General features: G+C 43.3%; 1 protein-coding gene and 1 pseudogene across 1 annotated transcript; both read right to left on the reverse strand.

Annotated features, from left to right (window-relative positions):
* Positions 1-24,495: 24,495 nt before the first annotated feature.
* On the reverse strand, positions 24,496-44,548 carry LOC105034067 (adenine phosphoribosyltransferase 1). Its single transcript, XM_010909088.4, has 6 exons — positions 44,294-44,548; positions 44,060-44,170; positions 33,070-33,162; positions 32,803-32,952; positions 31,527-31,585; positions 24,496-24,718 (listed from the first exon to the last, which is right to left on the reverse strand). The coding sequence occupies exons 1-6, from the start codon at positions 44,487-44,489 to the stop codon at positions 24,668-24,670; spliced, it is 660 nt and encodes a 219-aa protein (XP_010907390.1). The 5' UTR covers positions 44,490-44,548; the 3' UTR covers positions 24,496-24,667.
* On the reverse strand, positions 41,919-42,946 carry LOC140855544 (uncharacterized; annotated as a pseudogene).
* Positions 44,549-72,089: the final 27,541 nt, after the last annotated feature.

Here is a 72,089-nt window from a genome sequence, read left to right on the forward strand (position 1 = left end):
TTGTGGTGAAGTCCTTAGGACTATTTAGACTCGACAAAGGAGGATTTGTCGCTTAGTCCTTAAACATGTTCGCGACCAAATGATACGTTGTTACCAAGGACGACAACGTTTATCGAGCATAGATCGTTGTGTGCCATATGGGTTGGTTGTCCTCATAACCAAAGAGTGTGGAGACACTGGTATGGCATACAGGTGAGATGTAATGGTACATCTGCACTGAACGTGACCAACTCCGGAGCTATTTCTGCTGTCAAGATTTGCTCCGATGGGATATGGGTATAAATGTCCCTCCGACCTGAGACCGCCACGGTGACTTGCAAGCAACTCACTGTACTTAGGCACTGGACTACCTGAATTTCTAATTCAGTGACGGAAGGTTGCTGGGTGTAGTCAAGTACTTGACTTGTCGGTGCGTGTGTCAAGATGGGATTGACCACTCCAGTTTAGGAGCTGTGTACAGTCGTATTTCAATTTAGTAAAACCTTGGCCAGAGTAGTCCTAGTGAGGAGTCACAGGACTAATTGAGTTGAGCACGATTCGGATGATATCATCAGGGTTGACAGTTTAACCCTGAGTCGTCCTAAATACAGGGGTCAAAAAGGATGAATTATACGGTAACCATATTCACGTAGGTTCTGAATGTTGCGATTGCGATTATTCGACCTATCCGATCGTCGGGTACCATTGCTAGATGATCACTTCGATTAGTACAGAAATTGGTTCCTGTGCTACCGGCTTAGGTTCGAACCTACGGGGTCACACACATTAGAGGTTCCTTTCTGATCTGATGGCTGATTATGAGTCTTATCTATCTGGAACTCTATGATTGAGAATTAGGATTCTCTGATCATGAGTTCCACACATTTTGGGTACCGAGGTCAAAATTTTGAATTTCAAATTTTGAATTTGAAATTTGAACTCTTTGATCAGGGTTTCATATCGATGGTCTCTGATGCCTGATTACCCATCGGATTTGGACTCAATATTTATGAGAGGTTTAATTAGTAATTTAATCACTAATTAACTCAATTTGATTGAGTAATTATTTTTGGATCAAGTCCAATTGAATTGGATTCAGTTTGGATTGACCCGATTAGGTTAAATGTTGACCTAATCGCTAAGGTGGTTTAGTCCCTGATTTGATCAGGGGTTAGGTTTAGTTAATTTCTGATTTGATTAAGATTTTATTGAGCCTAATTAAGCCTAATTATGTTGGGTTTAATCTGGTCTAATTGTGCTTGACCTATTTTAAACTAGGTTGGCTCAATTTGAATCAAACCACCTTGTTTTAAATTCCCTGCGACACCCAACTTTCTTGCACCCATTTGTATTCACGAGAAGAAACTTCTCGTGAAATTTTTCTCACGCAAAACCCTTCCCCACGCCCTCATTTGTGCACCATATGGATGGATAAAATAATTAGTTAGCCATTCAAATTCAAAGCATGTTTGAATTTGAATGGATAACTTATCACTTGCCCTTTCATCCTTATCCATTTTGTGCGCCACATTACTTACACGAGAAAAGGTTTCTCATGAAACATTTTCCATGCACAAAGAGCCACGCCCCTTCTCTTCTCACGCCCAAAAGGATAGGGATAAGTTGGTTTTCGTTTGAATTCAAATTTGATTTGATTTCAAATGTGTAACCTCTTGTCTTTATCCTCTCACGCGGATAAGACACATTCGACGTTGTTTTAAAAAGAGGAGAAAGGTGGGACATGCGTAGAAATTTTAGGAGAGAAATTTTGGGGCGTGAGGAAGGCTTCTGCGCAAGGTGAAGGTCCAAAACCTTCCGAGAGAAAAAGAAAGAAAAGAGAGAAAATTGGGCGCAGGGTTTTTGGTGTGTATCCTAGGGTTTCTACCTAGGGTTCGGGAAGTGAGATTGGTGTGCCACGAGTGTCGTGAGTCCACCAAATTTTAGGGAGAGATCCATCAGCCTCTCAAGCAACTGTGCAAATGATCTGGAGCATCCGAGAAGTCGGCACACATCGATCGAAGGAGTGCGATCAACATCTGCCATCAAAAGGGTGAAATCACGAACTAGCATTCGTGAGGAGCTGATCAGACGGGAGCTTTGTGTGGACGATCCACAGAGGCCAGACATTTATGTGGCTGCGACATGACGATCAGAGCCCCCCGATGGTGATCAGATTGCGGTGATCGACTACCCGCAAAAGGTGATGTGTTCTGAACACAGTACTGTAAAACGTTTACTGATTCAAATTTGAATTTCAAATTTAAATGCATGCTGTTGTATCATATTTAGATCCTAGTGTAGGATTAATTAGTATTAATTAATGAGATTAATTAATAATTCCACTGTAAAATAGTAATTTTGAAAAAGTTTTAAAATTACCATTTTGCCCCTGCACTAAATTTTCGCTTCAACCCGACACCGAACGTGCGTCGGGCTATGAGCCAATCATTGCCCTATCGGTGCCGGCGGTGCCACCCGAAGCACCATCCGAGGAAGGGATGGCTGAGGGGGCAACCAAAGGAGCATCGGCTCCCCCACCCACGGAAGAGGTTCGGGCCGAAGCATGTGAGCCCGAACGACCTGCAGTGGCTCCCGTCGTGCCCTCGGGAGGGACTCAGTCGAGTTCTAGCTTCCCATCCCTCTCTGACTTTCAGGACTGGACGACCGAACAAGGGAAGGCTTTGATGGCACCGATCGATGACACAAGGTCGGCAGGCCGCGCCGCGTCATCCGACGTTCAGCTTCCTGAAGGAGCGTCGGCCCTGGTCAACCATAATTTGGCCAGGAGGCTGTGTCAGGCGACCATCCTCCCGACCGACCGGGAGCTCTTGAGGAGTCGGTTGGTGACCGACATGCTTTCTTCCTTTTACCCGACTATGATCCAGGCGAGCTCCTCTTCTTCTTCTTTCCTCTCCATTATTGTTTTTTTATCATTCCATTTTGCTGACGACTGGGCTTCTACTTGCAGCTGATCTACAATATGTCCGAGCTAGAGGTCGGGTATCGGAGGTTCGGCGATGTTTGGGTGGCCTGGAGGAATAGGGCCGAGACCGTCGAAGCTGAGAAGGCGATGTTAGTCGACCAGCTGAAGCTGTCGGTTGACCGCGAGGCTAGGCTCGAGGAGGAGATCTCCCAACTCACCAACGGCCTGGCCGTCTCAGAGGTCGAACTTCAATCGGCTCACGAGCAGATCCAGCGTAAGACCCGCTCCGTTCACCGACTTCGGCGCGAGTGGGATGGCTACGTCAGGGAGCTCGAGGCCGAGCACGAACAGCTTCACGTTAGCCTGGAGAATCTGGCTAAGGCCAAGGAGAACTTGTCCTCTGCCCAAGCCGACGCCGACATAGCGAAGGTGGAGGTGGAGTCGGCCAAGGAGGCACTGAGCCAGGTGGTGGACGACTTCCATAGCTCGGACGAGTACCGGGAGGAGCTCCTCGAGAGTGGCTTTGCCTCCTATTGGGTGGGGTACGAGGATGTCCGAGACACGATTCAGAGTCTGCACCCGGAGCTTGACCTGAGCGGCGTCGTCCCTCTAGGGTCGGAGGACCAAGCCGCAGAGGAGGAGGCCGACCCACTGCCGACGGAACGAGTTGCCGAAGGTGAGGCGGCTCCAACCCTCGGTCCCTCTCCGACCCGAGCGGGCATGCCGGTGGCTCCCGAACTCTATCCGGTGAAAGAAGTCGACTCCGATGAATAGTTGGAGTATCTGCTCCGTTACCTTTGTATTTTTTGTTTCTGTTTTGTCTTTGATATTTGTAATCGGGCTTCATCCCAATTTTATAGCCGGGCTTCGACCCAATTTTATAGCCGGACTTTGGTCCAATTTTGTAATTCGTTTCAACTTAACAAAATCAAAAACTTTTCAAACTTTTTCTCGCGTGCGGTCCAAAGTATTTGATTTGTCGAGCCATCCTTGAGTGTATAGGTCGTAGCTCTGACACACCTCGTTAAGGCATTCGGTAAGATCTAGCACAGTCGACCAAAGTAGTCAGTAGCGTGCGCCGTGCCAAGGACAGCGCAAGCCCCGATCGCAGGCCGGCTTCCCGACCATCATATAGATAGCGTAGGATCTGATGGTCGAGAGCCGTACTGATTATAAGTCGAGTGTCCGCCGCCCGAACCTTGGTCGGACATGTACGTTAGGCCGAGTGTCAGCCAATCACCGAACATAGCTCGTCGGCATGATCATTCCATAGAGTCCAATAGTCGAGTAGTGTCCGACGTATTCGAATATCCATTGTCCGACCCTTGGTCGGGTGTGCACGTTGGGACGTATGATAAACGATGGCAAGCCGAATATCCTTCGACTGGTCGTGACCAAGTCGGTTCATCGTAAGTCGAATATCCGTTGCCCGGACCTTGGTCGGGCGGGTACGTCGCGGTGCATGATAAACGATGGCAAGTCGAATATCCTTCGATCGGTCGTAACCAAGTCGGCATGTCGTAAGTCGAATACCCGTTGCCCGGACCTTGGTTGGATGGGTACGTCATGGCGTATGATAGACGGTGGCAAGCCGAATATCCTTCGATCGATCGTAACCAAGTCGGTATGTCGCGAGCACGACTGCGGTCGTCCTGGCATTTTGCCCTTCTTTGCCAAAGCTAAGTGGGCAAGTTAGCCAGCCGCATTGGTCGAAGCCCTTTGCCTTTAGAGGCGAAGGCCATCGGTTCGACAATCGGGCCGTAGGCTCGGTGTAGATTCGACAATCAAGACGTAGATTTGACGATCGATGATCGAGTCGTAGATTCGACGTAGAGTCATAGATTCGACGTGGAGTCGTAGATTCCGAACGAGACGTTGGGACTAAGTCGGGACGTCGAGGCCCGTACTTCTGGCAAGGGCCGACCCTCGGTGGAGAGTCGAACTTTGTAGACTCCGGAGTTTTGAAATTGAATTGTATTCCGAGCAAGGGCATACAGAATTCATTGATAATACAATTTCAGGTTGTCAGTATTCCAAGTCCGGAGAATGGCCGTCCCTTCGAGGGTTTCAAGTCGGTAGGCGCTTGGCCTGCAGGTGTCTGCAATCTTGTAGGGTCCTTCCCAGTTTGGGGACAGTTTTCTTTGATCCTGAGACTTCGAGACTTCCACCTTCCTCAAAACCAGGTCTCCGAGTCTGAAAGATTTTGGCCTAACTTTAGCGTTGTAGTATTGGACCACTCTTTGTCGGTAGGAAGCCATGCGGAGTTGAGCCTCACGTCGGAGCTCGGGTAGGAGGTTCAAGTCAGCTCTCCGACACTCGGAGTTGTCCGGTTCACAGTATTGCTCAACTCTAGTCGATGGTAGCCCGATCTCTAGTGGGATCATTGTCTCCATTCCATAGACCAGGTTGAAAGGAGATTCTCCAGTCGGGACCCGGGGTGTCGTTCGGTATGCCCACAGGATCGAGTGCAACTCTTCGACCCAGAGGCCTCTGGCTTCATTCAGTCGAGTCTTCAACCCATGCAGAATGGTCCGATTGGTTACTTCGACTTCTCCGTTGGACTGTGGATGCCCGACTGAGGTCAGCTTGTGCGTGATATGAAATCTCGCACAAAACTCTCTGAAATCATTGTTGTCGAACTGTCGCCCATTGTCGGTGATGATGGTGTGCGGTAGTCCGAACCTAGAAATGATGGACTTTTGGACAAAGTCTTCCATCTTATGCTCAGTGATTTGCGTCAGAGGTTTGGCCTCCACCCACTTGGTGAAGTAGTCGATTGCGACAACTATAAACTTTCTTTGGCCAGACGCCGGAGGGAAAGGGCCGAGTATGTCGATCCCCCATTGGGCAAAGGGCCATGGGGCGACGATGGTAGTCAATTGGTTGGCGGGCTGGTGTTGTAAGTTGGCATACTTTTGACACGGCTCACACTTTCGAACTAAGTCAGCCGCATCTTTCTTCATGGTGGGTCAATAGTAACCTTGCCATAGGACTTTGTAGGTCAAGGATTTACCCCCGAGGTGACTCCCACATATCCCTTCATGTATCTCCCTGAGTGCGTAGTCCACATCCATCGGTCCTAGGCACCGTAGCAAAGGAAGGGAGAACGACCTTTTGTAGAGTCGTCCATCCATCATTACATACTGGGAGGCCGCCCATCGGAGTCGCTTGGCTTCTGCGAGATTTTCGAGGCTAGTTCCGTCAGTCAGATACTGAACGATCGAGTCCATCCAGCTTGGCTCGATCGTCAGTTGTAGTACCTCCTCAGCCCTGTCGATGCTCGATTGCTCGAGACTCTCCACAAATGTCCGGCCCAAAGTGCCGTAGGCAGATGTCGCAAGCCTGGAGAGTGCGTCGGCCCGAGCATTCTCCGATCTGAGAATGTGGGAGATCTCGAAATACTTGAGGTGTGCCACGAGATCTCTCACTTTCTGAAGATATTTCGTCATGGTCGGGTCCCGCGCTTCGAATTCGCCTTTGACTTGCCCCACAATCAGCTGAGAGTCGGAGAAGACTCTGAGGCTTTCGATCCCGAGCTCCTTTACCACTCTCAAGCCGGTGAGAAGCATTTCATACTCGGCTTGATTATTGGAAGCTTTGAACTTGAATCGGAGGGCGTACTCGGTAACCACTCCCTCCGAGTTGGTGAGCAGGAACCCGGCCCCGCTCCCTTGGGCATTGGAAGCTCCATCTATATGCAACACCCAGGTTGGCCCGGGGTCAAATTCAGAAGTCGCAGCTTCTTTGGAGCTCCCACCTTCCGATATTTGGTCGGCTGTCGGGCATTTCGCAATAAAGTCGGTCAGGATTTGGGCTTTCAAAGCAGCTCGCGATCAGTACTGGATGTCAAACTCGCTTAGCCTCACCACCCATTTCGCCAGTCGTTTTGATGTGTCGGGGCGACGGAGGATCGCCCTCAGGGGTTGGTCGATGAGGACCACGATGGCATGTGCTTGAAAATACGGACGGAGTCGTTGCGTGGATGTGACCAAGGCAAATATCATCTTCTCCACCTTTGAGTACGGAGCTTCGACCTCGTGGAGCACTTTGCTGGTATAGTATATGGGCTGGTGGGTTCGGCTCCCGTTCTCCCGAACGAGTACCGAACTAACAGCCTCGGGCCGGTGGCCAAATAAAGATACAATATTTCTTCGACCTCTGGCTTTACAAGCAGGGGTGGAGAAGCCAGGTACTTCTTCAAATCTTCAAAGGCTTGCTGGCACTCATTCGGCCAAGAGAAGTCCTTCATCTGCCTCAGGATTTTGAAGAACGGGAGGCATCTCTCAGCCTATCGAGAGATGAACCGACAGAGCGCGATGATCTTTCCATTAAGCTGCTGTACCTCTTTTTTGGTGTTCGGGTGCCGCATGTTGATGATCACCTTTATCTTCTCGGGGTTGGCCTCGATTCCGCATTGAGAAATGAGAAACCCGAGGAACTTCTCCGAAGCTATCCCGGCTGCACTTAGTCAGATTTAGCTTCATCCAATGTCATCGAAGAGTACGAAAGGTTTCTTTCAAGTCTTGGACATGATCTGAAGCCTGTGCGCTCTTCACCAGCATGTCATCCACGTACACCTCCATGTTGCGCCCGATTTGATCTTTGAAGACCTTATTGACGAGGTGTTGGTAGGTGGCTCCGACGTTCTTCAGACTGAAAGGCATCACTCTGTAGCGGTAAAGACCCTTGGCGGTCACGAAGGCTGTATGCTCTTTATCCTCGGACGCCATCCAGATTTGGTTATATCCGGCGAATGCATCTATGAAGCTGAGCAGTCGATAACCGGACGTCGCATCCACCAGTTGGTCGATCTTCGGTAGTGGGAAGCTGTCCTTCGGACAGGCCCGATTCAAGTCGGTGTAGTCGATACAGATCCTCCACTTTTCGTTGGCTTTCTTCACCATGACGACATTGCGAGCCAGTCGGGATATGTGGTTTCTCTAATGAAGTCCGCTTCGAGTAGCTTGTCCACTTCCTCGTCGATGGCCTTCTGCCTTTCGGGGGTGAAAACCCATTTTTTCTGTCTCACCGGCTTCGCGCCAGGGGCGACGTTAAGTCGGTGAGTCATTGTTTCCGAAGGTATGCCGGACATATCCACTGCCGACCAAGCAAATATGTCGGCGTTAGCTTTCAACAGCCCTATCAGCTGCTGTCGCTCCGGGTCGGACAGCTGCGACCCGACCTAGACGACTTGTTTAGGATTCTTAGTCATCAGGATGGGAATCAGCTGTTCAGTCGGTTCACCCCGCTCCTCCTCTTTTCGTTGGTCCAGCTTATCGACCGTTAGGAAGTCCTTCAATTCATTGCTTTGAGCAGAGATTTGAAAGCACTGTCGAGCGAGTTGTTGATCCCCGTGCATTTTTCCAGCTCCATTTTTAGTCAGAAATCGGACCAGCAAGTGGTATGTCGAGACTATCGCCTTGAGAGCGTTTAGTCCGGATTTTCCAAATATGGCGTTGTAGGCCGAAATACTTGGACGACCGTGAATGTCATGTTGACGATGCTTTGTCTTGGTTCGGCCCCAGCTGTCACGGGAAGAGTGATTTCTCCTTCCACCGTGATGGCTTCTCCGGCGAAACCCACTAGGGGCGTGGAGACTCTCCTGAGTCGGTCGGTTGGCAGTCGCATTCGAAAAAAGGTCGAGTAAAACAAAATATTAGTTGAGCTTCCATTATCAACAAGAATCTTTTTTACATCATAGTTCGCTATCGTCGTCGAGACAACAACAGCGTCATCATGGGAAGTTTGGATTCCCCGAGCATCCTCATCTGTAAAGATGATTACATCGTCCTGGCGCGGCCTCTTCGTCGACTCCCTTTCAACAGTCATCCCCCGATCCAGTCGTCTGGAGATCATGTTGATGACCCCAGCCATAGGCTGATTATTCGCTGCCTCTTCAGTCGGTTGGGGTTGTCGGTCGGAAAGGGGCCGAGCTAGCGGGTCCCTTCGGTACTTTTCGAGATATCCTCATCGTATAAGGGCCTCTATCTCATCCTTGAGTTGGATGCATTGCTCGGTGGTGTGACCGTGGCTCCGATGGAATCGACAGTATCTCCTCCGGTCGAGGCCCTTTGCCTTCAGAAGGGGGTCCGTCGTAAGTATTTCGCTCTTTTGATCTCCATCAGGATCTACGCATGAGGAACGGAGAGAGGGGTGTAGGAGTCATATCTGTGATGCGTCGGTCTCGGACTCCGATGTCGGGGCAACCTCGGACTCCGTCATCGAGGCGAGACCCGTTTATCGATCGGGGGCCTGCTGGGTTCAGCAGCAGTCCGATTTTTCTTCCGCTTCTCCTTTTGTCCCGCGCCTTCGGTCAGGCGCCGGTTGGAAGCTTTTTCGTCCGTGCGCATGTATTTGTACGCGCACTCCAGCAATTCGGTATACGTCCGGGGGAGGGTCTTGTCCAAGAAGTATGGAAACCGGGACCCCCTTAGCCCCCTCTTCATGGCCGAGATAGCCATGTCTTCGTTGAGGTCCCGGACCTCAAGTGTGGCCACATTGAATCGGGCCACAAAATGTCGGAGCGTCTCATTTTCTCCCTGTTTGAGGGAGAAAAGACTGTCCGAAGTTCGTGGTGGCTTCCGACTGGTGCTGAAGTGGGCCACGAAAGAATGCTTGAGCTGTCCGAAGGAGTGGGTATTCCCTGAGCGGAGGCCGGAGTACCAGGCCCTGGCAGCTTTACGAAGCATGGCGGGGAAGCCGATGCAAAGGAGGGCATCGGTTGCCCCCTGAATTGTTATGATAGCCTTGTAGCTCTTCAGATGGTCGACTGGATCGGTGGAGCCGTCGTAAGGTTCCACGTGAGGCATCTTGAACCGACTAGGGATTGATTCGTCGAAGACAAATTGGGAGAGAGGTTGGGTGGTCCAGAAGTCGACGTCGTTCGAAGACTTCTGATCATCCGCTTGGAGTTGGGCAAGTCGACGGTCGATTTCTTCGAACTTACGTTCGTAGTCGTTCAATCGTCGGTGTTGTGAAACTCCAGGGGTCGAACCTCCTGACGAACTTGACAGTGAGGCGGACGGTGTCTGCGGCCGCTTCTCCTTCCTCGCCCGCTCCAGCTGGGAAGGAGAAGGACGCCGAGACCGGTGGGTGTCGTGCTGTGGTCGCCTCGCTCCTTTTCGATGGGAGTGCTGAGACGGCTGCTCTTGAGGAGGCGACGGAGACTGATGCAGGCATCGGCGGCTGCTTCTGGACGGCATAGGGTGCGCCGTCGGTTGTTCCGCTGGCGGTTGCGGCAACTGAGTCGGTTGCTGTTGGAGGTTTTTGACCGCATCCGTCAGAACGGTCATTTGCCACACGATCGCCGCGATTTGCGCCTCCGTAGTTACCATCGGATGCGGAGAGCTGGGCTCCACCATGGAAGGTGAAGGAGGGGCCTCTTTCCGATGGGAAGAGCACCTCGCCGACCCGATAGCTCTCGATCACTGGGCTCTGATTTTCATCATTTCGAGAGGTTTTTTCAAGCTCTGTGGAGCTTGCTGGCTTACCTCTGTTGAGTACCCCTTCTTGGCATACCAAATCTGTTGCGGCCAATCCCCCTCGTCGTCCGATCGTCGGTATCGTGTACCTGCAAGAAAAATCCTCACAGACCGGAGATGCCTCCGGTGGGGACCCTCCGACGGTCAAGTCAGAGAGGAGACTAGGCAATAGTAGAAAATCAAGGGCTCAGCAGGAGAGAGAGAGAGCTCAAGAGCTTAGTGGCTTGAGAAAGCTTGCTCAAAATTTATCAAGACTGTTGCCTTACCCCATTTTATAGTAGAATGCGGTATGGTCCCATCATTAATGGTGCAGACAACTGGAGAGTTATCAAATCGTCGAGAGCTGTCAAATCACCGTGGGTTGTCAAGTCGCTGGGATTAATCAATGTCCTTGACAGGACAATATCCCAGGGCGGCCATACCGCATGTCCTTGACAGGACAACTACCCATAGCGGTCGTACGGCGTTTGGGTGGGCTAGTCGATTATATGTCGGTGTTCGGCTGTCGGAACGTCGGATGATGATCCGGAGACACCGTCGGCTGGTCTAGTGCCTTGCGGAAGTCGGACGTTGGCTGCCACCCCCGACAGTGAGTCGGTGATTTGGGTTCGATCGTTTGGCCGGTCGGAAACAGTATGGATCTGTTCGGCCGACATATCTTCGATCAGATATTGTCGGCAGTCATTGTCGGAGTCATCCGTCGGTCTGATCGGTAGAATCGGACATCGGTCGGATAGATTCGAAAATAAGTCAGTGTACAGAGATCGATCGATATATCCCAACACTCACGATGGGATAAAAGGAGAACAACCAATTAATACCTTTGCTAAATTCAAATAACGCAGGTTGGCTCAGTTCAAAAATTCTCCATCTACATCTCCAGCCTAGGACCAAAATACCCTCAATATATATATTTTTTTGGCTTCGGGTCGGTATTAATCTGAGTTTCGATCGGCCTTGACCCGAGTGCATAGGAGGCTTTGGAGCCCGGAGAGGATGGGCACATGCAAACTTCGGACTCGGAGATTCAACGCAGTTCGGAACAGTTGGGGCGTGGCACGCGCGCGACAGAGCTGCGGATCCATGGATCCGGCGAAGCTCGGCGCCGGCAGGGGATAGCGCGGATCCGGCGAGCTTGGCATCGACGGGGGGGTCGGATCCATCTTCAGATGACTTCGGCGCGATCAGCGGCGGGATGCACGAGCGAGGGAAATGTCGACGCCGTTGGGTCCATGAACCTGTGCCTTGCAGAGTCCAGTTCCCGATCCGGTGGGGCACGGCGCTGGCAGAGGTGGGTGTGGGTGCAGAAGACAGCCGGGAAAGGCTTCGGCACCGGAAGGGGCAGGATGAGCATGGAAGAGGCTGATGCCGCCTCCGTCTTTCTTTCCTGCTTTTCTTTTCTTCTTCCTCGGCGGCGGACCTCGACGCCGGCCGGGCACGCGTCAGGCGCGTGGGTGAGGCCGTGGCCTCCCTCGGCGGCCGGTCGGGTGCGCGTCAGGCACGCACGGGAGCACGTGCAGGTGGCTTCGGTCGCTTAGGGAGGCCGCCGCGAGGGAGGCTGACAAGAGCTCGGCCGGAAGGGAGTCGCGGAGAGGAGCTTGGCGGGAGATGAGCGGAGGAGGCCGACGAGATATCGGCCTGAAAGGAGATAGGCCGACGAAAGCTCGACCGGAGGGAAGATGCGGAGGGCTTAGCTTTGCCGACCCATCCTCGGTGTGGGCCGGGGAGGTCTGTGGTCGCCAATCCGACGGAACCCGGCACCGGAGTCACCCGCGGGGGGCGCAGAACCACCGAAGCTGGCCCCGACGCCAGCACAGGTGCGCGGTGAGGAACTAGAGGTCGCTCAGGCCGGTGGTCCTCGTGAAGACATGCGCACGCATGGGGAATCGGCCGGAAATTGGAGGCCGTCGGTGCTGTTTTTCCCGATGCTCTCTCCCTCTTTCCTCCTTTGTTTCTTTCCTGTCAAACCTTATGGGATTTGATTCCGTCCGAGGCCCGGTGCATGGAAGGACACACATATGACCGTATGTAGATGACTTTGGCACTGTCCGAAGTTGAGCATGCGTGAAGATTTTCAAGGTCATTTTCAAGCAGTCTCAGAGCCGATGAAGAAGCATCGTATGGATCTTGATCCAGTGATTTAAAGCCGATCAGAGAATCAAAAAACGTTGATTTTTCTAAATCAATCAAAAATTTTTTTGACGAGCTGATCAGAGATCGTTGATTTTTTAAAATTGATCAAAAGCTATTTCGATGGATCGATCAGAGATCGTTGATTTTTTAAAACCAATCAAAGATTTTTTCGATAGACCGATTAGAGGCTGTTGATTTTTTAAAATCGATCAAAAGTTCTTTCGATGAACCGATTAGAGGTCGTTGATTTTTTAAAATCGATCAAAGACTTTTTCAATGGATCGATCAAAGATCATTGATTTTTTAAAACCAATCAAAGGCTTTTTCGATGGATCGATTAGAGGCTGTTGATTTTTTAAAGCAGATCAAAAGCTCCTTCAATAGATCGACCAGTGGTTGTTGATTTTTTAAAGCCGATCAAAGGCTTTTTCGATGAGTCAATTAGAAATCGTTCATTTCAAGCCGATCAAAGGCTCCTTCGATATCGGACCGATCAAAGATTATTGATTTCAAACTGATAAAAGATTTTTTCAACATCGAACCAATTAAAGACACATTAATTTCAAGCCAATCAAAAGCTCCTTCGACGTCGGGCCGATCAAAGGCTCTTTCGATATCGGGCCGATCAAAGGCTCTTTCGATATCGGGCCGATCAAAGGCTTCTTCCACATCAGGCCGATCAAAGGCCGCTGATTTCAAGCCGATCAAAGGCTCTTTCAACGTCGGACTGATCAAAAGCTGTTGATTTCAAATAAATCACAGTCAACATCGGGTCGATCAAAGGCTGTTGATTTCAATCCGATCAAAGGCTGTTGATTTCAAGCCGATCAAAGGCTCCTTTGGTATCAGACCGATCAAAGATTGTTGATTTCAAGTCGATCAAAGGCTCTTTCGATGGGCCGATCAGAGATCATTGATTTTTTAAAGCCGATCAAAGATTTTTTTGATGGATGATCATAGGCCGTTGATTTCAAGCCGATCAAAGACTCTTTTGACGTCGAATCGATCAAAGATTATTGATTTCAAGCCAATCAAAGGCTCCTTCGATATCGGATTGATCAAAGATCATTGATTTCAAGTTGATCAAAAGCTCCTTCGACATCGGCCGATCAAAAATCATTGATTTCAAGTCGATCAAAGGCTCCTTTGATGTCGGACTGATAAAAAATCGTGGATTTTAAACCGATCACAGTCAATATCAGACCGATCAAAAGTCGTTGACTTCAAATCGATCGAAAACTCCTTTGATATTGGGTCAATCAAAGGTCACTGATTTCAAATCGATCAAAAACTCTTTCGACGTTGGATTGATCAAAGATCGTTGAGTCAACATGGGGTCGATAAAAAATTATTGATTTTAAGCTGATTAAAAACTCCTATTTTCTTCTAAAATAAAATAAAGAGAAATGAAGCAACAGACAAAGGGCTTAAGAGTTTCTTATTGTGTTTGTCCAATCTCGAGCTTGACTTCAGTTCGGTATTTGTATGCAAGGAGCATGGCCACTCGTGGGCCACCTAAGCACGGGGGCGTGGCGCGTGCCCAGAGGGGAGCTTGCGGACTTCCACTCTATTCCTTTTCTCTTTTCTTCCGTCATCTTTTCTCTCTCTTCATTTCTTCTTTTCGTTGTCACTTATGATAGGATGGAGCAAGAGGAACGACTGCATCTGCCACGTTCAAATGATCTTAGGTAGTTTCCGAAGCACATGCGCGGTGGATGGAGAACCATCATGAAAGATATGGAGAAGCCCAAGACTCAAGGTATGCAAGCCCAATGGACAGCACGCCGTATCCTTGCCGATCTCTCGTCGGCCTTCAGTCGTCCCCCGATCCATCGTCGGCGACCCACCCTCAGATCCTCGGTCCTCAGCTTATCGACGCAAGCGGATGGAAGATCACCGACCAAGGCTCGAACGTGTCCTCGGTCAGAAATCGGGGACGTACGACCCTCCCCGATCTGGCCGCAAAGGCCAAGCCCAGTCGCGGGCCGACGGCTCCACAGTCCAAATTTTAATGCCTGGCAGATTTCGGCCATCGGGCGGCAGGCGGTGCAGGCTTAGCCACCACATTCCGGAAGCTCCATGCAATACTTTTCGCCATTACACACTGGTCATGTTATAATAAAATAAGATCGTACGTCAAGTTGTATTATGTCACGATGAAATTGGGTTGTACACCACCAACCTGCCACAAAAGATTCCATCGAATTCATTATCTAAATAATATTAAAAAAAATTTATTTATAAAATTAATATATTTTTTAATTTATTTATTAAATTAATATAAATCTATAAAATATTATTTAAAATGACGTTTTACAATATCACATCACCTATCACATGGATAAAAAAAAAATTTCATACGGTGAAAATATCATTTCAAATAATATTTTTAATTTTTTTAATAAAAAATATTTAAAAAATATAAAAATGATATTTTTAAAAATATTATTTTTTTTATGTTCCCATCTATTAAATATCTAAAAATAAAATAACAAAAAAACACACCAGCGGCGACCATCATAAAAAAATAAATAAATAAAAATAAAAAAATTAAAGTCACAATGATGTTTTTGAAAGCTTCAAAATCTTTAATTTAAAAAATTCTATATTTTTAATAATATAATATATAATAATAATAATAATATAATAATAATATAATATAATAATATATAAAATATAATATAATATATCATAATAATAATATAATATAATATATAATAATATTTATATTAGATATTATAATACATTATTACAATATAATGTACTATATTATATTTTAATATAGTATATTATAATATAATATAATAACTATACTATATTTTAATATAATATATTATAAAATAAAATAGAATATTATATTATAATATTATAAAAAATTATTATAAGATATTAAAATATAATAATAATATAATATATATTTTATTATAAAATGTAAGATATTAATATAATATAATTTGTATAATACTGTAATAATATAATAATATAATAATATAAGATTTTATATATAATAATATATACTAATATAATAAATTATACTATATTAATATATAATCATATTATAAAATATATATTATATTATATTATATTAAAATAAAATATTAATGTAATATAATATTTTTAATATAATAATATATAATAATAAAATAAAATAATATATTAATATATTATAATATAATAATATATCAATATAATATAATACATAATAATATATAATAATATTAACAAGCTTTTTAAACACATAAATCTTATTATTAGTGGTTTTCCTCTCATACAAATCTTTAAGTTTCTTCCAAAATATAGTAGCCAATATTTTATTGTCTACATGATGGTAAATATTGTCGTCCAACTATTATCGAATAAAGCCAACACATTATCGGATCAAAAATTTTTACTTCTCGTTGGTCATATCTTTAGGCTTGACATCATCACCTTCCAAGGGAGCATGCATCTCCTTACAATAAAGTAAATCTAGCATCTTGCCCTTTCATGTCTCCAATTATCACCATTTAGGCTCACCATTCTATTTGTATTTACCTCCATTACTAACTTAGGAATTTTATAAAATACCTTATATGCACCAACTATAGCTTTGAAACTACTTGTTGGGAAGGAGTTCTTTCTTCCCCTCTTAGGTAAGGTATTGATAATATTTCAGAAGCACAATGTACCATGGCAAACAACAACCCAATAAATGTAAAAAAATCAAACAACTAAGAGAATAGGAACAACAAACTTTTACATGGAAAATACTTTAAGAAAGAGAAAAATCATGAAGTACCAAGTGGAAATGTACTAATCCAAACTGCATCGCACTGATCAGTGTCATCCCCGTACTGATCAGTACCGATCAAAAAATCAATCCATGTCATCTCTGTACCAATCAGTACCGGTATCGTACTGACTTATACCGGCCCAAACCGCATCGCACCGAGCGGTTGGTAAAAGCACCATATCGTACCGATGCCTTACCGACTTGTATCGGCCCATACCGTGCTGTACGTAGCGGTTCGTGCCCTACCGACTTGTCTGATTTAGTTTATTTTTGAATATTTGAAAAAATATAATTAAATTATATGACATATTATTATTATTTACGTTATAATTTCTATAGCCCTTTTAGCATAACTTTTTCTCTCCTAATCTTCTGAGACACATGAGACTATGTGTATCTATGTTCACAAAGCATAACATCCGATCACTTAAAATTAAAATAATCTTTGATAAAAATAATAATTAATAATATAAAATAGAATAAAAAATATCAAGTGTAAAAAAAATAGTACAATAAAAATTTCAAAAATATTAAGTATAAATCTAAAAAATACTAAGTCCCACAAGGACATCATGGTATCCGTGGTCACTTGGATCTTCTAAGGAAGGTCCTCAACGGTCGCTCCTGCTCCTGTATCTGCTATAATGGCTCCCCCCATATTAGTGGAGATCTGCTAGTTATGCTGCTCAGGAATAACCTCCTCAATCTCCTCAGGAATAGTTTGTTGTGCTGTTGGAGCATCTGCAGACTGAGTGACACCCTCAATCCCCTCATCTGGATATACGGATGGCCCTGAAAAGAAAGTATCATACTCATGTGGCCAACTGGTACTCGATAATATCATTTGGGGCATATAGGAAGAAGAAGGTCGTGCCATCTGTGGATCAAGTGATGCGGAATATGCGGTGATGGCATATGTGAAACATATGGTGACGGCGTATATCCCATATGTGGCACATTGGCTGCCTCATACCAAGACGCACAGCTATCTAGGTCAACGCCAATCGCCACCAATATTTTTGAACTTGTTCTCTCTATCTCACGCAGTATGCAGATTCATTCGTCCTCATCAGCCGTAGATAAAGCACGACGAGCATCTAACATAATACCTGACATAAAATCAGTCTACATAATAAAAATAAAATTAACAATATATTGTAAAACATAAAATAAAAATATAACAGAACTACATAAAATATTTTTTAATTTAAATTATTAAAAATAAAGATATTAATATAAAGTATAATTTTTGTGGTCTTACCAAAAAATGCACAGCAAAACTCTCACCATCGTATCCTGAAACTGCATATCGAGGCTGTCCAATGACTCGTACTATAATGTTAAGAAATCAAACCATGTAGTCCTCGGTATATGGATGGTCTCTCAAAATGAGATCACCATGAACTATGTGATCTCGACGTGCATCCCAAATGATGATGTACTCTGCATGTCTGATACACCAGTCAATACGAGCTCTCCCTTGTCGATCAATACAATGAAGTCTCTGGCTGGTATCAAACTACTCTGGAATACTCTGAATCTGATCAAACTGCTGCATAACATGATCGAAAAGATGCCACTCCACCACATGAAAATAAATAAGTGGCATCCTAACAGTCTATATATCATGTCCAACTGTACACATCTGCGACAATATAGCTAATATCTCGTTTGTATGTGGCTCCCATAAAAACTGATAGAGTTAAAATAAAAAAAAATTAGTAAGCTAAAATTTTAATAAATTATGAATATTATAAAATGATATTTATAAATAAATCAAAATTATCCATCTATATGAATCAATTAATGTATCCAGCTGGCAACGTTCCATCTGCTTCACAGTCTACTCATATTAAATAAATTTTATTGAATTTAAAATAGTATTAAATTTTAAATAAAAGAAGTAGTATTTTTATACCTATATCCCAATGGTCCGTCTAGTCTGAATAGAACATCAGGATCATGTTGCTCCGATGGCATCTCGAGCAACTGTCGTCGTAATGAATTGATAGTTGGCATACGCTCTCATACCAAAATCTTAAATTTTAAAAAATCATACATTATATACCTAATCTGATCTACAATAGAATATCGATAACGATAAAAATTTTTAATTCACATACTTGTAATAATACAAAATAACCATCAATCTCGCTATGGTCAGCATAAGAACCCCGACACATAGCTCTGTACAAACAAGCTAGTACTGTACTGCCCCAACTGAGCCTACGAGCGAAGTCTAAATCCTCTAACAATGACAAAAATATTAATTTTATCTTATTCGATGAAGTATCGGGTAATAGAACACCATATAACAACCGCAGCACCTGACCCTTAATATACTGCTGCACCATCTCCTCTAGTGCATCATCCTCAATGTGAAAATATCGATAACGATCATCCAAACACTCTATCCTGAGTCGTGAATGATCGAAAAATTGGATGTCGGACTCAAACCCTAGCAATCGCAAGCACAAAGCCTGCCACTCCAGAATGGTAAGCGTGGGATCAACTCCAGTAACTGGATCGCCATCAACTGATAGTCCGATAATGATGCTGACATCTTGTAACGTGATGGTCGCCTCACTAAATGGAAGATGAAACGTGTGTCTCTGGATACGACCAACATCCATCTGTATACGACCAATCCGATACACTCTATAGAATCCAAGATATCATAAATAATTTAGCATTCTATGTGGGATATCCTCTGTCCTCTAGAAGTCAGCATCGGATCATCATAGACGAAGGTGTCTGGGCTCCTGCAATAAGATATAATAATTAGATAATGTATATGATATTTTCAAAAAAAATTTAAATAGTAAGAGTAGGATGGGAATGCTTACGTCGCCATCTAAAATAGTTTATGATTGATGGTGCTCCTGTAATGTAAGAATACTGCTGTCTCGAAGGCCAGGATGTCGCGGATCATAAGCCATAATACGCTAATTAATCTAAAATAATGATATTATCACAAGTGTATTAAAAAATAAGAAATATGATAGCCATTCATTTTATGAGAAATATATTTTAAACATAATATTGTCACATAATACAACTTAAATACATAATTCAGTTCATTTCTGGATATTAAATAATATTAAAAATATAATCTCACAGAAATACATAAAATAATGGTGAAAATACATAAAACAATGATGAAAATATATCTTCGAAGCCTTTAATTTTTTCCACTGCTTGAAGTTGAAGTGTGTTAAAGTATCCTAGGACAGCGGCGGCGATCATGACCCTGTTTCTTACAAATGTCATAGTGGTTCTTATTTTTTATTTGTCTATCATCCATCTCATTTCGCAGTCTTGTTGATTTTGGTCTATCTTTCTGCTTGGATCTCAAACGATGATGATCAGGAATATATTTGAACATACGTGTATGCATCCAATAATCTTCATGTGGTAATAGATTAAACTCGCCACTCCAAGCATTCATATATGCTGTAATTGTATATGCATCATCCACAAACCCACTAAAATGTACAGTAATTTCTTGACATACAGCTAAAATATATGAACATGAATATTTGTACATGCTCCACTTTCCATAAGAATATTTTCTTTCAGTTAAAGTAACAGTATGAAAATTTTCTCCACCTCGTAATCCTATACTTGTTGTCCTCGTAAGTATTTAATATATGCCTCTTTGAAGGTTGAATGCTGTTACTCGGTGCTGGTTAGCTTTAACTTGATCTTCAACAATCTTAATTACAATATGAGGAGTAAAAAGATTATTTGGATTCTCCTGTACATATCTTAAGGCTTGAGCATGTCGCGTATTAAAGTATTTCACAAGACGATAAAATATCATTAGAACACAAGCTGTAATTGGCATATTTCTAGCTCCTCGTAAAACACTGTTAAAAACTTCTGACAAATTTATAGTTAAGACACTATAGCACAGACCGTCATCATGTGCCAACGTCCACTTCTCCTTTTCTAACTTAGACAACTAGCTCCAAGCCTCTTCATTCACTGTTTTGATCCTACCCATGATAAAGTTGAACTTGCGAACTTGATGAGTGCTTCCTGCTTGTCATTCTGTATTATGCCATCATAATACAATAGTAGACGAACCCAAGTACTGACCATTTTCTCAAAGAAATCTATGACAAAATCAAAATCAAAAAATTTAGTATTAGTAATTATTTTATCGTTTCAAAAGATTTATATGATAAATACATCATATCATCAACTAATAGACACAGATAAGTCCTATCCCATTTGAAAATTACATTAATTCTATAGGTTAATTACATTAATCAAACGATACGCAATAAGGATAAAAAAAAACTTCGACAATATTTTTTCTTAGTTCTCTCCACACGACTGAAAATGTATGAGGAAAACTAAAGAAAAATGCTATCCAAAATTTTTCTCGAATCCTTTGCATATCATTCGAATAATATAATTATCTACAGAATTAAATGCAATTCCCAAACTATCCAAACTGGACAATCAATTGACCAACGTATATATTTTACGATGTCCATACAAAAATATATAATGAAATATATATTTTATACGGATACCGTAGAATATCCTACATTGATCAATTGACGGATCTACGATTCCATGAAATGCAATATATTTTAAAATTTTTAAATTAGGATCGAATCGAATTTCAAATCAAATCCAAATCTAATGAGATAAAAATAAAAAATAAAAAAATAAGATAAAAATAAAAAATAAAAAAACTGAAATAGGAGGTGACCGGGGGGTGGGAGGGGGCCGACCAACCGCCATAGGGCCGCGCTGGGCCAAGGAAGGGGGTGGGAGGGGGCGGCCACCACCGTGCCACCGAAGGGCCAAGGACGTGGGGGGGCACAAGGCCGCCGCCGACCGACCGCCACAGGGCTGTCGCAGCACAGGCCGCTGCACCGCCACCGGCCAAAGAGGAGGGAGGGGGCACGCGGGGCCGCTGTCGGGGGGCTGCCGCAAGGCCGCTGTCGGTCGGCCACCACAAGTCCATGCGGGGTTGCCGTCGGGGGTTCGCCATAGGGCCATCGCAGGGCCGTGTGAGGCCGCCTCTGGGGGCCACCGTCGGGGGGCCGCCACAGGGCCGTCGTAGGGCCGCGCATGGCCACCACCGGTCGGCCACCACAGGGCCGCGCGGGACCGTCGCCGGGAGGCTGCCGCTGGGGGGCCGCCACCTGCCGATGAGGGGGGAGGGCCAACGAAAGGGGGGCGAGTGGGGAGGGGGGGTGGCGCATGGCACCGCCGCCGGGGGTAGCCGCCGACACGCCGTTGGCCGACCGCCGCAGGGCCGCCGTCGACCGAGCAAGGGGGAAGGGCATGGGGAGGGGCGGCCAAGTGAGGGGATGGAGCGGCCAGCCAAGGGAAGGGGAGGGGCGGGGCGGCCGCCGCCGGCCCGCCAGCGGGCCAACGACGTGGGGGGGGCGCTGGACCGCTGCTGGCCGACCGTCGTCGGTGGGCCAAGGAGAAGGAGAGAAGAGGGAGAGAGAGAGGGAGGAAAGCGAGAAGGAGCTCACCGCCGTCGGAGCTCGCTGCCATGCTGCCGGAGAGGAGAAGGAAGACGTTAGAGGGAACGTCGAAGCTTGCTGCCGAGGTGAGTTCTAGTTCTCTCTGAGGTGAATTCTGATTTTTTTTTTTTGCTTCTTAAACAAAGAAAATGTGAGAAGAATAACATTTTTGAAAATATCATTTCAAATAGCGTTTTAAAAAATGCCATTTCCTATAGCATTTTCAAAAACGCCATTTTCTATAGTATTTTTTTTTGAAATATCTTTTTTTGAAGATATTTTTTATTAGAAAAACTTAAAAATGTCATTTGAAATGGTATTTTTGAAAATACCAATCCAAATGGCATTTTCACATGGAATTTTTTTTTGGGTCCACGTGACAGGTGATGTGGCACTGTAAAATACTATTTCAAACGACGTTTTATAGATTTGCATTAGTTTGATAAATAAGTTAGAAAATATATTAATTTTATAGATAATTTTTTTTAATATTATTTAGATAATGAACTCATCCTCCATCCGTAAAAGGAAGAACAAAAGAAGATCATGTAAAAGTGCTTTTTGCCACCACGCGCTGATCGTGCGCATATGGAAGGAGAATGCGCCAACTGGCTCTGCTTTAATCGATTCCAAAAAATCATGCCAACCAAGCCTGCCATAACAGCCTACAGAGTTAGACTGTGGCAACAAACTCTGCCATCAACAGACTCCGATCTTTTTTTATAAAAAAAAAATTTCAAAGTATGTCATTATTCTATTCCTCACATTTCTTCTTCTGTTGAGCAGCGAACTAATTTGAGTATCGGAGGATCCTATCAGAGCTATCTCTGATGAAAATTTTTCTTACAGATCTCGCCCCCGACGGCCTGGTGCTCCACCAACTCCAGCCACTCCAGCATGCGATGAAATTCTGCATCAACAATATTGATATTGCATATATTATATTTATGATATATTATATTATAATATATAATCGATGATATTATTATCATACATTTTTTATTTATAATTTTAAATTATAATAAAAATATATTATCATACTTGATGTTTATATGGTGAAATTATTTAATATGCTATTTTTATTTGCCTGATTTTCCTAGTCAACATAAATATTAGGATTAGATTAATTCTATAATATTTATTAATATTCTTTTATAGGATTAATAATTTCTAAAATTAATAAATATTATACTATTAAATATATTCATTAATCAATATATTAATAATTTATTATAATATACTTTATATGACTAATAATTATATTTTTTGAAATATATTAAGGGTATTTTTGATATTGTATGGTTAATAATTTTAGATTCATGGAACATCGAATAGATTATCGTGGATACCTAGAGATCTATAATCACTAGAATATAACATACCAAATGCAATGATCTTAGATAATCAAAGATCGGACTATTCTAAAATAAGAATCACCGATGATCTAAAATCACCTCAACTATTTTATTTGGATCACCAAATGCCATCTTAGATTTGCCAAATTTGTGTTATCCTAAGCCCAGCGTGAATGCATCCTGCTGGACAGTTTTGTCTATTCCATTAGCCGTTAACCATATCGCCGGAGGACGCTTGCACGCAAGCTGGCCGCATGGAACTCCCGACCTCATTGGACTGGGGATGAATGGCTCATGGCAAAACATACTTCCCAACATTTTCGAGTCCCCATGTACTTCTCAATTTAGAGTGGTTCACGTATAATCTATTATTCTATAGTCATTACATGGGGAAGTACATGGATGGATACACGTTATTATATAAGATAAAAATATGGATAGCCATGACCTAATATATTGCCGCCTTTGTTTGTATAATTTGATAAATACACTTGAATTTTTGATTAGTACATTTATTTTAATTGCATAGGATGTGGATGGGTACATGTTATTATGGAAGATGAAAATATGGACTGCCATGACCTAACATAATGCTGCTTGTATAACTTGGTAAATATACTTGCACTTTTGATTAGTACATTTGTATGTATAAATATATCTCTAAAAATATTTGTGTATAACATAGATCTCTGGACTCTGGAGAGAGGAGAACGCATAAAGATAGCCAAGAAAGGAGTCAATGGTCAAACTAATTATTTGCATTCTTGCTTGCAAACAAGAGTTGCATGTACTGTCTATTATGAACATTCTCCGGGATGCAAGATCACATCTACCAGCCCTAATCTGGTCATGGTGCTTCAACTACAAGACTGGTTGAAACTTAATTTATACATTTATCAGATATATCTATGCATAAGTGTTCTATAAGAACTTAGATGTAAGCCTGCATCTTGTCAAATCTGAACCAGTCCCAACTTAGTTCAAACTCAATTTTATTTTTCCTGAAGAAAATTCGGTTGGCTCACCAAAAACACATTAAAAGAAAAACCAAAACTTAGAGTTTATATGTAAATTTGTATGCATCATTTTAAACTAATTTTAGAATTTGTCAGACGCTGTAACTAGTTCAGACTTATTTGTATTCCTGCACCTTACCATATAATAAGAAACTCTTGAAGACCGATTTCACCCAGCTGACCTATAAGGCTCAAAGCCATGAAGGCATCTCACTTTCGCCAGGTTAAGCATTCCTTTGAACTGAGCTAGTTTTAGGGCACAGGAGATGGCTACAGCCAACCACAAGCCCTTGTGCAACCATTTTTAGTTGCAAAATGAAAGATCCAACGAAGCAAATCAATAGTCATCAAATTTAAATAAGCAACTCTTATTACCAAGCCCTTCCGAAAAATATGTCAATAATAATATTACAGATTATTTAGCTCAAGTGATCCAGCAAAAGTAGCAGCATATACAATCTGAGGAAGCAAAATGAAGAACCTTGAAACAAATAAGCATGTACCAGACCGATTTTAGCCCTTCACAAGTACAAACACAGGTCTGTGACCTAGTTTTTCCCGGCCCTGAACCAGCACAATTTGTTAGTTTAGAAGTAGTGCAAACAGGAAATGCATAACGGAAGATTAGCATGATATCTTACAACATGAATGATTATCCTAAGAAGAATACAATATACTGTACAATCGACCTCTAGCTGACCAAGAAGACTATAATATATTGTAGAATAAACCTCTAGCTGACAGGCAAACAAGTCACATGGTGTAAACCAGGAAGAAAAATGAAATAGACGGAACATACAAAAATTGTAAAATTTTTTGAGCTTTTGGAAGCAAAGGATTTATTGCTTTCAAATAAGAGTGTAAGGAATAGCAGCTATTTTTCAACATCAATATCCCTGTGGCATTTCATTGGTCTGTAAAGAAACAAAAACGCAGACAAAACACAACAATGACAAACAGGCCCTACATTATAAATAACAGGACAACATGTTGACATAGAGTACAAATGTCCCAAAATTGATAATTCTAAAAATAGAAACAAAGAATTTCCAACGCTGAACAATAAAGATCAACACACTCAGTGTTTTTCCTTTTCTCCACTATCTTTCTTTAGTTTCTTTTTTTTTAGTTGGGGTGGGGGGGGGGGGGGGGGGGGGGGTGGTGTTTGGGCATTCCACTGTTTTACATGTTAAAATATCAAAATTAAGGCATACTTTCTGCTAATACCTGCTATGCAAGGATGAAATGTAAAAAATAGTCATCTCAAGTGCTAAAAACTTTATTTTGCTGTCTTAAAAACGCAATACATACACATGGACCTTGGTTTTTAGAGGACATAAAAAGTGTAGAAAGGAATAGATAAACAAGAATAAACACGCATAAGACCACATTTAAAAACAAGATTGGAATACGAAATCTTGAAAGTCCAGTGAATTAATTTCTCTCAATCCATGCATAGTAAACTCCCATTTCTCATTTCATTCCATTTCATTTAAATACCCCAAATCTAATCAGAGCCATAATTCATAATCCTCAGCTCCATCTTTCAGTGGCAGTGTATAGAAAGCAACAGTATAGCAATTATTAACTTAAATTAATACTGTCATCTTCATCTCCAACTTAAACTTCCCAATGATCAAGAGGCTACTGGAATCAATTCACGTGGTAGAGAAACTTGATTCATTTTAACATACTCCATATTCAGTTTGTAATAAGTGGTAACACAACTACCAACTGCTAGTGACGTCATATTTTTTTACAATGTATCAAATCCTGGAAGCAAGGGAGAACAAGAGCGATTTCCTTGAACCAAAGACCATGCAAATGTGATACAAAAGCATGGATAACTAGGTGACACCAAATGCAAAGCCAAGATATAGATAGAACTATATAAAGGATGTCTACGGGTTAGGTGAGAATCATTCTAGGACAAATGATGTCTTATTCACTGCTCCCATGATTTAGAACTCTTGCCAATGTCATTGAAGTTTGTCCAGGAAAATAAACTTAGAATTGTGCCAGCAGGTGCAATTGTTCACATGCATAAGTTACCTTTTTTTTAAAAAGTTGGTTGTCCACAAATTAAGTATTAAATGCATCAAAAAATGATGTGGATAAAGCCAATCTTGCATACTCGCACATTTTGGCCATTAGTGAAGATGAAGTTCGCTCAAACACATTCAATTTCCTCTAGCTCTCTCTACACACATCGAAGGTGAACTAAAATCCAATTGACCAGATTACAAGTCTGATTTAGTCAGCTGAAATCCAAAGACGGGAATCTAACACCTATGATCCAAGCCATTAAATGCCATTAATTACTCTAAACTGCTTATAGACCAAAAATCATTTAATTTGGAGACTGCTAGCCTACACATACAATGGCCAAAATGGGCAATTTCAAACAAAATTATATGATACTAATTTTTACCAATTGATGTATCAGTTTGGGGTCTCCAAAATTACACAAACATTGGTTTGCAAGCAGTTTAGAAGTATTAGATCACATTCTAAGTCATTAGTGTTAGACTGCTATTATATCATTTCACCTAATCAGATCCAACTTGAAATCCGATCAATTGGATTTGTATAAGAGTTGAACAAGGATTCATCAACGACATAAGATGTGAAGTAAGAAAGAAACGTCCAACCAAAAAAAAAAAAAAAGCATGAAAGAAATAACCCAAATACCTAGCCATTTCTTTGATGAGATGATACAGAATTTTTATCAACAACCCTTTTTCAAAAAGTTAATCTAATATTTATCATTTCTAGGGCTGTCAATGGGCTGAGCCAGCACAAATAGCCAAAGATCTGATGCTTTAGAGAACTAGGCCAAGCACAGGCCTAGAAACATAGGCCTGAATAATTTTTAGGTCAGGCCCAGGTTGTGAGTTTGATAAGAAAATGTATAGACACAAAAACTTAGTCTGTTCTAACTTGAAAGGGTATATCGAGTCAGCCAAGCTCAGGCCTGATACTAGGGGTGTGCATGGATCGGGTCGAGTCAGGTCAATTTATAGATATATCTTAAACTGAACCAATTTAAATCAGTTTTCTAAAACTGAAACTGAACCAATCATCTACAAAATTTGCTTAAAACTAACTCAAGAAATTTGGTTTATTTTGGTTTGTTTTATCAGGTTGATGTTCAATGGGTTGGGCTAAATGGACCGGACTAAATCTAACACAAAAATTTCATTTTATTTAGGGTTGGGTTGAACCAAGTCTAAAAATAAAAATTCTATTTTATATATAAGAGAAAATATAAGAAAAAAATAAAAAAAATAAAAAATATATATACTTTACATGTGGGTTCAGGTTGGTTCAGTTTGAATTGGTTTTTTAAAAACTTAAATCGAACACGAACAGAATGTTTCTGGTTCAAGCCTTTCTCAAACCGACACCAAGCCAGATTGTAAAAACCGATACAAACCAAAGTGAAGAGACTAGTTCGGGTCGGGTTCATGGTTCGATCGGTTTTTTTGCACACCCCTACCAAATAACCCTTCATCCGATATGTGCTGGGTTGAGCACAAGCAGGAGCATTCAATGTCGTGCTTCTTCAAGCCTACGCCCGACCCAAGTAGCCAACGCACTAACAGATCTAATCACTTCTAGTTACTGAAGAACATAAATTAATCTAAGGATTATTATTATTATTATTATTTTGCATTTCATACCCAATATATTATCAATATTATATATAAAGCCTTTTCTTATCCCTATTTACAAATCAACCTGTATAAATTGTATTTATTTTGCAGCAAACAACTTGAATTAAGTTTCACAGATTACAAGCAGGCATTTGTGTAAGCATTTGGATGGGACCATTTTAATTTGTAGGATAAAATTAAGTTTACATGACTCTTTTCTTTCTTTCTTCTCCCTCCATTTCCTCCTCCCAAACATTTCATTTTCCTCAAAGCCATGGCATATTTTGAGCCAATTCAAGCCATTCAAGACTCACTCCAACATCATCACCTCCAACATCCCGATTTCCCTCGCCCTCTGCTGTATCTTTCTCCACCTCTACCCTTCCCCCATCACTTTCACCACCATCGCCTAAATGCCACACACACCTTGAGCAACTCCACCATCAGCTTCACACTGCTTTCCAGTGGCCAACCCACCACCGATTACCCATGCTGCATGCTACGTAGTGCCAAGTTCCACCAATGGTGGCTCATGAACACCATTGTCACTGCCACACCAAGATCTCGATTTACACGATCCACCCTCTCACCACTTTCCCGCCCCCTCTCCGACAACTTCCTCCAGCACCTAGTCTATCATTGGCATTAACTAGAATGATCGCCCTTGCCCCTCCAGCACTGCTGTGAGCATCACTGCCTCTCTTGCTGGCAGTTGGTCAGCAACTCAAACAACACATACACCATCAACCATGGTGGCTGGTGGTCTAGCCATGCCTAGCACCCTGTTGTTGAGTTGGTGGCTCCTCTACCCTTTATACAACTGGTGAGAGGCTTTAGGTGGCAGCAGAGGGAGCCTACCCCGAAGAAGGAGAAGCTGGTTGATTTGGCCCAGGTGTCGAGGAAGGTCTTCTTGAGAGTGTCGGTGGTGTTTCCGAGGGTAGCATCGAAGCAGCAGCAGATGGCTTTCTCATGGACAAAAATGGAGTTGTGGTGGTCAGGAGACATAGCAGAGAGCATATTGTAGGAGAGCTAGGACTAGTGGATGGCTACACTAAGGAGGTCCAGGAAGGGGAACCTGTCAGCATCTGAGCCGACATGGGGTGGCTGGCTGCATGTATAGTTATAAATGAACATAGTGAAGGGGATGGAGGTTTGAAGGACGTGGAACATGCTAAGGAAGCATGTGACATGGAAGGTCCAGTCAGGGAATATGTTAGCAATGACGTTAAGGAGGGGTGGTTCATCAAAGATGGCAAAAAGGTTGGAAAGGAGGTGGCTTGAGAGCTCAGTCTTGGTGGAGGGGGTTTGCCAGGGGAGACTGTAATGACAAAGGGAAGAGGTTTTCTTTTGAGGGGAGAATGGTGGTGGGCTTAGGAGGGTGTTGGGTGGAGAAAGAAGAGATGGAAGCAGATGTGAACAGGAGGTGGAGGCCATGGTTGCCAGTTAATATTTCCATCATACCATAAATCAGTCTACCACTCTCTTTCCTCAATTATCATGGTTGCATTTCTCTTTTACTTTAATATGATCTAGAATCTGGTTGAGGCTAACTATGGACAAAATAGTCCGCTACTACTCATGGATAACCAAATATTGTAGTTCACAAGGGAGATGGCAGGCTAATAGAAGGGGCATATTGCAAATATTTGTAACTTTATTTGTTGATTTGGAAATAGGGATGAGAAGAGGTTTCCATGCAATATTGCCAAAACATTGGTGTGAATATGCAAGAAACCCTAAAATGAAATGTAGAAGCAATATAATGTATATGTTCTTGCCTTTCTTATATTGGTTGCTTAAAATTTCTGACACAAATTTATATAAGATGCATGACCATAGGGATAAAACCAAACAAGCAAGATCTTAACTTCGATAAGCGTGCAAAACAATTACAATTCTATGATGATGAGATGCAAGATGCAATGTTACAGCTAATAGTCAATCTTTTAAGACAATAAGTATTGCTTGATGGTTTCAACCTCGATCATTATGTTCCAATATCCAGATATCCCTGTGTTCATAGCAAAATAGTAACAAACTTAAATTAAAAATAATACTGTTGTTTTCATATCATATGACATATCGACAAACATTTTCTGGTCAATTACATTTATTTAATTGAATTGCATACAAACCATGTACGCAAACCAAAAAATAGAAAAAGGAACATCTACATGCTGATTTATAAGTCATATTGTGATTTTTCCCCATCAATTAAACTACAATATTAACATTCCCTACCTACAAAAGTTCATATGTAGATTTATAGCCAACTAGTAATATGAAGGTAAAATTAAAAATGTTTATTGGACAACAGTTTCCAAGCTTAAGCCATGAAATACAACTAAGACATAAGAGATCTATTGAAAATTCTCAAATTATTGTAAAAATATCAATGAAAGTTATTTTCCCCTGAGGATAACACCAACTTGATAAAAAGGAAAAAAACATGTAGTGAATTTTCTTAGAAACTTCTTGACAACCTTTTGCCCATATTCAGGAACTATTGCAACTCTAGCTATTCCATTTACATTCTTCTGAATATACTAAAACTTTTTACCACCTTGCACTTGCAAGGATAGCATCACTGTTTGCCACTTGAGAAAGGAAATAGGGGTTCAATTCTGGTTGGGTTCAGCCCTCGAGTGGTGGGATGGGTATAGGGCAGAAGGTGGGGATTGGCCAATCTTAATCAATAAAAAGGAGGGGAAGAAAAAAAAGACTACATCCAAGGTATGCTGAACTGGTACCGCCGGCCGGCTGACGGTTCGGTACGGTTTCGTACCATATCGAACCGACGAAGGCAAGTGGACCCGAACCGGAAGAAAAAAAAAGAGAGAAAGAGAGAGAAATAGAGAGAGAGAAAGAGGAAGAAAGAAAAAGAGGGAGGGGAAGGAGCCGGCGGGGCCGTCGAACGGCCTCCAGAGGGTGTAGTCCACGCGCGCGGCGCCGCGGACGTGAAACAGGGGCGACGCTCCTGTTTCACAATTTTTTTTAAAAAACTTAGTTTTAAGTGAAGCCGGCAAATAGTTTGCCAGCTTCATGATTTTTATGTTTTTTTTAAAAAATCCCTTAAGTCGGCAATCCAGTTGCCGACTTCATGAGTTTAAAATCAAAAAAAAAAAAAAATGAAAAATCGAAACAGACGACCGTCTATTTCGAAAAAAAAGGGGCGGAGCCACGGAGTGGCTCTGCCCGCTCGACCGCGGCTTGGTGGCTCCGCCCGCTCGACCGCCTCAAGCCGTTGGCGTCGGCTCGCCGGCCACCAGAGGCCTCACGACGGAGGCACCGTCCGTCCAGTAGGTCCCTCCCCTCCTCTGAGCGCTATCTCTCTCTTCTCGCTCTCTTGAAAGCCCTATCAGGCGATACGAGGCTCGGAAGCCCTTCGGCGGCCGCAGCCGGCCACCGCCGGCCTCCGGCGGCTCCCACCTCCCTCCCTCTCCTCCTCTCTCTCTCTTTCTCACTTTTTCTGTTTTTTTCCTTCCGTACAACCGGTGTACCGAATTTACCGACCGAATCGTGTTGGTTTCCCGTCGGTCCGATACGATACAGGGTGTACCGGTTGGTTCAGCACAGTATGGAAAACCTTGACTACATCTTTTAAAGTTTTGTCCTTCGCAAATTCCCAAATTTCAAATTTTATCACCATACTTTCAGCCGTGCAGTTGATATGAGAAAGGTAATGCATTTTTAAAAGATAAGAGTAGTTATTCCACCTTTAATTCTGGCAACTCAATAACACAAGCGCATTCCACCACATCTGCTCCAACTCTTTCTGCAGAAAAAGAATAAAATATTAGTAAGATTAATAATGGTAACTAGGATTCATATAGAGCGTATGCCAGCCTTATTAGGCAACTAAAAACTGACACACATGGAAGAAATAAGGCATGCATTCAGATTTACACATTTCACCAAGCGTTTGCATCCCCTTTTAAAAGCAACCCAGTCTTTTATGTCCTAATAATTCCCAGTAATGCCTAAAAATAAAGTACGACATGCACCATAAATTGACTAATATAGCACATTCAGAAAATTTAATACCAGAACTAAATACCACAGAATAAACATGAAAGTATGTCCAAGTAGCAGTGGTCTCAAATTTCTACATTTAGAAATTTAGACCAGACGACCAAAATATGTAATACTTATACCATTCAAACTAAGCAAACACATCAAAGAAACTTCTTGTGCTAATTGCTAAATTCATAAATTTGGTAGTCCTCATTCTTCTCTAATTTCTCTATCAAAGCAATAAGGATTCAATGGAAGTTCAAGGGGTATCTCAAACATTAAAAACTAACATGGCAGCAGCACAATGTGCAGCAACACCAGGACATAAATAGTAGCTGATACTCTATAGGGATCAGAACTCCCAGTTACATGTACAATTTTGTTGTGAATAAAGATCAAACATCTAAGATATAGAATTCCATTGCCTCAAGGAAAACATATTTATTTACATTTCACTATTAGTTTTAACCAACTCTAAGAAAGAACTTTTCCACCCAGGAAACACAATCACAATAGTTAAGCTATCTATGGTCCACTGACTATCAAGTATGGACTATTTAGTCAGTCACACACACACACAAAACGAGAGAGAGAGAAGGGGGGGGGGTGAAGGGAACCAGGCATGATCATTGACCCTTTAATACTCATTCTGAAAGCGAAAACTTTTAATACTTATCCTGGAACCAAAATGATTGAGTCAGAATAAAATGGGATGGCATCCACAAGCAAAAGAAATTGCAGAGCTAGGCAAAACAGACTACAAAACATCCATACATGTTCAAAATTCAATAACAATCATAACACTTCCCTTGTTCTGCTATTTACATGCTCTCACACCTTCACAGTGAACAAAAATAACTGCAAAACTAGGGGAAGAATCTATAGCAACATTAACAGTGACTTTTTGAAGAAAAATAGATAGTAAGGCTACAGTATTCAAAATATCCACAAATTTAAAACCAAGCAACAGCAATTCACCAAGAAGTCTGACTGCAGCACATAAGGTCCCTCCTGTTGCAATAAGATCGTCAATGACAAGTGCCCGATCTCCTGGCTGGACAGCTCCTACATGCATCTCCATTTTGTCTGTGCCATATTCCAGAGCATACTCTTCCGAAATAACTTCACCTAATAGTCATCAAAGATTGTTAGGTACTAAGTATAGCATCAGTTACCATCATCAGATAGAAATAAAAAGACTTGGTAAAACAGGAAAAAAGGAAAGAATGGGCAAAGAAATGATACCAGGCAACTTCTTTGGCTTTCTCATGGGAACAAACTTTGCTCCAATAGCTAAGGCAATAGGGGGACCGAATATAAAGCCTCTTGCTTCAATACCTTTATGTATCATAAATTTCACAATCAGGAAAATACACAAGCATATTCTTACTAGAAGTATAATAGAGCTAAGGTTCATGATAAACAGTTTCAGTCAGCGGATTGAACTGTCAGATTGATACTCCATCTTCGAACAGCGTCCCACTTTCGATGGTGAAATTGAATGTTTTCCAAATTCAAAATGAATCTAGCTCTGAAATTTAAATCTTCTATTAAAGTATTATTAGAAAGGGATAAAATGGGGAAAGAGGACACATACCACATCACTAGGGATGAAGTCTATTTGCTTAGAGGTCTAATAATTTAAGGATTTATATATTTCCTTGGAACATAAAAAGAAAAGAAATTCCATTGTTAGGCAAAAAAAAAACCTCCAAGTAATGTCATACTGGACATATCAACAATTCCAATTGGATACTTAAAAATATTTTTGGGAAAAAATTCCATATCCTTTTTGAGAAACATGGTGGGCATGCTGCCACTGGGATTTGAACCCTAGACCTCTCACATGGGCAAAGGAATGCCAACCACCTGAGACAAGGCTGGTAATAATTGTATAAAGTGTTGTAAATAAATCTGTAATATGTCATTCTTACAACTGACAAGGCACAAGTTATAAAAAAAATTAAAAAAAATGAACCAAATGGTGATGGCTAGTGGGCTAGAGGGCAAAGGGAAGGCTGTGGGTAACGGCAGTGAACCAATGCTAGTCTCCGACGATGGGAGGAGAGCTTGGGCAAGTGGGGCTGGGGTTCCAGCACGGCAACCTATGTGGATGTCTCACAAGATCTCCAAGACGGAGGTCAAACAACTCCGGCGTTATTTCACCAAAATCCTGGAGTTCCCAAAGGAGGAGATGGATGAGGACAGGGATAAATGGGAGAGAACCTCGGTTTTGGTTCGGAGCTTGGGACGGCGGGTTCCGATGGACTGGGTTGCGCGGGACTTTAAGGTGAAGGGTAAGCTCACTAGCGAGGTGGAATCCTTCTCGTTGCGAAAGATCACCTCCTCTTCCGGTTTAAATCGGAGGCGGAAGCAAGCAATATTCTCCAAGGAGGTCCGTGGATCACCACCGGACAGCTGTTGGCAGTGGAACCTTGGGTGTCGGGCTTCGTCCCCAGCACGAACATTATCAAGATGGCTAAGATATGGTTACACCTCCCCGGGCTTCCAACAGAGTTTTAGAGCCCTTGGAGACTCTTGGGCATCATGAAGGAAGTAGGCATCCCAGTTTCAATCGATGATTTCATGGACCAGTTGAAGAAGACCAGATTCGCGAGAATCCGAATGAAGATTGACTTGACAATGCCCTTGAAACCCGATGTTCTCATTAGGGGGAAGAGGACGGTGTTTTGGTAAGCCCTTCATCCATGAAAACCTCCCCGTTGTTTGCTTCCGATGTGGCCTAATCGGTCACCCAAACGACCGATGTGAGGTCTCTCCGACTGATCTACCGCTGAGAGCGGGTGCGAGCATCCCCTTCGCCAGGAAAATATCTTGGAGACCCCACTATCACCTATGGAGGTTGGAGGTGAGGGGGAGTCGGAGCTTGATGCTGCGAAAGAGCCAGAAAGCCGGGCTCGACCGTAGCTTGGGCCGTGGGTGGTTACATCGAGGATTCATCTGCCGAGGGTTAATCCGGCGGCGGCAATGGGGAAGAAGACAATCGTGTTGCGGTCGGTGGGAGCTGCTAACTTGGAGCGCCCGACCTCACCTCCAAGAGCGAGTAGTCTATCAGGCTCTCCCCCGAATTTCGAGGGCTGGCAGAAGCTGGCCAAGGTAGCTCGCCGGCGGTCACCCCCTCGTGACTCAATTGACTCAGTGGTGGACGTCCCGACTCAGCATGAGTCGGCGTTCTCGATGCTGGCGGACCCGATTGCCGATGATGACACAATGGTTTTGGGCTTGGGAGTGAGCCCGGGCCCTATGGATCTTTCGATGGTTGATGCGGGCCAGGGCTCGACCCATCTAAAGCAAGCCCGAAGCCCACAACCCTCAATCAGTCGAGTGCGGCCTTGAAGCCCAACTTAGGGCTTGATGCGCCGGAGGTTGGCCCTTTGCCTCTCGCTCGAGTTCCTGTCACCAGTGGTGAAAACCCTGTAGCATCTGCGATGTCAGACGGATTCTCATGGAGGCTTCGGCTCCGGTGCCGAGGAAGGAGATGGAGGCTGGCTCGGACCGGCCTATGGCACTGGCTCTGAGCTCCTGACCACCCTCTCCGTCGGTTTCTCGAAGGCGGATGCGAGTGTTGGAGGGTTGACCGATCGATCAGGTGGTAGTGTCTCCGCAATGGAGGGACGCCCGATGGCTGTTGTCACTGACGGGGTGTCGATTGGTGGGAGGTTTCTTTCTCTGATTGGCCCCTCGACACTCGCCTCGGGTTTGCTTTGGTTGGCTTCTCCCCACCTAGTGAGGAAAATAGGGAGGGGGTGGGCTAGTTATAGTGGACTGTACCTCAATTGATCCTAGACCGGCTAATGAGGATTTGAAGGAGAATGCAATGGCTGTTGAAAGGCTGAAGGCTGTGCTGAGGGGGGCTGAAGAGGGAGCCTCTAATGGTGGGCATTCAAGGAGCAAGTTGGCATTTCAGAGCCATGCTGAAGAAGCCAGCATGGCCTCTTCTAGTAAGGCATCTCAATGATGAAGATTTTCGTGTGGAATGTTGGGAGGCCGACAAGCCATCCTTCTCTACTTACAGAAGATTGGTTCATCAGAAGGAGCCGGACTTGTGTATCTTGCTTGAAACTCGGCTATCGGGTAGAGCTTGGAGCGGGTTCAACGTCGCTTTCCATATTGTTGGGGCTTTTTTGCCATTGAGTCTCAAGGTCTTGCAGGGGGGTTAATTGTTGTATGGGAAAAAGATGATGTTATAGTGGATGTGTTGCATGAATGTAATCAATAGGTGGTTGTGATTATTTCTGATGTTAATGAAAGACCTTGGCTGTTATGTGGTGTCTATGCTAGCACTGATAATAGGATGCAGAGGGTGTTGTGGGATGAGGCTTCTAAATTGGTCGACAAGGGTCACCCCTCCCTTATTGCGGGGGACTTCAACTACATTGATGGGCCTCCAAAGAAAAGGGGGGCACGCCGTTTTCGAACAACAGCGGAACGAAGGAGTTTAGGGAGTTCAATAGTCACAATGATCTTATTGATCTTGGATTTTTCAATCCGAGATTCACTTGGTGCAATAACCAATGAGGTAATGCTCGAATTTGGGAGCATATTGATAGAGCTTTTGCTACGATAGGATGGATTCAGTGCTTCCCGAGCTTCCAGGCATCTCCCAAGAATTACCTCCAAACATAGTCCTATTTTGACCTCTACTACTACTGATTGCTCTTACCGGTCCTCCTGGTTTGAGAAATTTTGGAAGATCATCTGAGAGGTGTGGAGGTTGCCGATCTACGGTGACCCCTTGTACAAGATTAACCATAGATTGGAAATTATGAGACGCCGTCTCAGAAAGTGGAACCGTGTAAAGGTTGGTGACATCTTTAGGAGGCTCAAGGACGTTGTGGAGTCTATTGCTGACCTTCAAACCAGGGAGGATATGGAGGGAGGGCTCTCTATTGATGATCTTGCTGTCCTAAGGGCCAGGCTTGCTTTGCATCATGCTTTACTTAAACAACAGGAAATCTTCTGGCATCAAAAGTCTAGAGTTCAGTGGCTGCAGGAGAGTGATAAGAACACCCGCTTCTTTCACTAGATGACCTTTCTAAGGAGGCAGAGGAACTGGATCCGAATGGTGAGGGGCACTGATGGTCGTGGCTTGATAGTGCCGATGAGGTAAGATAGAAGATCCTCAACTTCTTTCGATCGAGATGGTCCATGCATTTGGGCGAGGTCGGGCAAGCTCAACCTGTCCTACCGATCAAGTAGATCTCACCCATGGAGAATGCCTCTCTGATTGGTGTTGTATCCAAAGAGGAGATTCATGGGCGGTCTAGGCTTTGGCGGAGGATAAAGCTCCTGATCCTGATGACTTCCCCCCTCCTTTAGACATTATTGGGCTATCACCCGTGACGAGGTGGTGGAGGCGATTCAGCAATTTTTTGCAACTAGTTCTATGTCTGATGATTGGAAGAGAACTTTCATTGTGCTGACACCAAAGAGGCAAGATGCTGCTGAGCCTAGTCATTATAGGTTATCAGCTTATGTACTACTTTATACCAGATTTGTTCTAAGATCTTGGTGTGCAGGTTGAAGCCAATCCTTCCTTACTTGATTTGCCCTAAGCAAAGGGCATTTGTTGGCGATCGTAGTATCTCCGACAATGTCTTGATCGCGCAAGAGTTCATGCATGATCTACGAAGAGTCCCGATCTGAAAATGCCTCATAGCCATCAAGCTGGATATGGAGAGAATATATGATCAGATGTGCTAGGAGTTTCTCTTCCAGGCTCTGAAGAGCTTTGGGTTTCATAGCCGGTGGATCGACTAGATCAAAGGTTGTGTATATGCTCCATCCTTCTCCATCCTGATTAATGGCATGCCGTCAGAGTCTTTCATTTCTCTGTTGGCCTCCACCAAGATTGCCCTCTATCCCCCTATCTATTTACTATATGTGTTGATGCCTTATCGCGTGTGCTGCATTTGGCGACCAGAAGCAGGGTTGTAGACCCTTACAAGTGGGCTCCTGGGACTCGGCCAATCTCAAACCTGCTTTTTGCAAATGATTGCTTATTGGTGGGCCGCACTACAACTCAGAACACTGGAGCCTTTAGGAGGATTGTGGAGTACTGCATTGCCTCTAGGCAAAAGATGAACTTGGCTAAGTCTGTTGTCTATTTCAGCCCGAAGACCAGAGCTCAAGATAGACAGGCCATCAAGGAGATCCTCAGCATTATGGAGCACTCTGGAGTCTTGCGATACCTTGGGGTCCTATGACCAGGCGACGTCTTTGGAGGTTCGATTACGCTGAGCTGGAGGATTCGATTCACGGACATTTGGAGGGTTGGCAGTCCAGAGCATTGCCAATGGCCAAAGTCACTTTGATCAGGTCTGTCCTCAGTATCATTCCTATTTATCTTCTATCTCATACTATTGTTCCGAGGACCTTCCTAGCAAGGCTTGAGTAGCAGTTCAGGGATTTTTTCTAGGGATCTCGCCTAAGGGGGACAAGAGTTCACCTGGTGGCCTAGGATATAGTGTGTCTGCCGATCAAAGAGGGCTAGGGGTTCAATTCCTGCTGGTCCGTCGTGAGGCTTTGATCGTCCGCCATGCTGCGAGATTTATACTTCAACCCGATAGTCCTTGGAGTGTGATGATGCATGCCAGGCATAGCAGATGGACTAACATGAATGACATTCATGTTAGCCGCAACAACACTTGTATTTGCAAGGAGATTTGTCGCCGTGCTCCTGATGTTTTGGCCCAGATGACATGGCTGCTGGGGGATGGACAATCGATTGACCTTCTGCAGGACCCTTGGCTGTCCGAGCTTCCTCTGAGTTAGTGGCCGACATTTATCAGTACGAAGATTGGTGACAAGGCATGGGTATGTGACCTCTTCCAGATGCAATGGAGGAGCTAGGATGCGCAGCTGGTTGCTAGTCTCTTCGATGATCAGTTGGTGGAGAGAGTGATGTCTCTGGCGATCCCCATCCGGAAGGGATTGGACATCAGGATTTGGCAGTCCTCGTGTATCTCTAGGGTTGCGACCAATGAGCTCCATGAGATCTATAGGGTGAGCCGACGAGGATGATGGATGGTGCCTGAATTTGGAGGCTCCAAATCCACCCTAGGATCAGTCTGTTTCTCTGGAAGGTGGCATGGCTTCGACTGCCTACCAGAGCTTTGCTGCGAGCCAGAGAGATGGACATTCCGAATTCTTGCCCGTGCTGCGGTTTGGAGGATGAGACGATGAAGCACACATTTTTATTTACCTCAAAGCACGAAGGGTGTGGCACTTGGTCACCCCCTTGTCGATTTGAGAGAGCAGCCTATCTAGTCCTTTTTGGAGGCCCTGAGACTGAGCATGGAGTCTGAGGCCACCACTCTTATTAGCATTAGGACAGCTTACATTACATATCATATTTGGTTTGCCCGTAATGTCGGGATCTTTTGAGAGAGCCATGGCCCAGACCGCGGAGATTATGGAGGATTCACCGTCTGATTTGACCTTAGGTACTCGGGACACCTGGGAGTCCCTTCTTCCTCGTAGAGTGCAGAGGGTCTTCTCCTAGGAACCCCCACCCCCGATCTTCCTGAAGGTTAACTTTGATGGCAGTGTCGCTAATGGGAGAGGTGGCGCTGGTTTTGTGATCCGAGGCCCTGACTCTCGATTTATCATGGCTAAGGGTGTCCGACTGGTGGAGACCACAGTACTCGCTATAGAGCCAAGGGTGGCCTAGAAAGGTATTGTTTATGCGAGGATGATCCTGGGGGCCATCTAGTGGAGGGAGACTCGAAGACTGTGGTGACTTGGCTTCAGGAGATTCGGGAACGTGCAGTGACTTCTCATCCCCTAATGCGCGATATCCAGAGCTTGCTTCGGGGATGCTACTTTCACGTAATTCGCCACATTTATCATGAGGCGAACAATGCAGCGGACTAGATGGTCTCGTTTGTTGCTTACCACTCTTGTAAGATTTGAACTGATGTTTCTATTTTGCCTCTATCCTTCAGGGACATCTTTGTTTCTGATCTTTTGGGTTGTATTCACATAAGGATTGTATGAAGCAACCGTTTTACCAAAAAAAAAATGAACCAAATGATCGAAGGATGGTAAAATGGCCTCACATTTAGCACATAATTGAATCTCATAGCCATACAGAATAACAAAGTTGATATGCATGGTATACAGAAAAAACATGTCAAACAAACTTGAATGACTTTAGTAAAAGGAAATACATATTTATTTTTAATCCAACTATTACAATAAAACAAACTCTAATCACAAATGGTGCATTTCTGGCAATGAACTGTTTTCATCTATTTGGGGCCAATTTATTGTGCTCAGAAAATAATTAGTGCTCAGAAATATTATTGCTCACCTTCATGGCGCTCAAATAAATAAATACATAACAGCTTTAATATGTTGGGTTATTCATAGAGATAGGGTCGTTGACATTAGCTGATGGTCATTGAAAAAGAAAATTAAGTGAAACATTCAAGTAACCAGTGATGGTTTCATAAAAGGTTCGATGAACCATGTAAAGATGGAAAAGCTCTTATATGCCCCTAACAAACATAACAACCACGAACAAGCAACGTATAGCTCATCAGCTCAATATCATATACCACAATTTTATTTAATAGCATGACATAAAAGACACTTTGAAATGGCATGACAGATCTGCAAGCATCCTTCCAGTACCCTAATCGGGAATACCATCGACTCCTTTGAATTGCTAATGTAACACATTCGGGTCAGAATGAGCAAAAGATCGTGCAGACCCAATCTCACATGAAGAGCAGGCCTACTCAAGTTAATCAGATACCTCTGGCAGATTTTGAATTGCATCCCCAAGGTGAATATGATGTTTATAAGAGATACCAACAGAAAATTAAAAGAATCCATACGTTTGCCAGAGGAACATGACAAAGTTTCCTTGAGTCCAATTCTTTCAATATGATATGTATAAATATATCTGAATATCCACTTGCCTAACAATGGAGGTATGTGTAAGGATATATTTAAGGATAAAATAAGATTAGGTGCATTATGCATCCAAGATGTCCGGATCGTTTTGTGCACAAACTGAGCATAGAAGTTCAAAATCAAGGGAAAAGTATAGTTAGTAAATCTTCTAGGGTTCCCAATGCCTGGGATAATTGGTTTAGTGGATAAGTGAGGGTTTTATGTATAAAAGGATGGTTTTGAATGTCTTCTGCATATTGATTGATTCCAGTTATCCCCAAATAAGAAGAAGATAGGTGAGACTTTTGTTCAGATGCATGTTGGTTGAGGTAGAAAGGAATACATTTTCAACCTAGTTAGGGCTTAAAAGTGATTCAAAAAAGTGGATTCAATACAAAATTAGTATGAGAAATGGACATGCAAAATCTTAAATCAAGGAAAGAACTAGTGAACTGCATAACCAAGACACATCAAGCAGTCTAAACCATCCTCTATAATCAAAATGATTAATTGTTTGTATTAGAAACCACAATCTACCGAACTGTCTCGAACCACTTGTGGGAGAGCATACAATACCCTACCAATGCAAAATTGGAATGGCTGACCAAGTGGTCTGACCATAAAGCTGAACCGGTCCATACTAGTGTAACCAAGCAGAACCGCTCTATACTACTCAACATCAACTCGTCCCGCTCAGTTTCTAGCAATACCATGGGTGGGAGTGAGAAAAACTGTTGGGAGCCTATGTCATTATGGGATGCATACTATACTATATCAATATGCTTCCCAGTACCAGTTTTGTAGACAAATATAACTATTTCATACATTGTGTTCTCTATTTTATTTTAAGGTTTAGATCCCTATATCAACAGTTCTCAATATTATCATCAAGAAGCACCAAGTAATGAATATGACTGGCACATGACAAAGTTCACAAAATTTTCAGATATCAGGAGTAAGCTACTTGTTCACAACTAAGTCAAGAAGCACCAAGTCATGTGGTTGTTTGTTGAAAGGTTAATTTTAGACATAGTGCTTCCAATTTGAGAACTTGTAATAACAGCCATTATAGGGGCAAAAAAAAAAATCTTAATGCTCAAAGTCCAAACAAAGGACCAATCTAAGGTTGCATTTGGTGCATCGCCAGGCAAACTTGAAAGGTAATATGGATTTCCTTCAAGATTGATTGCTACCATTAAATTGCCAGTAATGTTGAATACTGTGTTTGGTACACGTAGATAATGTTGCAGTAAAATTATTGAAAATCTTGATGGATATGTTTGGTATGACAATCAAATTACTGACAAGGTGAAATCAAAATTTTCAAAATACCCTTAAGACAAATTACTGGATTTTTGATATAAATAAAGGCCGTAGTGGCCCTCGCCCGATCCAATAGCGATGTGTATATGGAAGTAAATCTCACACCTTGAACACGGCCAAAGCCCTGGCCTGGCGCTCCTTCTTGGAGGTCAGGCCCGCTACTGGCCGCCGCCCGCCGACCAGATCCGGTCGCACTCGCCATGGGCAATAAGAAGCACCTCCATAGCGCAATCCATGAGACCTCCGAACGAGATCATAGACGTAGGCAGAGGTGGGGGGAGAAGGACATTGCAGAGGTTCCAGACTCAGACGGAGGGGCCAAGGAGGAGCAGGGTGCTGGTGATGGAGAGCTAAGGAAGAGCGAAGAGGCAACGATGCAGCATGGGAGGACCTCGGGCTCTTGCTCGAGGACCGTCTCCTTGGAGGTCTTGGAGTTCACGAGAAGTCCGCACTCCTCTTCATCATCGTCGCCATCGTCACCATCTTCATGGCCATGAGAGGAATGCGAGAAGCTCATTAGGATGGGAGGGTCCCAGACCCAAATGGAGGGGCCAAGGAGGTGTGGAGTGCCGGAGACGAAGAGCTAAGAGGAGAGCGAAGAGGCAGCAACGCGGCATGAGAGGATCTCGAACTCTTACTCGAGGACCTTCTCTTTGGAGGTCTTGGAGTTCACGAGGAGCTCGTGCTCCTCTTCATTGTTGTCGCCATCGTCACCATCTCCATGGCCATGGGAGGAATAGGAGGAGCCCATTGAAAGAGGGGAGAGTTCTAGACCCAGACGAAGGGACCAAGGAGACGTGGGTGCAGACGACGAAGAGCTAGGTGGAGGTCTTGGAGTTCGCGAGGAGCCCGTGCTCCTCTTCGTTATCGTCGCCATCTCGGTGATCGTGGGAGGAATGGAAAAAGCCCATTGGGATTGGGGGAGGAGGGGCGGCGGTGGGGCTAGCCTCCGTTGGTGGCGCCACCACAGTCGGAGAGACGGGTTGTGTGATTTTCTTGAGGGATAATTGTCTAAAAATATTTTTACAATATTGCTAAAAAAGTGATAATCTGGATAGCCACCCTTCTCCAAGGCTATTTAGATTGTCTCGTAGGAGGCAATGTAGATTGTCAAAGCAATCTGAATTGCCATCCAAAAAGCATACCAAACACAGTAATCTGGTGAGCCCACTTTAAATTGCCGGCAATCTATTCAGATTGCCAACTACCAAATGCAACCTAAGGGTTTGAGATGCATTAAGCACATTCAAACTTTCTTTTTTGTAAATTAAACTGAATCAAATGTTTTCAAAATTGAATAGATGTTTTATGGCTCTAGTAAACTCCATGTATCACAATGACAATCTCCATGATATGCAACAGACGAGAATCATTAAGTTGCATGGTCTGCTCCAATTCTCAAATTTGAAAGAATGTGCCATGATCCATAAAGCCAACCACCTGCAGACTGGAACAAGGCTTTTCTTTGTCTGATCAGTTGCTTTGCAGTAGTTTTTGTTGTTCCACTCAAATCCCTCACCTCACATTGTACTCTTTGCACCTTCAGTCTTCTTATTGCAATCCTACCCCATTAAGGTAGCATCTTCATCTCAGATGCATAAATGTCCTCTGATCACAACAATAAGCTGCTCGGTGACCAAAGGTTTCTTTTATGCAGTTGAATTGCATGGTTACTCAAATAAGCTTCTATATTAGTAAGACATTGATTCAGAATAACCTGCATACCCTTATGCATCAAGTAATCACGACCAAAAAGTAACTTTCTCACGGTACAACTGAATTTGAGAAACATTTGCTTCTTTTAAAATGAGACTGCTTGTTGTTAAAGCGTAGAAACACCCTACTTAAATTACCTTAGTAGAGCTCGTAGATTGCCAAAATAGTTTTTACTTGAAGTAAGAGAATTACTTCAGAAACGAAAAAAAAAAATCATGACAAAACCTTAAAATCCAACATCAAACAAATTCAGAGAACAGGGAATGAGATCTACCCGCCACAACCGAGATGTTTTTCTCTCTGTATCTCTCCACGAATATATCAATGGTGTCCCTGAACGCCTTGTGATCGAGAAGCAGCGTCGTGATGTCCTGAAACATGATCCCTGCACCCAACCCAACGCACCGAATCAAAATCCAAACCTGACACCAAATCAACAACCCGGGAACCAAAGAGATTCCCAAAACCCGAGAAATCTACGCCCCAGAAATGGGGGAAGAGGGATTACCGGGCTTGGGGAAGTCGGGAATGACGCGGATCGACGAGGAGATCCTCGCCAGGCGATGGTCCTTGCCGTCCTCCGACGCCATGGCCTTCAACGAGATGAAACGAGTTCGGAGAAAAGGGATTCGAGGAGAGGGAGGAGATAGGGGAAGACGGCACGAAGAAGGGATGTGGAAAATGAGGGAGGACCCCGAAGACATGCTCCAAAGAGGAGTGCGGTTTGCAGGCGTCGCTGTTATAAATTGGAAGACTTCCAGCGACGCCGTCTTGTTGGCTTCTTCGGTGCACTGAACCCATCTCTTTCAATTTTTTTTATTTGAGCTATTTATGAAATGGAAAAATTATAATATTCTAATTCGAATAAATTAGAAAATAAATTATTATAAAAAATAGTCGCATTTTTATTATAAAAAATTTAATAATATTCTATTTGTCTCGTGAATCACATGATGCAATTCACTCTGTTCGCTATTTTCCAGGTAACTTACGAGAAGGGTGCCCAACTTTCAACAATAAGAACTTTTAATAGAAAAAGTATATCAAGTGCTTACAGCTGTCTCCCTATTTCATTGGCCGGCAGGAGATCAACTTTTTAAGCGGCGTTAGTGGCATGTTGCGAATGACGTCACCAATCAGGACCGTTGATTTGACGTACTCTCCTCTCCGACACCGCATATTGGGACCTGGAAGCATAAAACAAGCTAGTCGTGGAAATTATTCTTGGACGGAGACCCTTGGATTTAGATTCGGGGGTTGGTTCAACTAAACCTAACTAGGGTCGACTTACGAAGGTGGGGATTTCAGTCCATTCCCACATCCACAAGTACGTTTTTGGGTGATGCAAGTAGCCCCTCCTGGAGGGCCAGCCTCACTACGTCACCAAGCGGATTTACTGGCACTAGAAGACCTGACAGCATGATGGCATGTGAAGTTAGAAGAAGTCAAGCGACATGGAGAATTGGTCAGATTATCTGCTATTATTTTCTCTATTATGAGGCTCCAGATTGAGAAATATCATCCGATCTCCAATTCTCTGTTATCATAACACAAACTCTGGAGGTCTCGCTCAGCCTTATGTTCCTGGCTTTCACCTCTGTGAACGCAATAACAATAATGGCCTGGGTTTAGGTCAATTATAAGTAAACAAGTTTCAATTAGCCCGTTTTGACAACTTGACCCAGCATAGCGTATAAAGAGCCCAAACTATTGATGACTTCGCTAATAGAAGTCATACTCTCTCTTGCACCCCAACCTCACCATCTTTATGTAACTCTTGCTCTCTCTATGGAACAGAAATAAGAGAAGCACGTTAAAAATGCTATAGTATTAGTAACTCAAGAATATAACTCAAAAAATCACTCAGCTTGTGTGCTGCAATTCCATTGCTCCCTTTATATCTTCGTTGTGAATTGCACCGTATAAATGAAGCAACGACGTCGATGGCAGAAGACAGTTGAGTGATGTTCCTTTGCTACCATCTTCTTGCTCTTAAGGCCCAAGTCACACTCCAAACCAAGTCAAAGCTTGATTCCACCACACAGCGAATTATTTTTTTTAAAAAAAAATAAGACCCTATGCATTTTTTTTTTTTTGATGGTTCACATCCCATCTTAATTTTTGGGGGACTTTCGAATGATTTTTTTTATTTATTTCATGAAAAAATCATGTGAGGTATAATTCTGTCATCATCAAAATAAATCAGCTAATTTTTATCTCGAATTGATAGAATAGTTTATTTTTAAAATTACTGCAAAGTACTTTTGCCTACAGCGGCCTCAAATTTAAAATTACTGTAAACTACTTTTGTCTGCAGCAACCTAAAAAAATAGGAGCAGTCTACCAACTTGGTGAGAGAGACTTGAGTAGTCTTGCTATTTTTATTTTAAAAAAGAGAGACATTGGATGGTTACATTTGGCGTTAGAGGATGGAGACCTGTCACTAAATGAGTGAGGGTTGGGTCACATAAAGATTGCATCACTGTGAGTCTCCCTCCAAAGAGAGAATAAGATCAGGGGATATTTCTTCGTAACACAACTGTTTTTCTAAGTTTAATTCTTTCTTATCCTTTTTTATTTGAGATCCGCAGTTCCTATTTATATTCTTTTTTTTCCTTATGATCACTTTTGTGCATATACTTGGAAGCATATTATTTCTGAAAATAAGAGGAAGCACAACACGGGAGTACTACATGATCGCAGTGTCCCTGCCTTGCAAGATCACGAGAAATATATCTTAGAACTCAAATCTAGGCCTTCTATTTATAAGTTAAAAATATATTGTTCAAGTAAAAGGAAAGGATGGTATAAGTGAATTTCATTGCTTAGTTAACAAGGATGGTGTATGTCATTCCAAAAAAAGGTGGCTTTGGGTATTAGAGGCGTCCTTCTTCCTCTCTCTCTCTCTCTCTCTCTCTCTCTCTTTCTCTCTCTCTGGTGATTGAATGGGAGGCTAAAAAACAGCCACCCAAAGATTTATTGGAAATTTACCAAAGAAAACAGATTTATTTGAAAGAAGTGTAAGGTACAAGCTTGGATCCGCTTTGTGGGAGCCAACAATGGCTGTGTACAGGGTTCTCTCTCAATTACAGAAGATAAAAAAGAAGACGGCAGCTTCAACTGAGCGGCACAGACGAAATGAGACGAGTCTTCAACTACAAGATGCAAAACAACCAAAACTTCAGAATGAACAGAAGCCCAAAAATCATCTAAACATCTCGCAAAAGGGATGAAAGATTCTTGATTCTGGTCCAGATCTTTTCGAAATGAGGAAGCAAATTCTGAATGCAAAGAGAGGACCAGTCATTGAAAAAGAGAAGGCCTTTCATAGAAGTTGAGGAGATCGAACTTCTTTTATCTAGCAGAATCCTAAAATTCCTTTCAGTCCAGCGTATCCAAGCGATGGCAAGATATATAAAGCATCAGAACTATTGGTTGCAAATATCTGGAAAGGTCTTCGATCTCCACGCAAGGCATAAATCTTCGAAACAAGATTGGGGTGTAGCATACCAAGCAAGGAACATACTACTTTCCAAATTGAAGAGAAAAAGAAGCAGGTTGAAAATAGATGATCAGTGGATTCCTCGGAAGTTCTTTAAGGTTCATCTTCCAATATAACCTAAGAAGCATCTAACTTTGAGTGGCATGCAAAGTTTCCAAAAAACTCTTGCAAGATTACATTTGACACCTCTTGTATTGATGAAGGTATAGAAGGACGAAGTTAGGAAGGAGCCTAAACTATCCAATTTCCAAATCACCTTGTCTCTATCTTGTGTTGGGGTTACATGAGCAAGAAGCCTAAGTATCGAATTCTACCTGTGTATCGAATTTGTTGGATCTGGGCCTTTTGATCAGCCAACACGAGGAAATAGCATGATGGAAATCAGCTACCATCCCCTTTTTCTTTCGATTGATTGCATAAACCTTTGGGAAGATGGTTTGAAGGGGCACATCACAAATCCAGTTATCCTTCTAAAAGACATCCATCATCAAGCTAAAACTTAGCTCGATTCCAAAAATAAAGGAGGGAACTAATTATAAAATAGCATGCTATATGTAGTAGATCGATCGTACCAGTCCAAGATCTAAAATAAATATTAAATAAAAAAATATTTACGGAGAATCATAAGAAAGAATAATTGTAGAAGAACAAAAAAATTGAAAAAGAAAAATAATTTATTCAAAGAAGAATAAATATCAAAACCTCACAGAGGTACCTCATGAAAAACTCTCCAAATATACAAAAAATCTCTCTTCTCTCTTTCTTCCCACTCCAGTTCTCTATAGTTCTATACATTAAAGAGGCCAAAGGTTTTTTTAAATAGACCGTTATATGGGTGGGAGTTTGACTTCTACCTTGACTCACCAACCAAAGATCCACTAGGACATAAATTCTAACAATCTTTAAAAAAAATAATTAAATAGAATAATACTAAAGATAAAATTTTAGTTCAAATATGACACAAAGGTAGAAATCAAACTTCCATCCATATGGTGGTCTATTTAAAGAAACCTTTGATGTCTCCTTAATATATAGAACCGTAGAGAACCGATGTAGGAAAAAAGAAAGAAGAGAGATTATTTATGCATGTATGTAAAGACTCTTTTATGAGGCATCTTTGTAAGGTTTTGATATTTATTCTTCTTTGAATAAATTATTTTTCTCTTCTAATTTTTTTGTTCTTTATAAATATTTTTTTGTTTGATGTTTGTTTTAGATCTTAGGCTGGCATGATCGTTCTACTATACATAGTGTATCGTTCTATATGATATCAAAGCAAAGGTTTTCATATTTATGGCCTACATAATATTAGAGCCATAAGCTTGGAGAGTAATTGAAAGGTTCGCAGTTTTGATCAGATTTATTCGGAGCACAATTTTTGTAGAGCAACAATTTGATTGTTGATGGTTTCTGTGTTTTTAGCTCAGCATGGTGGAAGAGCTTCCAGTAATTAACTATGCGGTGGTGCAAATGTTTAGACTCTTGTTTGGTGATTCAAGGGGTGAATCATTATGATCGATCCTATTACTGTCTCTATCAATAAATTTGAATATGAGATGCCCAATCTTACCAACATTAGCAAAGCTACTTTTACTACTACCACTTCTCTTCGTAAGTTGAACAACATCTATTATGTATATTGGAAGGCTCTTGTCAAATCTTATTTGAAAGGCCTCAATTTATGGAATATTTTAGATGAGTCAAAGATGATGGCAACAGATGAGATTGCAAGAACAAGGTGAAATTTGAAATCCAAAAAGATAATATGAATTTTTCAAATTTTAGTTGATAAAGAAATTTTTTTTATATTCAGAATGTAAAAGATCTGAAGAAAGTATAGGATATCCTTGCAGTTGTCCACTCAAGTTCTAGCAATACAAGACATCTCAAATGAAAATTACCTACATAGTGGATTCTGGTTTCAGACTTCTCCATAAATTATAAAAAAAAAATTAAATTGGTTTAAAGATGAAGATTTGAAACAGAAAGAGCTAGATCAGTTAGAGATTGGATTAATTTCTGATAACAACAATGATGCAATTTTGAGAAATAATAGCCATTTTGTTGCCGAGAAGAATAACACTGTAGCGAAAAATATCAATGACAATGGGCCAGACGCTGCTATGCAATCTGTTGAGTTTTCAAGTAGGTTGCTACGCACCAAGCAATTGGCCATTGATGATACGTCTGCAAGTAACTGTGCAGAGAATGGAACAGGAAATTTGTGAGATAGAGGTAACACTTCAATAGATGCTTGCGGTGACTACGACACTATTCATATAGCGAATACCGATCAGGTTGGTGATGGTGCTCTCTGGAACACCGTTGTTGAAAAGATGATGGATATTGATCCACACCTTCAGCTCTTCCCAATAGCATTAGGTTCCGGAGTTTTGAATGGTCTTGTGAAGGAAAAAAAGCTACCCAAGATCTAGATATTTCTAGTGAAGATTTAGTCAACTATGAAGATAAAAAATTAATTAATTTTGAAATAGCTTCAGAGATTAAGGAATAAAAAAATATACTTGGTGCAGATAATTCTTGTTATGCTTTGATAATGATCGATACTCATAGTTATTACAATCAACAACTTGATATTCGTTGCAATAAGCTAGATACTCGAAGGAGTCTAAATTTCATGACCATAGAGACAATGATGAGAGGAAGTACTGCAGGACATCATGGTCTTCGACATATGTATTAAAGAGAATGAGCCAACAAAAAATTTATTGTTTGAGCCAATAAATGAGTTTCGTTATTCAATTATTAGTTCGATAAGTTATTATATATTACTGTTACTGTGACAATAATGACATTGGCTATGATGGTACTTCATGATATCGACAATTTCAGTATTATTAGTATGGACTTCGTAATGAGGGAGAAAGTTGAGAATCATTGCGTGTCCAACTAAGTCTTTATTTTTTATGTATCCTATTTGAAATAGGACTTTATCTTTAGTGTTATTCTGCTTAATTATTTCTTTATAAAGGTTGTTAGTATTTGTGTCCTAATAGGTCTTTGATTTGTGAGTCAAGATAGGAGTCAAACTTCCATACTGATCTATTTAAAGGGACTTTTGATATCTCTTTTGCATGTGAAATCATATGTAGAACCATAGAGAACTAGTATGAGAAGAAAGAAAGAGGAGAGATTTTTTCTACATGTGGAGATTCCTTTATGAGGTATTTTTGTGAGATTTTGATATTTATTTTTTTTAAATAAATTATTTTTCTCTTTTAATTTTTGTTCTTCCACAATTATTTTTTCTCATGATTATCTGTAAATATTTTTTATTTACTATTTATTTTGAATCTTGAACCTGTAAGATCGATCTATTACGTATAGCGTGCCATTCTACACTAACCACATCTTTCAATAATTTTGAGCATCTTATGATGGGCTTCCAATTCCAAGAGAGTTTGACCTTTTTATGATAGGCAAAATGAACTTGAGCTCTTCAAAGATCCTGATCATTGCTCAAATATCTCCAATCCCATTTTATTAGCAAGGAAAGGTTAAACTGAGAAATGTTCTTCACACCCAAATCTCTTTCTTTACTAAGACAAACCATATTCTAGTTGACCTTGCATAAAATTTCATATATATTCTACTCACCTTTCGAAAGAAATGCTCTTCTGAATTTATTAATTCTATTAGTAGCCCACACTGGTAATTTAAAGATAGATAAAGTATATAGGAATAGAAGTAAGAATAGAACAATTTGCCTTTCCAACTAGCTAGTGTAGCCTCAATCTCATTAATAAGTGATCAGCCTTAGATGGCTTTGCTTCCACAAAGTGGTAAACCTGGCAATTGGGCCATTTTGCACACTCTTCTGCACCAACACTTCATGGCCAATTGGAGTGATTGAGCTCTTATGATAACTGATAGATAGATCAAAGATTATCTTAAAATAGTGTAAAATGAATTTCAAAACTACAATATTTTCTTTTCTCAATTTGGCAAAGATAAGAGTGTCATTTGCATACTATAGAATTTTTATTCCACCACAAATCCGCAGGTTATCCAGGATTTCAAAAATCTTGGCCGGAGCCACATTGCTGAGCAACCTACATAAAGAATTAACCACTAGAGTGAAGAGGAAAAGTGAGAGAGGATCACCTTGTCCAAGACCCCATCTGCATATGATCCAATTCTCCAGTTCACCATTAACGTTCACCACCACCTTGCATGATCCGAGGAGATTTTCCGTCCAAGCACTCCAACACAGAAGGAAGCCTCAAGTAAAAGCACTCTAAATAGAAATTGCAGATCAATTCTATCAAAAACTTTAGAGAAGTCAAGCTTACAAAACACTGCTACAGCATCTGCTTCATGGAGTGACAACTAATCTCATTAGCACATAAAATGTCGTCTAAGATTGACCTTCCTTTAATATAAGTGCTTTGGGCGAAGTCATGCTCGTTTATACAAAAAAGGCTATGGCCTATTCGCTAGCACTTTAGTGAGCACTTTAATGCAATTGTGGATCAAGCTAATAGGTTGAAGAGTATATGGGGTTTTAACTGCTTCCTTTTTGGGAATCAAACATAGGATGGCAAAGTTGAGTCTATCCAAGAAGGTTGGATTCTTGGATGCCCTTGGCACAGCACCCACGCAAAACAATCGGATCTTTTAGCGCTCTTCTTCTAGTAGGCTCACCCAGGCCCTTATATTCCAAATTAAAACTGATATAGATAATTGCAGACCATGTAGCAAATGGAAGACCAAGAAACATAACCAATTAGAAAGGTTTAAAAAACTTCAAATTCAAAACCATAAATATTCTCTGTCAGAGGTTAGCACAGAAGTACCCAACCAACTTCATGTTGAGCAAATGAAGAGAAATAAGAAAATTCCAGAGTGAATGTGAGAACCGGCCCAAATGAGGCCTGTTTTGGACCAAAGTTAGCAGGCCCAACCAATCATGGTTGAGATCGCGGACAAGCGGGAACAATCATTAGCCTTATCCTCTTCTGAAATGAGATTTTTTTTTAAAAAAATTCCCTTCCTACGATTGATCGCCACTATGACCCCTCCCGCCTCTCTCTCTTTTTTACTTATCTTCGTCGGCCGTTGTGTTGCCACACCCAAACCCTTCCCCCTTGTATACTCTATTTTTTCGTTGATCCAATGATATATCGTCCAATTTTTATCGGAATCCATCATCATTGATCGCAATCTATTGGCATTGTTGCTCGCCAGTCAGTTCCCTTTCGTTACTCCTCTCCAATTCTGCATTAGCTGACCCATTAATCCCCAATTGAGATCTTATTTCCTTATTCAATTCAGCCATGGGTCGTGCCAGCGTGACACCATCGAACCACCACTCTCCTCCCCTCATTTTTGTTTTCCTTTAAATGCCACCAAGAACCCTTGTTTTGACATAGAAAAGAAAAAAAAAAAAAAAATAGAGGAACCCATTCTGTGATGTGATCTCACCTCTTTAGATTGGATCCATAATCCGGTTAGGTCTAAAAGCTTATTCCTTGATGATCGATCCGGACCATATAAACCCGGCCCATGACCCAAACCACGACCTAGATCAAGTCTCTCTCTCTTTCTTCTTTTTATTCTTTTTTCTCTCTCTATTAAATGCTAACGGTGTTAATTATTTTGACCAGAGCCTTCCACTCCAGGGAAGCACCGGGTCCAGGGATCGATCCACATGTCAAAGGCTATGATTAGTCTAACTGAAAGGATTTTTAAATTTGATCTACTTTAGGATGGTAAGTTTTCTTTATTTTTTGTGATTTTCTAGTGTGTGCATATATTTTAATTGAGATTCATATTTACTAATTTTTAACAAATGATGATGAAGAAAAAATATTTAAATATTTTAAAATTAAAAATTAATAAAAAATATGCATGATTATGATTATTGTACTGCGTACATAAAAACAAAAATTTAAAAATTATGGATCAAGCATAATTCTTATTTTGGTGTGGTTACGAAGGCTATGGTTTATTTGTATGACTACAGTTTTTACAAAGAGATGATTCCTGTTTTAATAGTGTATGACATTTAAAAGAAATGATTACTCTTGTTTTAAATCTCACATGAATTTTTTGAAAGAAAATACTTTTTATTTTTGGAAAATAGGATGTGAAATTCTGGTTGACATTGCTTATATTATTGGAAACAAGTATATTTTGTATAAGAAATTGGTTATAGTGGAAATTATGAAACCTCTAATTTGATTATAATTCAAGGCTAACCGATAGGATTAATCATTGTTAATGTATTAGAAACTTGTTTCTTTCAAGCCTAGCTAATCGAGACTGATTGCCAATAAAGCTAGTCTTTTCGGGCCTAGTCTATCAGGACTGATCGTTAGCACATGCTGATAATTTGTATATTTTATTTTGAAGAATAGTCTTTTTATTCTATCACGTGTAAATTATGACCATATAATTCAAAACTAGTTTCTTTCGAGTCTAACCAGTTGGGCCAATCACTGGCACATGTTGATAGGTCTTATGTTCTATATTCAGAGACTAGTTTCTTTCAAACCTTGTCACAAGGCTGAGCATAGCCATCGTCACTAAAAACTAAGTGTTGGTGCAAAAATCCGCTTGCATCGGAGAAGCTGGAGTCGAGGGAGTCGCGGTCGCCGTCGAGACCTGCAAAAGAAGTCTAAACCGGAGGTGGGGTTGCTCCGGCAAGACCCTCCGACGCTCAAGTCAGTTCTCTGCCTCAACAAGAATGGAGTGCTCGAACAGAAATTTTAGCAGAGTTTTTAGGTAGAAAATGAGAGCCTAGAGAATAACGTATCTGGGGTCCCCTTTTTATAGAAGGAGGGAGCAACAGACTGATGGTGATGTTTGTAACTGTCTGACAGTGGGCTGCCCATGGTCAGGAGGAGTTTATTATGAAGAGTAATGGGGTGGAGTCGTGGCTGTCATCATGGCTCGCCACGTAGAATCAGTTGCGGAGAGTGGAGCGGCATCCGTTGTCGTGACTCGTCAGGGAGTGGAGCAGAATCGTGGCCGTTAGTACGGTCTGCTAGGGAGTAATGGAGCTGCGTAGGGTCCACCGTAGGGAGCGGAGCAGAAACGTGGCCATTATTGTGGCCTGCCAGGGGGTGATGGAGCTGCGTAGGGTCCGCCGCAGGGAGCGGAGCAGAAACGTGGCCATTATTGTGGCCTGCCAGGGGGTCCAGACTTGTCGGCCGAAGTTCGGTTGGAGTTGGTAGCTGGAGTCGGAAGCGAAGTTCGGCACCTGTAGAAGCTCGGACGAGGTCTTCCTGTAGTTGAAAATAGAAGACGGAGTCCGGCTCACATAGGAGTCCGAACGAAGTCTGCCTGCAGTCGGAGTAGAAGACGGAGTCCGGCTCTCGTAGAGGTCCGAACGAAGTCTGCCTGCAAGCGAAGTCGCAGGTGGAGCCCGGCTCCCGTAGGAGCCCAGGCGAAGCCTTCCCGCAGTCGGGGTCGGGGATGAAGTCCGGCTCCCGTAGGAGTCCGGACGAAGCCTGCCTGCAGCTGGAGTCGGAGACGAGATCTAGCTCCCGTAGGAGTCCGGTCGAAGTCCACCTGCAATCAAGGTCAGGGATGAAGTCCGGCTCCCGTAGGAGTCCGGACGGAGTTTACCTGTAAGTGAAGTCGCGGGCGGGGCTCGACTCCCGTAGGAGTCCGGGTGAAGCCTTCCAGCAGTTGAGGTTGGGGACGAAGTCTGGCTCCCGTAGGAGTCCGGACGAAGCCTGCCTGCAGCTGGAGTCGGAGATGAGATCTGGCTCCTATAGGAGTCCGATCGAAGTCCACCTGCAATCAAGGTCAGGGACGAAGTCCGGCTCCCATAGGAGTTCGGACGGAGTTTACCTGTAAGTGAAATCGCTGGCGGGTCTCGGCTCCCGTAGGAGTCCGGATGAAGCCTTCCAGCAGTTGAGGTTGGGGATGAAGTCCGGCTCCCGTAGGAGTCCGGACGAAGCCTGCCTGCAGCTGGAGTCGGAGATGAGATCTGGCTCCCGTAGGAGTCCGATCGAAGTCCACCTGCAATCAAGGTCAGGGACGAAGTCCGGCTCCCGTAGGAGTCCGGACGGAGTTTACCTGTAAGTGAAGTCGCGGGTGGGGCTCGGCTCCCGTAGGAGTCCGGGTGAAGCCTTCCAGCAGTTGAGGTTGGGGACGAAGTCCGGCTCCCGTAGGAGTCCGGACGAAGCCTGCCTGCAGCTGGAGTCGGAGATGAGATCTGGCTCCCATAGGAGTCCGAATGGAGTCCACCTGCAATCAAGGTCAGAGACGAAGTCCGGCTCCCGTAGGAGTCCGGATGGAGTTTACCTATAAGTGAAGTCGCGGGCGGGGCTCGGCTCCCGTAGGAGTCCGGGTGAAGCCTTCCAGCAGCTGATGGTTGGGGACGAAGTCCGGCTCCCGTAGGAGTCCGGACGAAGCCTGCCTGCAGCTGGAGTCGGAGATGAGATCTGGCTCCCGTAGGAGTCCGGACGTCGCGAAGAATCCGGTCAGCACTGGCGGGGTCCTGCTCGTCGACAAAACTTGAGAGTGTGGTGGAGGCTCGACCGTCTGGGAGGTTTGAAGAGGCGTTGTTGGAGGTCGAAAGTCAGTTGGATCCCCGGAGGGTCACTCCCATCACGAACTTCGGCTGGGGGGTATTTTATACCCAACACCAGTCCCCCTACTCCGAGTTTGAATTTCGAATGAAGGAAGTACAGAAAGATTGTCGCAGTCGAAGTTCTTCCCTCGACGTCCGCACGCGATCGTCCTCAGATATTTTGGCATTTAATGCGCGCATGCTGGGACCTTTTTTCGATTAGGATGACCCGAAGAGTCTTTTCGGAACTCTCATCGGGACGTGATCCCAAGCATCGTGCCATGAAAGTCTGCGAACGGTCAACCCTAGGTCACGGTGAGTGGGACATGCGAGACACGTGGTGGGCACCGGTTGGCCTAGGGACACCAGCCACCATAACTGCGCCAGGCCCCGTTGCCTATTTAAGCCCCCAGCTTTCCTCCAGGGGCTTCACGACATCCTTCTTTCGCCTGAGAGCTTAGCCACTCAGCTGCTCCATCGGTGCCCCTTCCAACTTGAGCGTCTTTCGCGTCGGTCCTTGCCATCTCCGTCGGCTTTCCGCCGCTTCCGGTCCCCCGAGTCTCTCCAAGGGGTTCCCCCGCTGGGGCCTCCGCCCCGGAGGCCAATCTCAAGATGATGTCACAGACTAAGAAGAGTGCAAGGAGGAGAACAGCAGTCTGCGAGTTCTCCGATTGTCAAACCGCTGTTGAGGGTTTCCGCCGCTTTAACTGGGGCTCAAGGGAGAATTCCTTCAACAACATGGGTTTAATAATGGGGACAACCGGTGAAGACGTTCCGCCTGAGAACTTCGGAGTAGCCGAACAGGATGACACCGGTCAAGGGGGCAGAGCTTCGTCACAAGCCGTGGCGAGATCCTCGATGCCGTCGGGGCCGAGGGACCAGAAGCGGTCGCGCCGACGGCGGGGCAGCAGAACTTGTTGCGGGGACGGTGGAAGTAGCGCATGCCGACCTTACCGGAATGCCCAGGACGGTGGTTGTCATGGAGCACATGGCGGTGGCGCATACCTTCGGTGCCACCGCTGCCTCGGGTTAACTCCGGTTCTTCTTGAAACAGGTCATCGTCGCCGCTGTCGTTGCCCTTGCTGCCCCTGGAATCTATCCCATCCTTTTCCCCCTAGGGTTGGGATTTCGGAGGTGGAGCGGAACGAGGTGGGGGGCGAGAGCCGAGAGGCTTGTCACACGTACTGGAAAATGCTGTTGGGAAGGATGGAACCGGAAAGAGAAGTCTACAGCTCGAAGTGGCCTCCGGTGTATCTCTTTCGAGTCTTGTAATAATATTTTCTTTTTCTGACCCTCCGGGTCTTGTAATGTACATCTTGTTAATCGAGAAATAAGAAGGAGATTTTGTTACTTTGTTTGCGCTTTGCGTCAATTGTTGTCTGCCGAACTTCCTTTCTTTACCATTGTTGTTGTTGTATTCCCTTCTCTTTACTTCTCTTCTTCTTTCTCTCTTCTTTTTTTTTTTTTTTTTTGACGTCGTCCATAGGTTGCCGGTAGTTGTCATGTCGGCTTGCCTTTCAGTTGTCCTTCTCCTTCAACTAATGGCTTTGTAAAGCATATTGGATGAATAATATGAGAAAAAAATTTCTGCTACCTCTTATACTCACGTGTTGAATTGTCGCTTGCCGAGCTTCTTTTCGGCCTTCACGTCGTTCGAAGGTACCCGATTGCCATCGTATCGATCCATCCTTTTCGTCCATGGCCGCAGATTTGTCTGGAGCCGTTCGGATTTGGTGCCCCCCATCAGGGCTCGGGCTCGGAGGTCTGATCTTTCGTCACCCCGAGGAAGTCTCATCTCGGGTTCGTGTTGAGAGCTTCCTTGAGAGCTGGGGTCCTTGATAAGAACCCAATGCTTGCTGAGACGGAGTTCTCTACGTCTTCGATGCTATTTATTTTCCATTCATCACTGACGTGGCCCATCGCCTTCCTTTTTAGCCCCTCCTCCCTTTTTTTTTTCGATTGAAATTTTTCCTCCGCTCTTGGTGGGGCTACGGGAGTCCGACTCCCGTAAGCGAAGTCAGGGCGAAGTCTGGCTCCCGTGGAATCTGGACGGAGTTTACCTGCAATTGAAGTCAGAGGCAAAATCTGGCTCCCGGACGGAACTTACCAGCGGTCGAAGTTGGGACGAGGTTTCAGCTCCCGTAAGAGTCCGGATGGAGTTTTCTTTCGATCAACGTCGAGGGTGAAGTCCGGCTCCCGTAGGAGTCCGGGAGAAGTTTGTCCGCAGTTGAAGTTGGAGGCGGAGTCCGGCCCCCATGGGAGTCCGGACAGAGTTTACCGGTGGTCGAAGTCGGGGACGAAGTCCGGCTCCCGTAGGAGTCCGGACGAAGTCTTGTTGCGAAGGGGCCGCTGGGGGAGGTCCCCCCTTTTTCTCTTCTGGTCTTGAACGACCAGACTTTAATTGATGCCGGGACGAGGTCCTTTCCCTATTTTTGTCGTAACAGGTTTCAGCTCTGGTTAGGACGAGGTCCTCCTCTTGTCTCTAACGCGGCTGTAGGCGTACATATGGGCGTTGCTGGGCCCTTCCTCCCTTCCAGTCTAAAGAGAACAGGCCTTCGACTTTGCTCAAGTTAGGGTGAGGTTCTCCTCCTGTCCCTAACAGGGCTGTGGGGGCCATATGGGCGTTGCAGGGCCTCTCCCCCCATCCGGTCTAAGAGAACGGCCTTCGACTTTGCTCAAGTTAGGCAGGTTCTCCTCCTGTCCCTAACAGGGCTGTGGGGCGCATATGGGCATTGCAGGGCCTCTCCCCCCATCCGGTCTAAAGAGAACCGGCCTTCGACTTTGCTCAAGTTAGGGCAGGTTCTCCTCTATCCCTAACAGGGCTATGGGGGCGCATATGGCGTTGCAGGGCCTCTCCCCCATCCGGTCTAAAGAGAACCGGGCCTTCGACTTTGGTCAAGTTAGGGCGAGGTTCTCCTCCTGTCCCTAACAGGGCTGTGGGGGCGCATATGGGCGTTGCAGGCCTCTCCCCCCATCCGGTCTAAAGAGAACGGGCCTTCGACTTTGTCGAGACGAAGTTCCCCTCCTGCTTCTGATTCAGTTTGTTTGGACTGCCCTGTCGATGTAAGATAGTGCCAAGAGGGGAGACATGTAGATATACAACTTTTAATTAAAATAAAGTTATTGGTAGTACATCCATAAGTTTTTCGAGCTCCATGGTCGTGGGAGTCTGCTCCTTCGAGCTCCTTGAGATAATAAGTTTCGATCGGACTACTTCTTTGACCTCATACGGGCCTTCCCAGTTTGGGGCGAGCTTCCCTCGATCCTGAGGTTGCGAGATAGCGGCTCGTCGAAGCACTAGATCTCCTGCTCTAAAGACTTTGTTCTTGATCCGGGAGTTGTAATAGCGAGCGACTTTCTGTCTGTAGGCTGCCATTCGAACTTGAGCTACCTCCCGTCTTTCTTCCAGCAAGTCGAGGTTGGCTTTAAGACCTTGCGAATTTTGATGTTCGTCGAATGCCACGACCCGTGCCGACGGAAGTTTAAGCTCAATTGGGATGACGGCCTCGTTCTGAAGGCTAAAGCAAAGGGGGTCTCCCCTGTGGGCAGTCTTTGGGTAGTTCAATACGCCCACAACACATGATAAAGTTCATCCGCCCAAGTTTCCTTCGCTTTTCGAGCCTTGTCTTGATCTCCTGCAGAAGGGTTCTGTTAGTCACCTCAGCTTCGTCGTTCGCCTGAGGATGGGCTACTGATGTGAAGTTGTGGGAGATGTTTAGATCTTACAGAATTCGATGAATCTTGCTCCTGCGAATTGCCGCCCATTATCAGTGATTAGGTCCTGGGCAGACCGAACCTGCATACGATCGACTTCCAGACGAAATCTTGCACTTTTGCTTCTGTGATTTTTGCTAGTGGTTCGGCTTCAACCCATTTGGTGAAGTAGTCGATCGCTATAAGGAGAAACTTCCTCTGCCCCGACGCCATGGGAAAGGGGCCAAAGATGTCCATCCCCCATTGCGCAAAAGGCCATGGGGCACTCAAGGGTGTAAGCTCGATGGTGGGCTGTCTCTGGATATTGGCATATCTCTGGCATCGATCACACTTTCTAACATATTCAATCGAATCATGATGCATTATCGCCAGTAATATCCTTGGCGGAGCAACTTGTGGGATAAAGATCTAGCCCCCAAATAGTTTCCGTAGATTCCTTCATGCACCTCCCACAAGGCATAGTCAGCTTCTGAAGGCCGGAGACATTTCAAAAGGGGCAAAGAGTATGATCTCTTGTACAACTTGCCCTCATAAAGGATGTATCAGGAGGCTTGATTTCTGAGCTTCCGAGCCTCTTTTGCATCCTAGGGGAGAACCCCATCTTTGAGATAGGTTATCAGTGGGTCGATCCAGCTGGGCTCGTGGCCAATTTCCATCACGGGCCGCGATTTTTCTGTATTCGGACACTTTAGAACTTCAAAAAGAATGTCTTTGGGCAATTCGGCCGGAGCCAGCGTTGCCAGCTTGGAGAGAAGGTCAGCCCTGGTATTTTCCAACATCGGAATTGTCTGATGTTGAAGCTGCTGAAGGCGGGACGAGCTCCTTTACCTTTTCAAGGTATTTAGCCATGCTGTCCTCCCGCCTTCGTAATTTTCGTTGACTTTCCCACTATTAGTTGAGAGTCACTGTGGACTCGGAGCCATCTATTCCTAGCTCTTTGGCGATCCTCAGTCCTGCAATCAGAGCTTCATATTCTGCTCCATTGTTCGTTGCGGGGAACTCAAAGCGCAGAGCATACTCTACGACGATTTCCTCCGGACTGATCAAGATCAGGCCCGCACCTGCGCCTGACATGTTGGAAGACCCGTCCACGTAGAGGGCCCAAAAGCAATCAGAGGGATCTGCTTCTTCTTTGGGGGAGTTCGATCGGGGCTTCAGGCCGTCAATTTCGCCTTGTTCAGGTTCGGTCTCCTCTGGGATAGTACACTCCACTATGAAATCTGTCAATATCTGGGCTTTCACTGCTGGTCTGGGTCGATAGTTGATGTCGAATTCTGTGAGCTCGATCGTCCATTTTGCCATCCTCCCAGAGGCGTCCGCCCGGTGCAAAATCGCCTTGATCGGTTGGTCGGTGAGCAGCATTACGGTGTGCCGTTGAAAGTAGGGTCGGAGCCTCCGGGTTGCAATCAACAAGGCGTAAGTCAGTTTTTCTAATTTGGTATACCTGGTCTCGGCGTCTCTCAACGCGCGACTGACGTAGTAGATCGGCCGTTGGACTTTCACTTCTTCTTTGACAAGGACAGCTGCGAGAGCCATGGGAGAGACCGCCAGGTATAGAAATAGTTCCTCCCCAGGCTCTGGCTTTGCCAACAGCGGGGTGAGCCGAGGTAGCTCCTTAGTTCTTCGAACGCCTGTTGGCACTCAGGGGTCCAACAGAAGTTCTTCGGCTGCTTGAGGGTTTGAAAGAAAGGTAAGCACCGTTCGGCTGACTTTGTGATGAAGGATTCAGGGCCGCTACCCTCCCTGTAAGGCACTGAACCTCTTTTATCGACTTTGGGGCGGCCATCTCCTGGATGGCGTGAATTTTTTCTGAATTGGCTTCAATCCCGTGCCCCGACACCATGAAGCCCAGAAACTTTCCCGAGGTTACTCCAAAGCGCATTTAGTCGGGTTCAGCTTCATTTTATATTTTCGGAGAGCATCGAAGGTTTCTCGAGGTCGGCGATGTGGTCCACGGAAGATTTGCTTTTTACGAGCATGTCGTCCACGTAGACCTCCATGTTGCGGCCGATCTGCTCCTTGAAGATTTTGTTCACCAACCGCTGGTAGGTTGCGCCTGCATTTTTGAGGCCGAAAGGCATGACCCTGTAACAGTAAAGGCCGCGGTTAGTAAGAAAGCGATCTTTTCTTCATCCTCCGACGCCATCCTGATTTGATTATAGCTGGAGAATGCATCCATGAAGGTGAGGAGCTCATGGCCCGAGGTCGCGTCCACCAGTTGATCGATTCTGGGAAGGGGGTAGCTGTCCTTTGGGCAGGCCTTATTCAGCTTTTTGAAGTCTATGCACATCCTCCACTTGCCGTTTATTTTTTTGACTAGGACAACGTTGGAAATCCAATCAGGATAATTGACTTCCTAATGAATCCGGCCTTAAGGAGTTTATCCACTTCCTCAGCTATCGCCTTCTGCCTTTCTGGTGCATGACCTCGGATTTTTTCTTTCGTTGGTCGATGCTTTGGATCGACGGCCAGACGGTGCTCCATGACTTTCGCATCGATCTCCGGCATGTCCGTCGGAACCCAAGCGAAGACATCCGCGTTCTTTCGTAGAAAATCGATGAGACGCATTCGCACCTCTTCCCCTAGGTTGGAGCCGATCATCGCCACATGCTCCGCATTCCGTCGTTCAAAGGGATCGGTACCAGATCTTCAATTGGACCGCCCTTCTCTTCAGTGAGGTCGTCGCGAGCATCCAGTCCATCGATTGGACAGGGGTCAGATTGGTCGCTCTTTTCAAGGCTATGTTGTAGCAGTGTCTAGCCAGGGCTTGGTCTCCTCGGACCTCTCCGATCTCCTGATTGGTGGAGAATTTCAACTTCAAATGGTAGGTTGACACGACGGCTTGGAGAGCATTGAGGCCAAGTCGGTCGAGGATTGCGTTGTAGGCTGGCAGCGCCTTCACCACTAGGAAATTCACCATAGCCCTGGATTGCCTTGGATATCGACCTGCAGCCACAATCAAAGTTATTATTCCATCCACCGGAACAGCGTCGCCAGTAAACCCTACTAGAGGGGAGCTAATCGGCCCAAATGGTCGTCAAGGATAGACATTCTTGAGAAGGCATCGTAGAACAAAATATCGGCCGAACTTTCATTATCGACGAGAATGCGACGGATGTCATAATTTGCTATATTCAAGAAAACTACGACCGCGTCGTTATGAGGGAATTGAACTCCCTGAGCATCTTCTTCAGTAAAGGTTATGGGCTCTTCAATCTTTTGTCACTCGGGGGGTACGGCCAGTACGTTGGTTGCTTCCTGTCGAGATCCTCCCGAGATGGTGTTGGCGAAATCCATCGGGGGTCGATTGTCCGACCACTCCATACCGACGACCATTGCCGGAGGATGTGGGGCCTGGGAAATCAGAGGCGAGGCCGGAGCCTGAGATCTAGCCATGGAGGCCGCGGATCGCCGTGTGGACGCTTCGCGAGAAGTCATCGGGCGAGGATCCAGTGGGGGAAGGAGGAGCGGCTGTCGGAGAAGATGACCAGAGGCGGTTCCGTTGAGCGCTCCTTTAAGAACAAGGATACTGCGAAGACACAGGTCCTTCCTCTAGCGCCAATCCTGTTGGTGCAAAAATTCGCTTGCACCGGAGAAGCTGGAGTCGAGGGAGTCACGGTCGCCGTCGGGACCTGCAAAAAAATCTAAATCGAAGGGGGTTGCTCCGGCAAGACCCTCCGACGCTCAAGTCAGTTCTCTGCCTCAACAAGAATGGAGTGCTCGAACAGAAATTTTAGCAGAGTTTTTAGGTAGAAAATGAGAGCCTAGAGAATAACGTATATGGGTCCCCTTTTTATAGGCAGAGGGAGCAACAGACTGATGGTGATCTTTGTAACTGTCTGGCAGTGGGCTGTCCATAGTCAGGAGGAGTTTATCATGAAGAGTAATGGGGTGGAGTCGTGGCTGTCATCATGGCTCGCCACGTGGAATCAGTTGCGGGGAGTGGAGCGGCGTCCGTTATCGCGACTTGCCAGGGAGTGGAGCAGAATCGTGGCCGTTAGTATGGCCTGCCAGGGAGTAATGGAGCTGCGTAGGATCCGTCGCAGGGAGCGGAGCAGAAATGTGGCCATTATTGTGGCCTGCCAGGGGTGATGGAGCTGCGTAGGGTCCGCTGTAGGGAGCGGAGCAGAAATGTGGCCATTATTGTGGCCTGCCAGGGGGTCCAGACTTGTCGGCCGAAGTTCGGTTGGAGTCGGTAGCTGGAGTCGGAAGCGAAGTTCGGCACCTGTAGAAGCTCGGACGAGGTCTTCCTGTAGTTGAAAATAGAAGACGGAGTCCGGCTCACGTAGGAGTCCGGACGAAGTCTGCCTGCAGTCGGAGTAGAAGACGGAGTCCGGCTCTCGTAGAGGTCCGAACGAAGTCTGCCTGCAAGCGAAGTCGTGGGCGGAGCCCGGCTCCCGTAGGAGCCCGGGCGAAGCCTTCCCGCAGTCGGGGTCGGAGACGAAGTCCGACTCCTGTAGGAGTCCGGACGAAGCATACCTGCAGCTGGAGTCGGAGACGAGATCTGGCTCCCGTAGGAGTCCGATCGAAGTCCACCTGCAATCAAGGTCAGGGACGAAGTCCGGCTCCCGTAGGAGTCCGGACGGAGTTTACCTGTAAGTGAAGTCGAGGGTGGGCTCGACTCCCGTAGGAGTCCGGGTGAAGCCTTCCAGCAGTTGAGGTTGGGGACGAAGTCCGGCTCCCGTAGGAGTCCGGACGAAGCCTGCCTGCAGCTGGAGTCGGAGACGAGATCTGGCTCCCGTAGGAGTCTGGTCGAAGTCCACCTGCAATCAAGGTCAGGGACGAAGTCCGACTCCCATAGGAGTCCGGACGGAGTTTACCTGTAAGTGAAGTCGCGGGCGGAGCTCGGCTCCCGTAGGAGTCCGGGTGAAGCCTTCCTGCAGTTGAGGTTGGGGACGAAGTCTGGCTCCCATAGGAGTCCGGACGAAGCCTGCCTGCAGCTGGAGTCGGAGACGAGATCTGGCTCCCGTAGGAGTCCGGTCGAAGTCCACCTGCAATCAAGGTCAGGGACGAAGTCCGGCTCCCGTAGGAGTCCGGACGGAGTTTACCTGTAAGTGAAGTCGCGGGCGGGGCTCGGCTCCCGTAGGAGTCTAGGTGAAGCCTTCCAGCAGTTGAGGTTGGGGACGAAGTCTGGCTCCCGTAGGAGTCCGGACGAAGCCTGCCTGCAGCTGGAGTCGGAGATGAGATCTGGCTCCCGTAGGAGTCCGGACGGAGTCCACCTGCAATCAAGGTCAGGGACGAAGTCCGGCTCCCGTAGGAGTCCGGACGGAGTTTACCTGTAAGTGAAGTCGCGGGCAGGGCTCGGCTCTCGTAGGAGTCCGGGTGAAGCCTTCCAACAGTTGAGGTTGGGGATGAAGTCCGGCTCCCGTAGGAGTCCGGATGAAGCCTGCCTGCAGCTGGAGTCGGAGATGAGATCTGGCTCCCGTAGGAGTCCGGACGTCGCGAAGAATCCGATCGGTGCTGGCGGGGTCCTGCTCGTTGACAAAACTTGGGAGTGTGGCGGAGGCTCGGCCGTCTGGGAGGTTTGAAGAGACGTTGTCGGTGGTCGAAAGTCAGTTGGATCCTCGGAGGGTCACTCCCATCACGAACTTCGACTGGGGGGTATTTTATACCCAACACCAGTCCCCCTACTCCCGAGTTCGAATTTCGAATGAAGAAAGTACAGAAAGATTGTCGCAGCCGAAGTTCTTCCCTTGACATTCACGCGTGATCGTCCTCAGATATTTTGGCATTTAATGCGCGCATGCTGGGGTATTTTTTCGATTAGGGTGACCCGAAGAGTCTTTTCGGAACTCTCACCGGGATGTGATCCCAAGCATCGTGCCATGAAAGTTTGCGAACGGTTAACCCTAGGTTGCGGCGACCGCGACTCCCTCGACTCCAGCTTCTCCAGCGCAAGCGGATTTTTGCACCAACACTAAGAAAAAATTATGATTCACTATTGTGCATGACATATTTTGAAAAAAAAATTATGTTAGTGGATGTATCTTAATATTGTTAAATTATTTATATTTGAAAATTTTTATTTCATACTTGATTGCACTAGAGATTTCAAAAATTTAATGTGTGATATCCAGTCCTAAAATTCCACTCCCTTGCACAAATCTTAAGGCATAAAAAGAAAATAAAAAAAAATAAAATAGAAAAAAAAGAATATTGAAGAATCCCAGTGGGAGTTTTCTTCCATGAGAGCAAATCGAAGAGAAAATCGAATTGTGAAGGATTCGGTGTCCCCTCTGCCCTCTATAAAACCCCTCTTCTCTCATCCATGGTCGGCCACGGTGAGCACCAATTTTTTTCTTCTCCTCCTCCTCGGATTCTTCCATTGAAGCTGTGGATGTTCTCACCGTGTTTGTCTCAAATCCTTGCCAGAGACCTCATCGGTGATGGAGATAAGCCCCGGCCCTCCTTCCTCTTTTCCTTCCCCTCCTTTTCATGACATCGTGCACTCTCGTCGGCCATCGGGTTTGCCGGAAAACCCACAAAAAGGAATGCTGTATTTTTTTTTGCTCGATTGAGCCCTCTCTTCCTCATTTCCGACCACCGACGCTGCCGTCTGTGATGCCACATCCCTATAGCATGACCCCCACCTCCCTACCTTCCTTCTCCGAAGGTTATGGCCGCCGATGATTAGCCGATGATCGTAAAAATAAAATAAAGAGATCGGATCTCCTATTTTTGAATCTTGTCCATATTTCTCCCATCGACAATCCTTGCCACCGATCGTCCCCTATCCATTGCCATCGGCCACCCACTACGGCCGACTATTGCTGGTCCTCCAACCAAGAACCACCAACCCCCAGCCACATTCCTCCCTGTTCGGCCAAGAGAAGAAAAGAAAAGGAAAAAGAAGAAGAAAAGAAAAAAAAAAAAGAGAAAAAAATTTTTTCTCTCTCCTCTCATATTTTCTCTCTCTTTCTCTCTTTAAAATTTTTTCTCTCTATTCTCTCTCCATCTGATTCATGGATTCTTGTATGAACTTGAGATGATGTACCCAAAGCAGTCCGAAACTACTTTAATATCCATGCAAGATGTCGGACCTCACCCGATCATGTCAAATACCTTTGAAATCTATTATTGATGAACCTATTGATTGATCTTGGCCTTGATTCCACTTCATGCTTCATGATTCTTTGATCGAGTCACCTAGATTTGACCCTTGGTTAGGAAGATCCTGAATTATCCCAACTTCTAGACTGTCAGTGGAACTAGCTTCTCGATCTACAGTCTTCTTTCTTTATTATTGTAGAAATAAATACAAATTAATGATGATTTTAATATGTTAAATAGGTTTGATAAATTTATCTATCAAAGTTTGAAGAGCTAGAACGAAAAAGGTAAGTAACTCCGGCACTTTTTACTTACTTTTGAAATTATTGACTATTTTATCAAGAAAAGAATTATTCTATATTTTCATAAAATAAGGATCAAGTATATGCATTATGAAATTTATGATTTATAGTAAAATAGTGATTTATGAATATTTTAATATGAATAATTTTTTTTATGAAATATGAACTCCATATTTATGAAATGTATGTCTGGTTATAAAAGGAATAATTTCATGATTGTTTTACTGTTAAAGATTATGTATGGATTATGAACTTTATAAACTTATCTAGTATCTTATTTATGCATGATTTAAGAAAATATGATTTGATGAAATATGATTTAAGAATATCTATCATAAGAAACATGAAAAAAGGTTCTCAGATAGCTATATATGACCCTGTCAGTGGATAATAGTAATTGACATATGATCCTGCTAGTGGGTAATAGTAATTGACATATGATCCTATCAATGGGTAATAGCAGTTGGTATACGACTCTGTCAATGGATAATAGTAGTTGGTACATGATTATGGTCCTGTTACGGGTATAATAGTGACCTTAGTATTTAGTTTGAGAGAATTATTAAGAATCATGATATGAAAAGAATAATAAATGATTTATGACTTTATATACGAAGTTAACATAATTTGTTTATGTTATGCATTGAAAATTATGTTTATGTAAATTACATGATTTATATATATGCAAGAGCATTATTGATTTATGATATATTATTATTATAAAAAATTTATATTTTAATGATAATCATCTTTTTTAAATGATTTATTGATGCATATATAAGCTTATGCTTGATCCGAAAAAGATGGTGTAAGGTTTACTTACTAAGTTGGTATAGCTCATATCTTTTTCTTTTTTTTTTCTATCCAGATAAATAAGGTTAGAAAATAAGGATAATCTAGGCTGGAGAGTCTACACTAGTAAGCATGAAAATTTATAGTTGAAATTGAATTTATAGGATTATTATGGGCTTGTAATCAACTACCGATGAATTTTGATATATGGGTTTAGTATAGTCGCTCTGATCCAATATTGATTTATTTACTTGATGAATAATGAAATTGAATTTTTTATTATAACTTATTTTTGATGAATTTTAGTTGATTATTATTGATTGACTTCATGTTATCAAGGGCTGCATCCCTTGATAGCATAGCCGTATTGTGTCCCGAATTTGGAACGTGATATTTAATAGTATCAGAGTAATAGGTTTGATCATGGATAAACTTAAAGTCTAACAATGGATAGATAGGTCTTGTTTAGCTAGATCATGTTTAACTAAATAAGAATAGACAAGTTTTCTTAGAGTTTCAATACTCATTTAAGAAGTTAATTAATGTTAGTATTTTTTTATCTAGGTGATAATGAGCAACAGAGAAAATGAAGTCTCGACGAATCCTGCCAATAGAAAGAGAGGAGCAAGAAGGACTACAAAGAAAAATATCAGCCAATCGGTTGATCAGGCCCTTAATGCACCAGCTATTCAGGCAGATATTGTTGGGGTATGCCAAGTAGTGGCCAGTTTATTCAACAACAGCAGACACAAGTTGCTTCTCAACCTACACTATCTTTAGAGTCATATTATGAGAGATTTAGAAGGCTTAATCCATCACTGTTTGAGGGTGGACTTGACCCTCTAATTGCAGACATAGATTCGAGAAATAGAAAAGATGTTTGATGCACTACAGTATCCTGAGGATGTGAAGGTTAGGTTAGCCATTCCTATGCTAAAAAAAATATCGAGTTTTGGTGGACTGCAATAAAGACTGCATATGAAAATAATGATAATCAATTGATATGGGAGGAGTTCAAAAAGAGATTTTATGATCAGTATTTTTCTGAGTCAGTGAGATTAGTGAAAGAAAATGAGTTCTTGATTTGAGGCAAAAAGATGACATGACAGTACTAGAGTATGCAAACAAATTCAATGAGTTAGGTCGATTTTGCCCCGAACTTATAGAGTCTGAAAAAAGTAAAGCAAATAGATTTGAACATGGTTTAGAATATAAAATTCACTCTTGTTTGTCTCTCATCTTTTTAATGGTATAAGGACGTACTAGAATGAGCTTTGAAAGTTGAATCAGATATTAAAAGATCGGAGCAAGAAAGAAAAAATAGAAAGAGGTCTACACCAATTGAGACTCAGAATGACCAACATGACAATTAGAGAACCACTCTAATAAGAAGAAAAGAACCGAGACTTATGAGTACAGTGGTAGAAATCATAATGGGCCTTGTTATAAAAAACTTGAAATATGCTTTGAGTGCGGCAAGAAGGGACATTTGGCATGAGATTGTCTTAATAAAAAGAATGACTCTAAGTCCACCAAACTCACTGATCAAAATCAAAAAGAGAATGCACGAGTATTTGCTTTGATGAATAGGATGCCAATACTGATGATCAAGTCATTACAGGTATGATTCTAGTCAACCCGTAGATGCCCATGTGTTGTTTGATTATAATTTTGTTATGTTTTTGTATCTTCTAAGTTTAACGACATACTTAAAGAATTGAATAAATTACTATATGTGATCTTTTCATTTAAGAAAAATTATTCTCACCGATGCTTTATTTAAGAATTACATTATAAGAAAACTAGGGTTGACGAAAACTGATTTAAAGAATGATAAAGATAATATGAAGATAAAGTATTCTCATTTATTTGAAAATGAAGGTATGTCAAGTTTTAAGGATGAAACTACTTTTAAGGAGGGTAGAATGTGATATCCAGCCCTAAAATCCCACCCCCTTGCACAAATCTTAGGGCATGAAAAAAAAATAAAAAAAAATAAAATAGAAAAAAAAGAATATTGAAGACTCCCGCTGGGAGTCTTCTTCCATGAGAGCAAATCGAAGAGGAAGTCGAATCTGGAAAGGATTCAGACTCCCCTCCACCCTCTATAAAATCCCACTTTTCTCCTCCATGGTCGGCTACGATGAGCATCGATTTTTTCTTCTCCTCTTCCTCAAATTCTTCCATTGAAGCCGCGGATGCTCTCATCGTGTTTATCTCAAATCCTCATCGAAGACCTCACTAGTGACAGAGGTAAACCCCGCCCTCCTTTCTCTCTTCCTTCTCCTTCTTTCTATGGCATCGTGCACCCTCGTCGGCCGTCGGGTTTGTCAGAAAATCCATAAAAAGGAATGCCCTATTTTTCTCTTATTCGGTCAAGCCCTCTCTTCCTCATTTTTGACCACCGACGCCGCCATCTGTGCTGCCACACTCCTGTAGCATGACCTCCACCTCCCTACCTTCCTTCTTCGAAGGTTATGGCCATCGATGATCGATCGATGATCGATCGATGATCGTGAAAATAAAATAAAAGGATCGGATCTCCTATTTTTTAATCTTTTTCATGTTTCTCTTGTCGGCAATCCTTACCATCGGCCGTCTCCTACCCATTGCCGTCGGCCACCCACTGCAGTCGGCCACTGTTGGTCCTCCAACCAAGAACCACCAGCCCCCACCCACATTCCTCCCTGTTCGCCAAGAGAAGAAAAGAAAAGGAAAAAAGAAGAAGAAAAGAGAAAAAAAGAAAAAAAAGAGGAAAAAAAAGATTTTCTCTCTCCTCTCTTATTTTTCTCTCTCTCTCTCTCTTTCTCTTTTTAAATTTTTTTCCTTTATTCTCTCTTTATCTGATTCATGGATCCTCGTATGAACTTGAGATGATGTACTCAAAGCAGTCTGAAATTACTTTAATATCCATGCAAGATGTCGGACCTCACCCCGATCATGTCAAATACCCTTGAAACCTACTATTAATGAATCTATTGATTGATCTTGGCCTTGATTCCACTTCATACTTTATGATTCTTTGATCGAGTCACCTACATCTGACCTTTGGTTAGGAAGATCCTGCATTATCCCAACTTTCGGACTGCCAGCTAAATGGCCACCCATCTACAATCTTCTTTCTTTATTATTTTATTAATAAATAAAAATTAATGATATTTTTAATATATTAAATAGGTTTGATAAATTTATCTATCAAAGTTTGAAGGGCTAGGATGAAAAAGATAAATAACCCCGACACTTCTTACTTACTTTTGAAATTATTGACTATTTTATCAAGAAAAAAATTATTCTGTATTTTCATAAAATAAGGATCAAATATATGTATTATGAAATTTATGATTCATAGTAAAATAGTGATTTATAAATATTTTAATATGAATAAATTTTTTAATGAAATATGAACTCCATATTTATGAAATGTATGTCTGGTTATAAAAAGAATGATGTCATGATTGTTTTACTGTTACAGATTATGTATGAATTATGAACTTTATAAAATTATCTAGTATCTTATTTATGCATGATTTAAAAAAAATAATTTGATGAAATATGATTTAAAAATATCTATCATAAGAAATATAGAAAAAAGCTCTCAAATAGCTATATATGACCCTGCCAGTAGGTAATAGTAATTGACATATGATCCTGCCAGTGGATAATAGTAATTAGCATACGACCCTGCCAACGGATAATAGTAGTTGGTATATGATCCTGCCAATGGATAATAGTAGTTGGTACATGATTATGGCCTGTTATGAATATAATAGTGACCTTAGCATTTAGTCTGAGAAATTATTAAGAATCATGATATGAAAAGAATAACAAATGATTTATAACTTTATATATGAAGTTGACATAATTTGTTTATGCTATGCATTGAAAACTATGTTTATGAACATTGCATGATTTATGCATATGCAAGAACATTATTGATTTATGATATATTGTTATTATAAAAATTTTATGTTTCAATGATAATCATTTTCTCTAAATGATTTATTGATGCATATATAAACTTATGCTTGATCTGGGTAAGATGGTGTAAGATTTACTTACTGAGCTGGTGTAGCTCATATCTTTTTCTTTTTCTGTCCAGATAAATAAGGTTAGAAAATAAGGATGATCTAGGCTGGAGGGTCTACATCAGTAAGCATGGAGATTTGCAGTTGAAATTGAATTTATAAGATTATTATGGGCTTGTAATCAACTACTGATGAATTTTGATATATGGGTTTAGTATCATCTTTTTGATTTAGTCGCTCTAACTCAATATTGATTTATTTACTTGATGAATAATAGAATTAAATTTTTTGTTATAACTTATTTTTGATGGATTTTAGTTGATTATGATTGATTGACTTCGTGTTATCGAGGACTGCATCCTTTGATAGTATGG

The sequence above is a fragment of the Elaeis guineensis genome, chromosome 2 (assembly GCF_000442705.2).
Source record: "Elaeis guineensis isolate ETL-2024a chromosome 2, EG11, whole genome shotgun sequence".
Lineage (NCBI taxonomy): Eukaryota > Viridiplantae > Streptophyta > Magnoliopsida > Arecales > Arecaceae > Elaeis > Elaeis guineensis.

Excerpts from the sequence above, each read along its gene's own strand:
- LOC105034067 (XM_010909088.4), bottom strand. The coding sequence starts at position 44,489 with ATGTCTTCGGGGTCCTCCCTCATTTTCCACATCCCTTCTTCGTGCCGT. Across the intron at positions 33,163-44,059 it reads AAACATCTCGGTTGTGGCGG|GTATTGAAGCAAGAGGCTTT; the intron begins GTAGATCTCATT and ends TGATACATAAAG. Across the intron at positions 31,586-32,802 it reads TGCTGCAGTCAGACTTCTTG|AAAGAGTTGGAGCAGATGTG; the intron begins GTGAATTGCTGT and ends CTTTTTCTGCAG.